The sequence below is a fragment of the Accipiter gentilis genome, chromosome 8 (genome assembly GCF_929443795.1).
Source record: "Accipiter gentilis chromosome 8, bAccGen1.1, whole genome shotgun sequence".
In the NCBI taxonomy this organism is placed as follows: Eukaryota; Metazoa; Chordata; class Aves; order Accipitriformes; family Accipitridae; genus Astur; species Astur gentilis.
This window is the reverse complement of record NC_064887.1, coordinates 28919267-28991355: the sequence shown is the minus strand read 5'-3', so window position 1 is coordinate 28991355 and position 72089 is coordinate 28919267.

Below are 72089 nucleotides of genomic sequence, written 5' to 3'. Positions count from 1 at the left end.
CATAAGGAAAAGCAGGCCAGAGTACATCTCCTTACGATAAAAGGCAGGACATAAAGCACGTCAAATCCGCAAGATTACAAAAAGACTGCTTTGCTTCCCTGTTCCACTTTATGCCATAAACTTTTCTCAGCCACTAGTCTTCAGTGCAAAGCAAAATCTTCAACCACAACAATGGGGATGCAGAAGGGAAACCAAGATCACCTTCTAAGGCCTGGCAGATTTTGTCTGGTGAAATATGCACTAGATGACCATTTGGTTTACTACTTGTAACAAGGAAGAAAAACTAAAACTGTCTGAGACTCTGTGTCTGAGAATAATGACGTTTCCACCTTCCCCCAAATTTGCTGATCAGTAAAATACAAGGAAAAGTGTAAGAAGCAATCTCTAAAAATAGCAGAATGTGTTTAAACTAAAATACTGAGGGTTTTCTAAGCCTTGTCATATGAAAGCAATAAAAGCACAGAGTATAAAGAATTATCACAGCTTGCAATTATCAGTATAAGAAGATTAAACAGCTCAATTCCTTTCTTTTCTTTCCATAGCTAAGTTTATCTTCATTCATGCAATAGCCACAGAAAAAGACTGGCAGACTTCAAAGGCAAATGTAAAAGTTTTAGGTTTCATCATTGTTTGGGGTTTGTATGGTGGGGTTTTTGGTAGTGGGGGTGGGGCCACAGGGGTAGCTCCTGTGAGAAGCTGCTATAAAGTTCCCCAGCTCCAAGTCGAGCTTGCCTCTGGCCCAGGCTGACCCAATCAGTAACGGTGGTAGCCCTTCTGAGAGAACAGATCTAATAAGGGAAACCTGCAGTGGGGGAGGTGATTGGAATGTGAGAGAAACTCCTGTGCAGACACTGAGGTCAGTGAAGAAGGAGGGGGAGGACATGTACCGGAGGAGGTTGATGCCCCTGCAGTTCATGGAGGTTAGCAGGGGAACAGATGCCCACCTACAGCATGGGGAGGAGCCCACACCAGAGCAGGGGGATGTCCCCCTAAGATGGTCATGACTCCATGGAAAAGTCTACACTGGAGCGGTCTGTGCCTGAAGGACTGCACCCCAATGGAAGGGACCCACATTGGAGCAGTTTGTGAAGAACTGCAGCCCATGGGAAGGACTCGCGTTGGAGAAGTTCGTGGAGAACTGTCTCCTGTGGGAGGGACCCCACGCTGGGACAGGGGAAGAGTGAGGAGTCCTCCCCCTGAGGAGGAAGGAGCGGCAGAGACAAGGTGTGGTGAACTGACCCCAACCCCCATTCCCCATCCTCCTGCACTGCTGGGGAGAGAAGGCAGAGAATTCGGGAATGAAGTTGTGCCTGGGAAGAAGGGAGGGGTGGGGGGAAGGTGTTTTAAGATTTGGATTTACTTCTCAGTATCCTTGTTTTGATTTGATTTGTAGTAAACTAAATTGATTATGTTTCTTCCCCAAGTTGAGCCTGTTTTTTGCCCATGACCACAAGTGGTGAGTGATCCCTCCCTGGCCTTGTCTCAACCCACAAGCTTTTCTTTATATTTTCTCCTCATCATTCCACCAGTGCCCAGGGGGAGGAGTGAGGGAGCTGCTTCATGATGTTTTGTTACTGGCTGGGCTTAAACCACAGCAATCATTAATGTTATTTTATAGTTTTATCCAATTCCCTCCTTATTCATCGTTATGTAAACAATTATTTCACATACAGTAAATACAAATTCATAAAATTTCTGGTATGGGACTGAAAGAACTAAGGTGATTTTTTTAATTATCTGAGAAATTACAAATCTTGCTTTTTGTATTTTGTTAATCTAATATTTACAATTAAAACAATGGATGAACAAGTAGTAAGAGATTAGCTGTTTTCGAACAAATGTTTCAGTAACAGTTTCCTCCTTTTTTATAATACATTAACAGCTTCTTTGCTTGTTGACCTCTGATTTCATTTGTTGAGACTGAACAGTTTGCTAAGCAAACAAAAAAATTAGAACTTAAAGCAGGTAGACATATTCTAAGGCCGTTTAAAATACTTCAGACTTAGTATTTTGTTAGTTGCTTGTCGTTCCTTTTTTTGCTTGCATTCTTTCTGTTTCAGATAACTTGTACCCCTAACTGTAGTGAACAATTTTACTGTCAAGTTCTATATTGCTGAATGGATGTTATTCTTAAAACACGTTCCACTCAGGCAAATTCAGTAGATTTTGAGTGAGCTGGCCCTCTGAGGCAGTAGAGTCAATATGGAAACCTATATGCTGAGGAATTAATGAAAATCACCAAACAAATTGTAATAAAACAGGGAAATATGATAATGGTTTGAATATTTCAGAGTTTTAGGAAAAAAAAATTAATGCTATAGAAGTAGTGGTGTCTCCTTTTAATTAGATTGCATTTATAACAATAGTGTTAGGTTCTTCTAGACATGTGCACAGTGCATAGCTTTCTTTTATGGGAAACAATGGGATCAATCATTTTAATGATCTACTGTTAAACTCCAGGTGTGCTCTGCTCACCTTTCACTCCAATGTTAAAATTCATTGAATATCTTTCAATATGATAGTGATGTCAATATGATGGTCAGTGACAGTAAACATTTGCATCTAAACAATACCGGTTAAAAATCCTACAAATCTCTGCCACAGCACATGTTAAATTTATACCCAACATGCCCATATTATGAATGATTGTTTGCACTCCAATTTTAGTTCTTGCCCAAGCAATTAATGTTTCTGCCTTCACAGGAAAATTTTGCTAACTTTAAGTGCTCTTTTCATCAGCTAGTTTAACTAATGATGGGCTGGCAGCTCAGTACAGTTAGAGTCCTGTTATTTTAGGTATTATTTCAGCTTACCATTTTTAAAGATATAGCCTGCCCATAGACATATATCCTTTCTGCCCCTTAGCCAAGCTTTGTCACATAGGCAGGGTATCACCCACATCATCTGAGATGATGTGTAAGGCACACTACTGCCATGTAAGGTTGTGGTGGTGTATTTTTTTTCCCCCCTCTCCAGGCTGATTTACGAACTTGGGAATGCTTGCTAGGCCTTAGCATAAGTGTGATGAGTCGGGCAGTTAAGCGACCCTTGACTGTGCCAGGAACCCTCATGCAGCTAAGACAGGGAGCCTTGCTGTGCATCTCAAGGACTCCTGCTGCCTGGTGGAGGTGGAAGGATGGGATTAGAGGTAGCCAGTTCTCATAACTACCTGCAGCCAGTTCTCTCTCATAACAACCTTGAGACATTCTAGTCCTCTCCTGACAATCTTGGAGCATCCCATATCTATGTTTTGAGTTATTCTCCAACAGTCTCAGAATTTTCCAGTGCAGCTGGGATTCTAGAAACTTGTTAATGATGAAAGTCAATCATCTCCCAAGCTTATAAACAGTGATACTAAGTGAGGTCCTTTAAGCTCTCCTGGACTACAGTGGGCTGGGACCAACATCTCCCTCTGCGTGGGACACCTCTCAGAGCTCGTAAACTTTCCTGTTTGCGAAAATCGGAGGTCCATCACTGAAAGCCAATGTGACCTGGGCTGATTCTCTTCGCTCCTTGAGGCTCGACCCTTCTCCCATTGAGACAAATGCCTAAGCATTTGGCATGAATATTTTCACTGACCTCAAGGGGAATTTTTAACAGCTATACCTCTTTTTCTTTCTCTTTTACTCTCTTTCATTCTCCTTTATTCTCTTATATGTATTTCTCTTAATGTCTTTATGCATGTGTGTATACTTGAATAGTCTATAGTAAGTTATAGCAAGTATATTATAAGTTTTATTATGTTAATACTTTCAAATTTATACTTACTGTTGTGATTTTTATTCAACTGTAAATGCAATTTAGGCTGCTATTATATTCATAATCCCTTTAGATATAAACCATAGACCAAGTCTGGGACTAGGAGTCGATCCAGCCACACCTAGACTCCAACAGGAGTTTAGTAAGCAAGGGGCTCTTCTCTGAACCTTGTGACTCAACAAGAGGGTCTTCCTTACCCTTTCCCACATTTCCTTTTACTGTATTGCAGTTTCGGTCCCTATATACATAAGTTTAGTTTGATACTGATTTAGTTTTCCTGTGTGGATTTTATCCATGTACTAAGTAATAGAGTGAACCTTGCTAATGAATTCTGTGAAGTCGCACTTTTATACAAATTTCTATTAAATAATTTTTCTATTGCTAATACAATTGGAGGTGATTCTATAAGTAATCTGAACCTCTCTCTCATTTTTAATTCCCCCTGTGACATAGGCATTTTCAGATGCAGAGGAATCCTTATGCTGGCAGAGGACAGGACACTTCTGCTGGCCAGAGGGGTGCTGCTTCTGGTGGCCTCTGCTGAAAATTGGGTTTACCCTGCCCCCAACATATTGCTAAATTCCTGAATAATGGTTTATTGTGGCTTTTGAATGGCCATCAGCAGGTGTCCTCCATGAGGCCTGTAGCACCTTTCAGTTCCCTGGTGTTAATCTCTTTGTCCCTCTTTCCTCTCTCTAAGGCACTGTTAGACAACTAGTGGGTGTGTATCAATCACTGGGTGGAGATCTACCTCCTAGCTCTGTTTTCGGGCAGATTACTTTTGCTTACCTTATGTCCTGCCCCGGTCAGAAGTTGTTGTGAATGCATGGCATGTGGTCACCTTTGCTGTGGACACCGGGGCCGAAATCTCAATATCAGATCTGTGGCCACCCCTTCAGGTTGACCAAGTAGTGATTTTTTTATATTTCAGGAAGTGATGATGTCCACGATGAGCCTAGATTTCTACGTGGTGTTGTAAAGCATTTTCCTAGTCATGGTTAAGCCACTCCCCAAACGGAGTTAAGGGCCACTGGATAAAAGCAGATACGAACCCTGAATTGTAATTTCTTTCTCAACTTCTCTGGTAGTAATTGGGCAGACACTATAGTATTCACCTCCTGGATGCTTGCACAGCTGATACTTGATAGAGGTGATTCTGGGTACTGCTTTTTGCTTCTGCGCATCATATGTCCTTCCTGAGCAGCTGCGAGTCATGTGGCAAATATTAAATGAATCTGTTCCAGAGCCTATGATCGGCATTGAATGGTTCCTGAGCAACCACCACCTAAAATTACTGATACGTATTGAACCTCCCCATATATGCACCCAGCTTGTGATGCACCTGGGACTCGAGATGTTGTGAGAATCAAGGGGTAGAATGACATCCTACCCCTTGGCCAGTGTTGTCACGTAGGCCCTCTTTTATGTTTGCTATCAGTGATTGGGTGATACTCTATGTGCATTGCTGCTCATCTTTCTCACTGCCTCAATAAAGTTTTGTTTATAATGTGTTGTCAGACTCCGTTACTCTTTGGACCACAAATGCATGTTTTTGCCTAGGTTAACTAATGAAGGGCAGGCAGCCCAGTACAGTCAGAGTCCTGTTGGTTTGCATACTGTTTCAGCTAGACATTTTAAATGCTATAGTCTGCCCACAAATTCATTAAGATGTTGAACACAATGTATCATCATCTGTAGTAATTTCTTTGATCAACATTTTGTCACTCACCTGTATTTTTTTCAAAATTATACTTAAGCACTTTAAATTTCCTAATAAAAAGAAGGCACTTCAAAAGGTAAGGACTGAGAGATGAATTGGTTTCTCCATTTAGGGAGCTATGTTTCCTCTGAATCCCTATTGCTATCTTTTTTCCCACTAGAATAGATGATACATCTAAAACACATCCTGTAAGTGTGTTGGTATTATACAGATTTTTCAGTGGATAAATAGATTTGTAGTATCATTTATGATTTAAACTGCAGGTAACTGAAATGATAATTGTGTTTGGAGAAAGGAAAGAATTAATTAGAGTAGTAAGACTCTCAGCTGACATAAAATTCCACTGATGTCACTGGGAATATTCTGATCTTACTAGCTAAAAATCTATTTTCAAATATTTAAATATCATTGTGGCATCATCAGCTTTCTTACTGTACATTTAAAGGTGAGTTTTAACTAATGGAGTATAACAAATGGAAACAAAATTGGAACTGACTTCTTATACAGAACCAATTTATGCCTCTATGTAAATGGCTCTGGAAAGTCTCCACAGAAGTCAAAGTTTTATTTCTGAATTCTTAACTCTTTCCCTAGCTGGTAAATGGATTCCTCAGGCATTACAGCCCGAGACTCAGATTCTCCTATACATTGTAATGCATTTGATTTCTAAATTGTAACTTGGAGGTTAATTACTCACTGAACACAGGTTCTGTAGTCCGTACAAGTTAAAAGGAATAAAACTGAAAACTAAGTCAAAACATCTTTCAGCTCATCAACTTGACAACACCTTAGGCTCTCTTATATTTCTTCCATTACTAGCTTGGCTAATATCTCTGTTTTAGTTCTTCCAAAAGTAATAATTGTATCTCTAACAAATTAATCTCCAGCCTCCCTGACATCATTAGGTTCCCTGACCTTCACTACCAGTACATTTTTAATGTCCTTATGTGCCCCCAAGAATGGGTCACAGTGCATGGTGGTTTGTATGCAAGAAGTTACTACCACCTAACTTTTAACATGGGTTAAAGAGTCACAGTTAACAAAACTTTCTTTGTACTAGTGCTCATTTCTTTTTTTCAACATTTGTTCTATTTACTCAGTATGTCCACAGCTCCCCTACTCCTCTCCAAGAAGTTCTACTATGCAGATATGTGATTTGCTTGGGGACACCAGATCTTATGTGAAAAAGATGGGTTATGAAAACGGTGAAGGGCTGTGAGAACCACATTTTGGATTGGAACTAGAAAAGAGAAAGCAATCTTTCTTTGCTTCTGATAAAGGATCCTGTTTGTGTTCAGCTGGAAATTCTGATGACATCACAAAAAAATAATGCGAGTGCAATAATCAATTATTGGAAAAATTAAAAATTCAGAGTCCCTTTCTACATTAAGCACATAATCCTGGTTACAGAAAAGTCTCGTGAGAAGCAAAAGAGAGGAATAAGTGTGGAAAGAGAGCAGAGGAGAAGTGGTACAGAGCAAATTAAGGAAATAAAAATCCCATTTGAAGCAGAAACAAGAGTAGTAAGAAATGAGGGACAATACAGACCCTGGTGAGACTTTGTTGGGTCAGTGGTCCAGAGGACCTGATTCTTCATTTTGCAGACGTCTATGTAACCTGAGCACCTGATGCATGCAGAAAGGTGCAGTGGTTTTGAAAAGCAGAGGAACCCCTTCTCTGAAATGTCATGTAGCATTTCCACAAAAAATGAAGGTTGATCCATAATCAGCGTGGTACTCACCTGTGAAAAACAATAAGCACAGAAATATCTTTTTTATATGTTAAATCACCTTGAAGTAGGTCCCTATACTATCCTTGTAGCTGTCGTAAAAATCAGCAATGACTCTTTCAAACAATCTTCCCAATTAGTCGAAAAGGGCAACTGAACTGTTAGCTGAACTTCACTGAGCAGATTTTGCTGTAGTAACATTTACTTTGCATTTTGTGTGCCTTTACTGTATGCTTGTTCAGTATTAAAAAAAAAAAAAAAAAAAAAGAAAGAAAGAAAATGGCATTTGCTATTAAAGAATTGCAAATACAGTGTCATGTATTCCAGTATACAATGAGAACTACTCCTAGCACATTAACAGTAGAACAGTTAGTTAATCTTCCAACAAGTTAAGACAAAATTTGACCAACTCTGAAAGTCAAGTTTTAATTTTTCTTGGAAGCTCTGTCAAAAGAAATAAATGACAATTACACATAGAAAGAAAAAATATCTTGGTAGATTTAGATACCATTAGCCTTTATCTGCTTTTGAGAAACCAACATAGTTTCTCAATAGGATGGCTGTACTTTCTTTGCTGGGATTAGTAGAGTCTATCCCCTTTTCCTTTGGTTTCAATAGGTCCAATAGTTCTTAGAAAATTGTCATGGCTCTACCAAACACTGCCTTAAGTTGTAGATACTACTGCTGTTTCTCTTCAAAACCTGACAAATTTTTTTTTTTTTTTTTTAATTCTTACAGACATGGTCCCTCTATCGCAATAGTTAGTTGGTATGTTTACTCTGTATTTATTAGACTTCGTATGTCCAAAAGACTGACATGCCGAAATCCTGCAGTGCTGTACATCATCTAACTGAATTAGTACATTCCTGAGAATGACCAATGTGTCTTAATTACTTTAGGAGTCTGCAGAGGTGTATTGGGTCTGGCTGAGATGGAGTTAGTACTCCCTATAGCAGCCCTCATAGCACTGTGCTCTGCAGCTCTGTAGCTAGAAAGGTGTTGATAACACACCAGTGTTTTGGCTACTGCTGAGCAGTGCTGGCACAGCATCAAGGCTGTCTCTCCAACATTTTTGCCCTCCCCTCAATGGCAGCCTGGGGCAGGGCAAGATCTTGGGACGGGACATAACCAGGACAGCTGACCTCAACTAACCAAACAGATATTCCATACCATATGACGTCAGCTCAGATATAAAAGCTAAGTGAAGGGAGACGGAGGGGGGGGCATTTTTGTCTGCCGGAGCAAGCAGTACGCGTACTGGAGCCCTGCTTCCCAGGAAGTGGCCAGACATCGCCTGCTGATGGGAAGTAGAGAGTAACATCATTTGTTTTTTCTTTGCTTTCGCGCACAACCTTTGCTATCATTTTATTAAACTGCCCTTATCTTGACCCATGAGCCTTTCGTTATATTTTTCTCTCCCCCGTTCCAGCTGAGGAGGGGGAGTGATAGAGCGGCTTTGGTGGGCACCTGGCATCCAGCCAGGGTCAACCCACCACAAGAGGGTATTAACCAATGCAAATTTTTTCAGAACAGTGTGCCATGTGGATAAATATGACCTAAAATTGAGGAGGATATTCTTTTTACATTTAATTCAGTAGAAGCTTTATTGATCCTTGTCATTAAAAAGTGTTTTAAATTGGAAGCATTCTTGAGTCAGAATGTATTTCTATCAGCTGTAACTTACCTGTACCTTATTAAATATTTTTTGTATTAGAATGTTTTTTGTAATGTTAGAATAACAGATGTGATTATTCATTGATTTCTTATAATATATTCCATTAGAAAGGAGGTATGAAGATATATTATTCAACTAATTTGCATGGGAATAAACAACAACACAATGTGGAACTTGAGTGGTGGATTATGTTCCATGTTAAAACGGTTTAATATGAATCATAAAATGCATTCCATTGGAATAGTTATCACTATGTATGCTTATACAGTGCTGAATGAGTTTTAAACTAGTCATGGCACAGAATATAGAAGGGAAAGTACTTCAGTGACTTCTAGTGTGAATTTAAGAAAATGATGAGAATGTTACAATGTCTTAAGGGAAGAGCAGGAAACATTGATTGGAAGTAAGAATGAATTAAGAAGAGAATTTGCATTTTACTGCTACATAGTCTGCTAATTGGTTGACATGGTCTATTGCTGATTTTCCATTTAAAACCCTATGCTTTATTTCTTTTTTTCTTAATTACTTTTATTCTTTCTTTACATTTGGTTGGTCACTAACTTCAGTTTTAAAGCAGTCCTTATTCCTCTCTTTTTAAAAATTACTTCTTCCTTTTTTTCTTCAAAATCCTTTTTTTTTCCTTATGAAGGAAATTAAAATGAATTTTTAAGGAATGGTCATTTACTTTTTCACCAGTCAAAGATTTCACAATGTAGTACTCATTTCTATATGCTATTTATTTTTTTAACAAAATTGGTTGCTTACCTCAAACTATTTCTCATGAAGGTGCATGCCTAGCAGTTCAAGCTACATCTACACTGAGGTATAAATAAGAAAGTACAGTCAGAGTAAGGTACTTACTCCAGATATCATACAATAATGCTAGCAGTGGATCAAGATGAGAAGGGTTTGCATGAATATTCATTGGAGAAATACAAATTGTGAGGTCCTAGAATTTTATAGCCTTTCATAGAAGTGGGAAATGTAAGTATATACCCAAGGGCTTTTGCCTTGGGTATAGATAGAAATTATGTCTGCAGTCCACGCTGATGAGCATTTTTACATCTCCAGTAAACATAATTTTGTATGTTTGCTCAGTAGGTGTCCCACTGGAGACATGTAATAGATTTATGCAGAAGTGGGAAGAAATTGTACTTTGATGAAAGTTATGTGTCAAATTTACATTGTTTAGTCTACTTAACATTTTTTTTTTTCCAGGTCAAAATCAATAAATAAAGATGATTGTTTGCAAAACATGCATTTAAATTGACTTGGTATGAGTAGAGAAGAATGACTAATTATTCAAAGGCTGTGTCTCTGTGTACACATAGGCATAACATATGTGAGAGCTTATTGTTAATAAAATTTGTGGCAAAGAGTGGATGATGAAAAGGAAACTATTCTTCTGCTACAAGAAATAACATTGAAGAAAAGAAGAAATTAGTTAGATGAATGGTGTGCCTTTGTGACCTTTAGTTTATCTTTCTTATTAGGTTACTTCAAACATCTTAAGAAATATCTGTTGGATATTTCTCAAGGAAATAAGTCTCTAAGAAAGTATCCATGGCCTTTTGGACCTGCTGAAAGCTTCATAGCAAGACATGGAAAGTAAAATGAGGAATTCTATGACAAAACATTTTAATGTTTTATCTTCTGTATAGTAGAAGGTGGGAGAGTCAAGCATGACACTTTTTCTAGAAAAGCTGTGAAAAGGAGAGAGATACAGCATACATTTCAGACCTGTGAAAGTATTTTCTCCTTGTAATATTTAATCAATTTTTTTTTTGTTTGCCATAGCTTCTCCTTCTTTTTGAGTAATGAGAATGATTTGTCTTCTCTTCTCCAGGCTGAAGGTGACTAGGTCTCTGATTTTAAAATTTAATTCTCCAACAGTTTTATCATTTTTCTATTTATCTCCTTTTTGTCTGAGAACAGGTATATTGCTGTGTAACCACTTCCCAGCTAATGCTGAACAGAATGAAATTACTTTGCTAATTTTTTTCAGGCATGTGACACCCAACAGTGGAGGTCTGGAACTGTTGAAACATTAGTACTGATTAATCTCTTACAAATGTGAACTGCTCTGTTGAAGGAGCAAGTAAAGTGAGTGAGGCAAAACTCATCCCACAGTTGGTCTCCATACCAGAGGGTGAATATGGCTTGACATAATTCACAGTCAGTCTCTAAACTGGTAAGAATAACCAGGACTAAACATCAGTGTAAATTTGCTGAGAAAGATAACATATTGTATTCATTTTAGCTACACAAATGCTGAGTAGTGTCCCTACCCTTTAAAAAATATTGAAAGTTCATAAACACTGAGGTACTGACAAAAGTCTGATTCAAATTCAGATAACTGTAATCTAGTGTAGAGCAACTTTTTTTTTATTTATTTATTTTCAGAATTGTCATCTCTTGAGATTAATTTTATATCTCTTCAGAAATCTTAGTGTTGTTAATGGGACTGCTCACATTTAATGTGTAAAACCAAACATTCACATTCTGTGTGGTGTAGAGAACACAAAGGGGTCTCACAGAAAAATAACTGAAGTTTCAAGCAGAACAATAATGCATTATGTTTTATCACTACTTAGACTATTGTTTGTGAAATCCCATTTTATTACATCTTGGCTTAAGGTAGGACTTCAATATAATAGAAAAGCTTTTTGTTAAGACTTCCAAAAAGACAGTTCAAACACAGACTGTCAGCATTTACAAAACCTCATAAATTTTTTATCTTTTTAACTTTATAAAGTGGAAAGAAAAATTTGACCATTTTCTGCAAAAAGACATACTTTTCTTTTTTCTTTTTTTTTTATCTTCACTGTTCAGTTGATATTTAATGGTTCTAGGAGCATATTTCTTAGAAAATAGATGTTCTTCAAATGGCTACATGGTAGTGAAATGTCAGGAGGTCAAATGATCTGATTTAGATAGTCATATTCAGATTATCAGCAATTATTTATTTGAACATTTCTCCTGCTAACATTAATAGGGCAATTTCATTAGACCAGGCCTGTGGTGAAATCTCCAGTACTTCCTGGCCAGTGATGCTATAGTGATGTTGTCATATCAATGCCTAAATAACTCATAAAGAGTTGCTAGTGTTGATCATCAAATATATGATGAAATTAGCCATTTCTGAAAACTAGTATCTTCTTGTTGAAATCAAATTAAAAAAAAAAAAAAAAAAAAAAGAGAGTATGAAATGTTTCTTTTAAATACTTCTTTTAAAGTTAAGTATGCCTTAACTGTAACAGGTTTGGTATTTCCTTTGCATTTCATTGTTTAATATGCTTTGTCTTTTAAACATAGATAGAAAAAAGAAAAACAGATTCTAAGAACCTAAGTGAAATCTAGTATACAGTATAGAACAACTTACTTTATATGATGTTTTGGGATGGACTATTTAACGGTTAACACTTGAGTAAAGGCTAAGAAAAGACAAATATTAATCTCACATAAACCAAAAATTTATCTCATCCTAGTTTATTTACATTGGTAGCTATAGGTGCCAGTGCAGAAATAGTTCTTCAGCAGTCTTAAGCATGGTGCCAAATTATAATAAAATATTTTTCCAATATTTCAGAAATATCAATAAATCTGGGTGCATGTTAAGTATTATTTTGGGGAAATTAATTAAGCAAGGAGAACACAGAGACTGTGATCTTCATTTTAAAATTTCTAAATCCTTTGAAAAATAATGAATAAATATTACCTTTTGTCATTTACAAAAAGAATAACTCAGTCATGTGAAAAAACAACAACACTACTTCATTTCCAGGAAAACAGATTCTACCATAGGCTGAAATGGAGTGAAGAATTATCTACAGAAATAAGTATTTCTTATTGTCTCCACAGAAATCCAGTGAAGGTAAATAAAAATTTGGAAAATCATTCAATTTTCAGTGAATACAGGGATTCATGTCTGTTACCTTTCCAGTTCTGTGTCTCTTCGCAAATCAAATATTACATTAACTTCATTTGAGTAGGTAAAGAAATTTCTTTGTGTCCATGCAAGTCAGCTAAAATAATTGAGTAAATATTTATTGCTGGACATCTTCATTATTTCTATTACATTTCACTCAATGGATTGTGACAGGAAAAGGTTTCTACCACTTATTAGGTTTATATTGATTTTGCTTTATTGATGATAATTTTGAGGACTTCTGTAAATATTAAGGAGAATCTGGGCCCTGAAAGTAGGAGAAGCTAAATCCAGAGATCAACAAGGGCACAAATGTGACAGTTATTTGAGCCTGCTACTGATAGTAGCAGATGACCTTGCACTGGTATTCCATTATTTACTAGATTTCAAATGATGACAAGATTATAAATTTTAGTAAAAGATTTGATATAGTATTCTTGGGATCTCCTTTGCAGCCTTTAATATCCATTTAAAAAGTATAGTGGTAGTCCCAACATCTTCACTGACAGACTTATTTCCAGAGTAGCCCTACAGAAATGCCTTCTGGAATTTTATAAAAATCTCAATTTAGCAATATGATTTTGGGGCCAATAAAAGCCTTTACTGTGGGAGAATCCACATAGCTTTCTCTTAATAAAACTCAAGAGGAAATTAACTATGCTGAAAATTACCTTCAATCAGATTAAATGGTGACCAAAGGAATATCAAGAGACTTTTGAGAAAAGGAGTCAGTTTGGCAAGATTAATAAAAGAACATAAAACCTTAAGTGTGGGGAAGGACTCTAGACTGAGCAGGGGGGAACATAGCGGCAGTCAAACCTGGCTTGACACTGCCAGATGTCTCTCCATGGGCATGGCTACCCCTGCCCAGGCGAGACAGAGCATCCTCCTCACCAGACACCATGAGTTGCCAGCACCCAGCTTGTGGGTGACAGCACAGGGGCAGCACACAGGGACTCACCTCAGGCGTATGGTGTGAATCCTGGGAGAATTTGGTACTGACATGTAGGTCAGCAGAGTTTGGGGAGCCACAGTGGTACACATGAAGCTGAATGAAGCACCTGCATCTCCCAGGGTGTGCTGTCATGGTTTAGCCCCAGCCAGGAACTAAGCACCACGCAGCTGCTCACTCGCTTCCCCCCACCCAGTGGGATGGGGGAGAGAATCAGGACAAAAAGTAAAACTCGTGGGTTGAGATAAGAATGGTTTAATAGAACAGAAAAGAAGAAACTAATAATGATAATGATAACACTAATAAAATGACAATAATAATAATAATAATAAATGAATTGGAATATATAAAACAAGTGATGTACAATGCAATTGCTCACCACTCCCCGACTGATGCCCAGTTAGTCCTCAAGCAGCAATTCCCCCACACACACTCCCCCCACTTTATATACTAGACATGACGTCCCATGGTATGGAATACACTGTTGGCCAGTTTGGATCAGGTGCCCTGGCTGTGTCCTGTGCCAACTTCTTGTGCCCCTCCAGCTTTCTCGCTGGCTGGCCATGAGAAGCTGAAAAATCCTTGACTTTAGTCTAAACACTACTTAGCAACAACTAAGAACATCCATGTGTTATCAACATTCTTCCCATAGTAAATCAAAAACATAACACTATATCAGGTATTGGAAAGAAAATTAACTCTATCCCAGCCAAAACTAGGACAGTGCAAATATGGGGACCTACATGTCTGGGGTGGGGTGGCGTGAGGAAATTTTGTGGAAGAATTACAGAAGGGTGTTCAATAACATTTTGTAAGTGTCTACAATTCTGGTTTAGCTATTGTGTTGCTGATAGTGATCCTGAAGATACAGTTCACTGATTGCCAGTTAGTTACACATTGTAAGTAAACCAATGAACTGCTTTGATTCTCATCTGACTTAAAACAGTTATGTAGTTTTTCCTTGTGACACTATAGCTAATATTATTTCCTTTATTACTCCTTAAATCCTTTCAGAGTAATATTCCTTATAATTCCACATAATTTACAGAGGAATGCTGGCCTTTATTCTACAATTTTATACAATATCCTACTCTTTATTCTTCATTTTACAAGAATCTGAGGTTATGTACATTTCCAAGCATGCATAGATGATCTTGTATACAAGAAGAAAAGGATGATCTTGTATGTAAGTGAAAGTCCACTCACCATACTGATGTTTTTCACTTCTAACAGAAAACTTTTTTTTCTGAAACCTTAAAAAAAAATCAAGGTTTCATTCTTGGGTGGCAGATATTTAAACTGTTTCTTTGATCCTTGGTCCTGCAATTAGAACTTCATCCTGCAGTCATCTGACAAACTCAGTGGGGAGGATACATAATGAATGAGAATCTGGGCCTTGGCATTAAATGAGAGAAAAATTCAATTCCTACCTAAATTCCTATCACTAGTCTCCTAATGGAAATGAGTAATAAAAGGAGTAATAGGCTTCCTGATATTAGAGAATAAATTTTTATTTTATCCCATCAAAGCAAAAAAAAAATATGTGCCTTCCTTTATAACTTTTTCCCTCAAAGTAAAAGTAAAATCCAAATATGCAATCCAAACATACCAGACCATTCCTATTTAAGGCTCTAATTTAAATGAGAAGAGATTCAGTGGTAAGAGTTTTCATATACAAAGTCAAGATAGCATTTATGCTTTAAACTATTACTGTCATATGTGAGCACTTATTTACCTTAAGAATACTTCTTTCTGTACAGAAGAAAGGAGAACAAAAATCACTAGTCCTATGCAAAAAGAGGTGACCGAAGGTTGAAGGCTGATCACATCTGTATGACAAGCAGCCTTGTGCTTCTGTAGTGGAATGAATTTGAAGAGGATGAACACATAGTTTTGTAACCCTTTTTTCACTCTTTCAGCTCCGGTGCTTTTGACCCTCTACTCAGCTGTGGATCTCTGTGTCAGCAACAGTTCCCATTAGCTGCAGTTTCCATACAGACTAATGGCAAGCTGTGTAGTGTAAGCAAACCAGCAGGATTAATCCCCCATTTTATGAACTGAATGCATGTAGTATATTTTAAGAGAGAGAAGAAATTCTCATAGCTTCATTTTTTTACTCTTGCTTTTTCTCTCTCTTACGATGGGAGAAGACTTCAACAAAACACATTTGGAATATTATGTACTGTTTTGCTTAATTTCTATTCCTATTTGTTATTGTCTTTCATAGCCTTTATAAAGACTGTATTTTCTTTTTGTCTTATGTTGATGAGACATACATAGCAGAGTCAGTAGAAAGACCACATTAGGAAATTTGAAGGTGGTCTATCATATCAAATCTTTCATTTTTGGTGTCTCCTTGTTGTGCTCATAAATTATATTTTTCACTTCAGAAGGATTAAGAATTTGTGAGATTAATTTCAACATTGTCCTTCTGTGTTGCAAGGAATGTATTTTACATTTTACAAAGTGAAAAACAACATACATGTTTGGTGGTTGAGCATACATTCTTTGTCTTGCTCTGCACTGAAATAGTTCATGACTCTTGTTCCCTGCTAAGTGTAGGGTAACGGTGCAATCACTTGAAATATCTGTGATTGAATTCAGCATGTAAAGCTCCAAATTACTGAAAAAGAAGCTGATTTTTACCTCAAAATTTATATCACAAAAATGCCACACATCACTTTCCATAGCAGACAACCATAAAATGGCCCTCTCTTGACTCATCACTAAAATGTTAGGGTTGCTTCTGAAATTCTGTCAAACAAGATGTAATATGATGTGCTTCCTTAGGTGACTAGCTATGGGAAAGTTTACAACTGATTTTATATTGCATTTGAATGTGAGTACATCAAGGCCTACATACCCAGTGACAGTATGTCATAAGTTCTACAGTGCTGAGGAGCACTGATTTAAAAGTACACCATCCATAAATTCTAATTGCTCATTAATTTGTACTGTTAAAATAGATTTTTGTTTCCCCTTTGATAATTATAAGTGTAGAATTTATTTTGTCCACACATGATTGTTTACAAAATGGTGTAATTAACATATGCTTTAACATCATATTTTGCTGACGCTTTCTCCAAAGTCTCTCTTTTAAAAAACAAAATTATTTTGAGAGTCTTAAAGTATTTATTTATGATTAAATATGGGGAGCAGTTCAAAGACAAATCCGACCATATGTATCAACCTATACTTGTTCAACTTAGTACTTCATAAAACATTGCTAACTGCCTGCTCTCTAAATAGATGAGTTGTGTACCTTAAAATTCAGTTGTTTGTGTTTTATTAGACCAGCAGTGGGAAATGAATTCTGTAACTGGAATTCTACTAATGACAACTTTATACCCCATAAAGTTCAATGCGAGGGACCATTCAACCATAATACTGTAGATTTCATTTCCTAGTTTATTCATGGGAACAGAAGACACTAAATTAAAGTGTTAGAGATGATCATAACCTCTGAAAACATAGATAAAATTTTGTGGATTTCATGTGCACTTGAGACTGAAAATGTTGGCCACTTTTGCCAGGTAGTGCCTCACTGACAATTGTACCTTTAGAAGTCTCCTTCAGGGTAAACAATTTAATGTTTAACCATAAATGGAACAAATACAGAAAACTTCATTGAGCTTCAGATAACTTGTTTTAGGCAAAGTCTTGCTGTTAACCAATTTGACATTTTAACATTCATAAAGAATATTTCTTGGTGACATGTAAATGTAAGGATAATCTGCCAGGTTCTTCTTAATAAATCTAGTCCTGATCCTGGCAAAATGAGTTTAATATTCAAATTAGATATATCTTTAAATTTTTTTTCTTACTACTTATCATATGCTGATTTACTCTTCCCCTCCCCCCCCTTTTTTTGGTCTGAGATATTTGGTTTTAGAAAGTTTTTTCCTCTGCATTGATTTCAGATACCATTATTTACTTTCATGATATACAATATCTGTAATACTGAGTAACCTAACTATGAAACATCTTCTCTTTTTAATCTCCAGGTCATGCTGAATATCGGCTCTCTCTGATTGGCTGTGTTTTCAGGTGGGTGTGAAGCATTCAGCATCACATTACTCCACCAATGTAATTTCAGGGTTAAGTCAATTAAAGTTAAACTTTAGTGAGCACCGAGTTTTGATCTTAAAGACACGAAAGAATCATAGGGGTTTTTGGGCAAAGCTAAACAGTTAACACAGGTTGTTCAAGAAGTTTTGTGAGTTCAAGTAATTGACTGTGAGATAAAGTAAGTGTGATTTGTTGATGCTCTAGCTAGAGGTAAAGATACAGATGTAAAGGTCAAAGTTGTTTTCCTGAAGGCTCAGTTTCATAATCTTTCAAACTCAGAAACAGAGATCAGGTTCACATTAACTCTTCTGTTCAGTTAAATTTCATCTCTCGAACATGGTTAATACTGTAAAGCTGTGAGGTTTGTTCTAATGCTGTATAAACAATTCTTGTTCATCCTGGAATTTCAAACAATATAACACTGTTTTTATGAATAGTCAAAGGAAAATGGGAGATCACTACCCAGATCACCACAAGGATTAATGGACCATGTCACTGCTAAAATGTAATGAGTTCTGGCATATCAATTCCTACCCTGCAGAGGAATCATTTCGAAAACAACTTGTCAACCCCATATGCTTCAGCGAGTGACCTACTAGAGTATTCATTAGGCATAGCTATTTGCTCAAAAATTTCTAGTAGGAACTTGTCCTGGTTTCAGCTGGGATAGAGTTAACTGTCTTCCTAGTAGCTGGTACAGTGCTCTGTTTTGAGTTCAGTATGTGAAGAATGTTGATAACACTGATGTTTTCAGTTGTTGCTCAGTAGTGTTTAGACTATAGTCAAGGATTTTTCAGCTTCTCATGCCCAGCCAGCGAGAAAGCTGGAGGGGCACAAGAAGTTGTCACAGGACACAGCCAGGGCACCTGACCCAAAGTGACCAACGGTGTATTCCATATCATGGGACGTCCCATCTAGTATAGGAACTAGGAAGGGGGGGGTGGGGGGAGTTGGCGGGGAATCGCCACTTGGGGACTGGCTGGGTGTCAGTCAGCGGGTGGTGAGCAATTGCCCTGAGCATCATTTGTACATTCCAATCCTTTCATTATTGCTGTTGTCATTTTATTAGTGTTATCATTATCATTATTAGTTTCTTCTTTTCTGTTCTATTAAACCATTCTTATCTCAACCCAGGAGTTTTACTTTTTTTTCCCAATTTTCTCCCCCATCCCACTGGATGGGGGGGAATGAGTGAGCAGCTGCGTGGTGCTTAGTTGCTGGCTGGGGTTAAACCACGACAGAACTACTTTTGCATGGAAACTTCTTATGGAAGGTCTGGAAATGCATCATAAAGATAAGGAAATGCTTTATTCTCTACATGTTAAAAATCACTTTCATGAATGCAAGTCAGAAAGCAATTTGAGAATACTTGATTTTTAATGAGATCATGACTTAAGCCTTTAAGCCATGGATAATGCAGGCTACTTAGTAATCTGATCACAAGTTACAATGGCTGGTCATCATTGGATGTATTTACTGTTTTTTCTTACAGACCATTTTTTTTCACGAATTGTAGTATTAATTTTTAAGACAGTTGTGTACTTTTATTTGAAAGGTTGTTTATTTTTTTCTTCAGTGGAGCAGTCATCCATAAAATGGTAAACTTGGTAAATACTGTGCCTTTGGGACATCAAGCTTGAAAAGCCTGTCAGCAGAATCAGGTCTTCCAGTTTTCAGACTGTTCCAGTTCACTGGCTAGATCCATGAGGAAAGAACAATTTGAGCACAGGTCAGGATCCTGCTGTCATTATTTTTACAGCAAGTTTCCCCAGCGTGCTTGTTCTTTAGTAATATTCTGAGAACAGCAAAACTGGCATGGCACAGAGCTAGTGTGCATGGAAGGAAAAATTTTACTAGATCAAATGTAAAGGGAAGCACTTAGGTAGGGTATACATTAGCAGCTAAAAATTTTCATATGGTTAAAGGTTCATTACATAAGAAATCCAGGCTATTTAAGTAAATAAATGTTTGCTATGAAATAAAGTTATGGGAAATAAATAAAACAATAATGGGATAATGGAGAATACATTTGAGCTATCACACTGAATTCTTATCAGCAAGTTTCCATGAAAGGGAAAGTACTAACTCTTACTGAAAATGTGGTAAGAAGGAAGAAGAGAGAAACGTAGCATATTTCATATAATGAATTGTAGGTACTCAAGGAGAAATATTCAGGTTTCTCCTGGCACATCAAAGAAAATGGGAGACTCTTATCATTAGTATATAACCTGCACAGAATATATTCCACATCTGCATCTTAAAGTAGACACACCAGATTCATCACAACAGTATCAGATTTCTTATATATCAGCTTCCTTTGAACCTGAACAGATAGACTTTGAAAGAAGGAGAAGATTTCATCTGTTTTGGCTGTTCTTGCTTAAGCAGCATTATCATCTTCTATTTCACTTGATTCACAGAAAGTCTTCAAAAATCTGTATACTTCTGGTCTGCAGAATGGAGAAAATGGACATACTCAAGAAGGTCTTACTGAAGTTACTGAAATATTCTTACTGAAGAAAGGAACACCAAAGCTGTGTCATTGTTCCTTTGTTTCTTTCAGTCTACTGAAGCTCAGTAGAAATAGGTGAATTACTTAAGTGCAAGCAAACATTTTCTCTTTCTTGTTAGCCTATGCTTGTTCTTAATTCCTGAGTGCTTTCAGATTTTTGTAAGAATGGCTGATATCTATCTCTTTTAATGGTAAGGTGAAATATGTCTCTTTTTTCAAAGCAGATGTGCCTGTCTAAGACCAGCTGCAGTGTTTCAGAGTCAAGACTACCAAACTGGAACTGCCAAGGCTGATCGTGCAAGGAAGGTTGGCAAAGTCATGGATGATGGCCAAACTACATGCCATTCACAGGATTGCTTCAAGCTCTATTTACTGGCAGTCTTCCTCCGGCTATTTCTTTCCTCATGCCAAACCATGCCACCAGCCAGCTTTACTCTTCCTTCGCTAATATACTTATCACCCTGCTACATAAACAACTTTTATTGGGCTTCTGTTGCTTTGCAAAATTATATGCTGGGTTTTGAGAAGCAGACCAGAACAGGTGTAGTGGTCTCACTCTTGGATCCACACCTTTTTCTCTTCCAAAATCATTTTTTCTCGTCGCTAACTCCCACAGGCAGTATGCATAGGAAGCTCTAGGACACCTTCACTTTTTTTTTTTTTGTTCCAGACCAGTACCTCTTCACCTTGATTGGTCAATTTTACAGTTAAATGCCTGCCTAATCATCACCCAACTTTGAATTATGATCCAGTTCCATAAGATGGCCCAAACAGACAGAGAGATGATCAGGTAGGCATTGTCATTATTGTTATCAAGGAAAGATCATTATTGGAATAAATATGGCAACTGTCTGACGATAAAAAATTTACCTGCAAAAGGACATAACGTTATTAGGAGGTAGATAGTAAGAGTCATGGAAAATGTATGTGAAAAACTTGTCTGTTCTAACCAAATAGCAAGTCGATAGTTTAATACACAATTGCTTGCATGATACATAATCTGGCATAGGTTCATCTACTAAGGATTTTAAATCTGTAAAATCAGGTTTAATGTGGGGATATATATATATGTGTATATGAATTAAACTGTCAAAGACTGAAAGCATAGTTGAAAATCAAAAAACTTAGACATTTAAAGTAAGAACCCTTAACTGAAATCCAGAATATTTCTACATGCCTTCTCTTTACAGGTAGTCACATTGCAATAAAGATTAACTGCTCCAAGTAAGGAGGCAGGACGTGCAATAAAAATGAAAATAACCAAAACCAAAGAAAATTTTATGTCAGTCATAAACAAAGGAATGTTAATCCCTTGAATCTTGAACTGGAAAGAGGACTGAAATAGCTGATTGATAGCTTAGACTGAGGAAGAAGAGTAATGAAAATCTGGTTGTAAATGTTACTAACATTATCACATTTATAGTAGTAGCATGTATTTTTAAAAGTTATATTTATATATATTAAATGTAGATTTCTTACAGCAGCTGTTCACAATGAGAATGGTAAAGACATAAAACAGTGCCCAGAAAGGTTGTGGAGTCTTTCTTGTAGATTTTTGAATCTCAACTTGGCAAACCCTGAGAAATCTGAACTACCTCCTAAGTTAACCTTGGTTTGAGCAGGGGATTGGAAAAGACACCTTCAGAATTCCCTTCTAAACTAAATTATTCTAGGATTCTAACTGCTATTCTCTTGCTCCAGTGAGGTGGATGATCTCCATCTTGATAGAATTTATATGCACGGGTTTAAGTCTACATAAACATGGCAGATTTTTAACCTATATTCAGTTTTATCTTTCTTATACCTTTCAGTAACTTGCAGTACAAGTGAACTAATTCAGATATCCACCATACCACTATAGCAAGAATGTAATCAATTTCAAGAATATCAATGAGGCTAACCATAATTTTAGCAACTCTGATAGATGAATACCACAGAAGTATCTTTGTATAATATTTAATAGATATTTTATTTTGTTTGTACATTGACAATTTGCATAGCATTAAATTCTGTTCATTTTGTTCCTTTATCCTGAAGCAGTGACTGGAGATTTGGGAGTCTGGCTAATAGAGTTTCCTAATGTTGTTCATCCTTAACTAATCTTTTAGATTAATTTTTCTTTTCTTCATTTGACATATATGAAATGAAATTTTAATCCACACCTTGTCTATTAAGATAAAAGGAGCAAAATCCTGTACTTGTCTTCTAGTAGGAGTTTTCACTTCGGATTCATGGAGAATCTAGTTTCATATTTAGTGGCATGTAGTAGCTTCTGCAGTGTTCCCTTGTCCCCATTTGTTTGTTCCTGTCCTCAGGTCTCCACTGCAGCAGCAGAGATTTTTTTTAATTTTTTTTTTTTTTAAAGAATCATATACCTGAAACTAATTACTCTATAAACCAGTTGGGTTCTTAGGTCTGATTGTCCACAGTTACCTTCTTTGGTTCAGTATGTGCTACATATGAAGCTGTCTTGTTACAATAGAGGAAATAGTTGTGGGTAAGAAGGAATTGGAGTGAAGACAAGTCATTTTAGGATGGAAGTCTCCAAGGAAATGAAAGTAAGATTACAGCCTACAGCAAGAAGACAGTTTCAGCCACAAAGAGTGAAAGGATAAAAACTTTTTATTACAGCCAGGATGAAATTCTTGATAAAGTTGACAGTAAGATTTCACAGGCATTAATGAAATCAGAATTTTGCCAAATTCTCAGGGGTCAAAACTGGCTACATGCATGAATTCCATCTAACTTCTTTTGAAATACTTAGAAATTACAATTTGACTTTCAACAACATTTAAGGTGGGTTGGCTTTAAATGTGTTAAATCATTCACTTTGTTGTGTTTGGAGAAATGGTCCAAAATAGCTCTCCTGATTTAACTTTCCTTGAAAACAGGTTGTCTTTTCTGAGTTTTTTTTCTTTCACATGAAATGGTCTTCTAAAGTGAATTATCCTAAACCAAAAAATGAATTTTGCAATAAGGAAGAAATATACATATAAGGAGCTAGTGAAAATAGCTGCTTTGTTTTAAATTTCTTCATGAGTGCAATTAAAGTCATGTGCAGGCATCAGCAAACTCATACATGAACATCATATGAATGTGTTCTTATTTCTCAGTTAGCTCTTGACTTTTACTGCCAAAGTCATGGCTGCAATACAAGATTTGTTTGAAAGGCACTGACCTAGAGAATCTCATCTTGGAAGCCTAGAGTGCATAAGTGGAGTTTAATGAAAGTTTTAGAGTGGATCAACCTTGGTTGGCTGCCAGATCCCTACCAAGCCTCTCTCTCACTTCCCATCCTCAATAGGACATGGGAGAAAATAAAATAAAAAATCTCATGGGTCAAGATAAACACAGGGAAATCACTTACCAACTACTATCATGGGCAAAACAGACTGACTTGGGAAATTTAGTTTATTTTATTGCCAATTAAAATAGAGTTGGATGGTGAGAAACAAAGACAAAAACTGAAACTCTCCCTGCCATAACAATTTCTCTCTGCTGCTCCTTCCTGCTCACAGTTTTCTCCTCCTCCAGTGTGGGTCCTTCCCACAGGCTATAGTCCTTCACAAGCTGCTCCAGCATGGATTCTTCCACAGACTTCAGTCCTCCAGGATAAACATGCTCCAGTGTGGGCTTTCCATGGGTTGCAGCTCCCACAGGAAATATCGCCCTTCTCTGGCAGGGTGTCCTCCAACATCTCAATATTTTAGCTTGGTTTTGACACATTATTATGATATCATCTATTTATTATTTTATATATTCCATGATAATAAAATATGACCTACAAACACCTCATCATCAGGGTCAAAAATACTCTTTCTTCCAAAACATCTCATGGAAGAGACTTTACTGAAACTGATGTTGCTGAAATTCTGTCTTTACACCAGAAGCTCATTTGTCCAGTTCATTATAACAGAAATTTGTTGCTGTGGGATGTCACATCTTTCTATGAATAAAAACGTTAAAACCAATATTACCGAAACCCCATTCTCACGATGAGACTGCTGTTGATTTTAATATTGGCAACGGCTCAACTTAAAGTACTTTTAAAAAAGAAGCAAATACAAGCTATGATTTTGATCCAGGTTCTGTTCACTTTATGCTTGCTCCATTCTTATGCTCATTCCCAAACATTATCTTTTGGCCAACATGTGAAGTGACTGTTCAAGCTTACTTAGTTTGACCATTCTGAATTTCATTACAAATATTATTTCTTATGCCTTTTCAAACATAATTATCTTTATACTTGTCGTGGTTTAAGCCCAGCCAGTAACAAAGTACCACAAAACTGCTCAATTACTCCATTCCCCCTGGGCACTGGTGGGATGATGAGGAGAAAATATAAAGAAAAGCTTGTGGGTTGAGACAAGGCCAGGGAGGGATCACTCACCACTTGTGGTCATGGGCAAAAAACAGGCTCAACTTGGGGAAGAAACATAATCAATTTAGTTTACTACAAATCAAATCAAAACAAGGATACTGAGAAGTAAATCCAAATCTTAAAACACCTTCCCCCCACCCCTCCCTTCTTCCCAGGCACAACTTCATTCCCGAATTCTCTGCCTTCTCTCCCCAGCAGTGCAGGAGGATGGGGAATGGGGGTTGGGGTCAGTTCACCACACCTTGTCTCTGCCGCTCCTTCCTCCTCAGGGGGAGGACTCCTCACTCTTCCCCTGTCCCAGCGTGGGGTCCCTCCCACAGGAGACAGTTCTCCACGAACTTCTCCAACGCGAGTCCTTCCCATGGGCTGCAGTTCTTCACAAACTGCTCCAATGTGGGTCCCTTCCATTGGGGTGCAGTCCTTCAGGCACAGACCGCTCCAGTGTAGACTTTTCCATGGAGTCATGACCATCTTAGGGGGACATCCCCCTGCTCTGGTGTGGGCTCCTCCCCATGCTGTAGGTGGGCATCTGTTCCCCTGCTAACCTCCATGAGCTGCAGGGGGACAGCCTGCTGTCTCACCACGGGCTCCAGGGTCATCCCTTCCTCCGGTGCACCTCCTTCCTTCTCCTTCTTCACTGACCTTGGTATCTGCACAGAGGTTCCTCTCACATTCCAATCCCACTACTGACTTCAGGTTCCCCTTCTGTATTGGTTTTGTTTGGCAAGGTTTTGGTAGCGGGGGGGGGTTACAGGGGTGGCTTCTGTAAGAAACTGCTGGAAGCTTCCCCTGTGTTCGAGAGAGAGCGAGCCCATACCAGCCGGCTCTAAGACGGACCCGCCGCCGGCCAAGGCCGAGCCAATCAGTGATAGTGGTAACGCCTCTGTGATAACATTTTTAAGAAGGAAAAAAAGTTGGGACGGAGAGAAACTGCCGCCGGAGTGAGGAGTGAGAACATGTAAGAGAAACAAGCCTGCGGACACCAAGGTCAGTGAAGAAGGAGGGGGAGGAGATGCTCCAGGCGCCGGAGCGAAGATTCCCCTGCAGCCCGTGGTGAAGACCCTGGTGAGGCAGGCTGTCCCCCTGCAGTCCAGGGAGGTCCACGGTGGAGCAGATCTCCACCTGTAGCCCGTGGAGGACCCCACGCCGGAGCAGGTGGGTTCCCGAAGGAGGCTGTGACCCCGTGGGAACCCCGCGCTGGAGCAGGTTCCTGGCAGGACCTGCGGATCTGTGGAGAGAGGAGCCCACGGAGCAGGCTTTCTGGCAGGACTTGTGACCCCGTGGGGGACCCGCGCTGGAGCAGTGTGCTCCTGAAGGACTGCACACCGTGGAATGGACCCATGCTGGAGCAGTTCGTGAAGAACTGCAGCCTGTGGGAATGGCCCACGTTGGAGGAGTTCGTGGAGGACTGTCTCCCGTGGGTGGGACCCCACGCTGGAGCAGGGGAAGAGTGTGATCAGCCCTCGTCCTGAGGAGGTGAAGCGGCAGAAAATAACGTGTGATGACCATAAACCCCATCCCTGTCCCCCTGTGCCGCTGGGGGGGCTTGGTGGTGAAATCCGGGAGGGTAGTTGTGCCTGGGAAGAAGGGAGGGGTGGTGGGAAGGTGTTCTGAGATTTCATTTTACTTCTCATTACCTTGCTCTGGTTGATTTGTAATAAATTGAGTATGTTTTGCAAATTGAGTCTGTTTTGCCCGTGACGGTAATAGTGAATGATCTCTCCTGTCCTTATCTCGACCCGCGAGCCTTTTGTTATATTTTCTCTCCCCTATCCAGCTGAGGATGGGGGAGTGATAGAATGGCTTTGGTGGGCACCTGGTGTTCAGCCAGGGTCAACCCATCACACCTTCTTAAATCTGTTCTCCCGGAGGCACTACCACTGTCACTGATGGGGTCGGCCTGGGCCAAAGGTGGGTCCGGCTTGGAGCCGGGGAAGCTTCTAGCAGCTTCTCACAGGAGCTACCCCTGTGGCCCCACCCCTACTACCAAAAACCCCGCCACACAAATCCAAACCAATATTCCCCTCTTCATTTTAAGCATACTTAAAGTTTTTTATTTGTACAGAAAATAAAGAAACCGTGCTAGAAGCTGCTGGAGGATCATTGAAAGCTCATTGGAAATAGTCAAACCTTTAAAGCTTTTGGAAGTTTGTGGTGATAAGCACATCTAAAAAAGCTAATTGCAGTGTATTGGAAAAACATGCCCTTTGAATTCTTGCAAGTGTTTCTCTGAGTTCCTCAGGGTTATTTTGTCAAGAGCGGGCAAACACTATTATTCTTTTTGTGATTACTCCATATTTTTACAAAGGTTTTTAAATTAATAGCAGATGATGCTTTACCAGATTTTTCTACTATAAAATTAATGAGTGATACCTGTTCATTGTCATATGTGAGGACACATTATGTTTTTTTCAACTGGATCACCTTTGGTGGAAGGCCAGCAGACATAGCAGATTAATGAACTCCTTGTTAACATTCAAAATGCTGTCCAAACAATACTATCTGGATGTCTGTTGGAATCAACTTGAGTCCTGCTGATGAGAGCCGAAGTTCAGTCAATGATTAGTGTCCGCTACAGAAGTCTTTAAAAAAGGTGATTAATCAGCCAGATGGGACGATTGGTTAGTTTTTATCATGTAGTTTTGTTAGATCAGAAACTTAGATAATAAAGACAGAAGACTTAGGTAATAAATACTTTAAAAACTCATAAAAATGAAAACAGGCTTTTTAGGCTTTTTTATTTCACCTAATAAACAGTTTCCCTGACAATCTACTTCCTTGTTCTGCATAAATTGCAGTCCTATATAATTTCATCAATTTAAATCCACAGGCATAGGATCATTTATGAAAACATTTGGTCTTTTGTTTCCTAGGTAACAAACTTGTCAAGAGATGAAATATGGCCACCCACTTTCTTATCCTCTATCATTTGTTCTCGCGCTAATCCATATAATTCATTAGTTTCTTTCTCCTCTTCCTCTTCTTTACACTCAGTCATTTTGTTTAGTTGAATGTTGAATAGAACACTTATTCAGCCTTTCATTTTTACAGAAAATAGACAAGTATTTAGATGGGAACATTTAAAACTTGACAAATTAATATACTAAGGAGTGCACGTAATCTACAGGTAGACTTTTTTCTTTTTACCGTGGGAGAAGGAAGAAACATGTCTGCAAAATTTAACAGCTCTGTAGGTAAAATGAGCAAAACTAAGAAAATTGAAAATGCTGGGGTTTTTTCTTTGTTCCTCTTTTAGATCAATATGTAGAATTTAGAACCATTATTTCTCTAATTAAATTTCAATTAGCATTTGCACTTCAAAATAATAGTAAACTGAAGTTGGCAATCACATTTTATATCAGGTCTAAATGTTATTATTGCTTGGAAGAATGATTCATCCTCTCCCAACTTGGTGTGCATCCAAAGAAAGATACATTTGCTATGCTATATCAAACAAGTGTAAATTGTCAAAACTACTGTATTATCTCTGTCAGTGTTGATAATTTTGAAGAAGATTATGCTATCCATATTTTAGAAATATCCCTAGAAGTTCTCATTTGCAACTTTTTGTTCCTGACCAACACTTACAATTTTCCCTTGCAAACACTGATTTTTTGGCTCATTATTTAACAACTCTTATTCTCAAAACACAAATTCTGTAATTCATTTTCTGATAGGTTGGATTCACAAGGCCATGTTAATTGCTCCATGAGAAATCTGCAAAAAACTATAAAGCTATGATAAACCTTGGATCATGATTGTTGTGTATCCTCTCCTTAAAATACATTGTAAAACAGTTGCTCTTGATCACAAAATGATCTAGCGCATCAGCTCAAATTAGAATCATAGAAAGATAGAATTTTTTAGGTTGGAAAACACCTTTAAGATCTTTCAGTCCAACCATCAACCCAACACCACCATGCCCACTAAACCATGTCCTGAAATGCCTTGTCTACGCATTTTTTTAACACCTCCAGGGATGGTGACTCCACCACTTCCCTGGGCAGCTTGTTCCAATACCTGACAACCCTCTCAGTGAAGAAATTTTTTCCTAATATGCAACCTAAACCTCCCCTGGCGCAACTAGAGGCCATTTCCTCTCGTCCTATCACCAGCCACCTGACAGAAGAGGCCAGCACCCACCTCACTACAACCCCCCTTCAGGTAGTTGTAGAGAGCTATAAGGTCTCCCCTCAGCCTCCTCTTCTCCAGACTAAACATCCGCAGTTCCCTCAGCTGCTCCTCACAAGACTTGCATGCTCCAGGCCCCTCACCAACCTGGTTGCACTTCTCTGGACACACTCCAGCACCTCAATGTCTTTCCTGTAGTGAGGGGCCCAAAACTGAACACAGGACTTGAGGTGCGGCCTCACCGGTGCCGAGTACAGGGGAACAATCACCTCCCTGCTCCTGCAGGCCACACTGTTTCTGATGCAGGTCAGGATGCCATTGGCCTTCTTGGCCACCTGGGCACAGTGCTGGCTCATATCCAACCAGCTGTCAACCAGCACGCCCAGGTCTCTCTCTGCTGGGCAGCTTTCCAGCCACTCTTCCCGCAGCCTGTAGTGCTGCATGGGGTTGTTGTGACCCAAGTGCAGGACCTGGCACTTGGCCTTGTTGATCCTCATACAACTGGCCTCAGCCCATCCATTCAGCCTGTCCAGATCTCTCTGTAGAGCCTTCCTACCCTCGAGCAGATCAACCCTCCCTCCCAACTTGGTGTCAACTGCAGACTTGCTGAGGGTGCACTCGATCTCCTCATCCACATCATTGATAAAGATTATGACCTGGACAACCCACAATTACCCAAAGATCCAGATGAAGTCCAATGAACACGACCCATGTGGCAAAAGTTTGTATGGAGTGCACCATCGTCCTATGCTAACTCACTGGCAATAATGACCTGGAAAGACGAAGAGGCACCAACATTGGATGAAGTGGATCGCCAACTCCATCAGTATGAAGAAAATCTCTCCTTCTCCCTACAAGCCTGCATTTCGGCTGTGGAGAAGCTGTCCGAGGATTTCCAGCAATTCAAACAGGATATGTCCTATTCCCCACCTGTAAAGACCAATGTCTCAGCTATTAGGAGTGAGCGCTCCTCTGCCCAAGAGAGAGAATATAGAAGGTACACACCACGAGGTGCCCTGTGGTTTTACCTATGTGATCTTGGAGAGGACATGAGGAAATGGGATGGAAAACCTACCTTGGTCGTAAGGTAGGACCAACCTACCTCACCTGGTATGTGAGTTCTGAGGAAAAAACACCACAAAAGGGGATTCTACCAGGAAAAATACTGCTCCAGTTTCCAAACAGAGTAGAAGGGCTGATCTTATTTCTGATCCTCTTGAAGGGACTTCTGAGCCAATTTTACAAGAAGTGAATACTGAATAACTCTAACCAGAATTAGAGGGGCCGTGCCTCCAGTCAGGTGGAGGAAAGGGATAACTGGGTCTATTGGACTGTGTGGATTCAATGGCCTGGCATGTCAGACCCACAAGAGTATAAGGCTCCAGTAGACATTGGTGCACAGTGCACTCTACTGCCATCAAGTTATAAAGGGACAGAACCCATTTGTATTTCTGGTGTGACAGGGGGATCCCAAGACTTAACTGTATTGAAAGCTGAAGTAAGCCTAACTGGGAATGAATGGCAGAAACACCCCATTGTGAGTGGTCCAGAGGCTCCATGTATCCTTGGCATAGACTATCTCAGGAGAGGGTATTTTAAGGACCCAAAGGGGTAGCGATGGGCTTTTGGTATACTTGCCTTGGAGATGGAGGGCGCTGAACAGCTGTCTACCCTTCCTGGTCTCTCTCAAGACCCTTCAATTTTGGGGTTGCTGAGGGTTGAAGAACAACAAATGTCAATTGCTACCACGACAGTGCACCGGCAGCAATATCGCACCAATCGAGACTCTCTGATTCCCATCCACAAGTTGATTCCACAACTGGAGAACCAAGAAGCGATCAACAAAACTCACTCACCCTTTAATAGTCCCATATGGCCCGTGCGGAAGTCTAACGGGGAGTGGAGACTAACAGTTGACTATTGTGGCCTGAATGAAGTTACGCCACAGCTGAGTGCTGCCATTCCAGATATGCTAGAACTTCAATATGAACTAGAGTCAAAGGCAGCCAAGTGGTATGCTACAATTGACATTGCTAATGCGTTTTTCTCAATCCCTCTGGCAGCAGAGTGTCATCCACAATTTGCCTTTACTTGGAGGGGTGTCCAGTACACTTGGAATTGATTGCCTCAGGCGTGGAAACACAGCCCCACCATTTGCCATGGACTAATCCAGACTGCACTAGAAATAGGTGAAGCTCTGGAACACCTGCAATACATTGATGACTTCATTGTATGGGGCAACATGGCAGAAGAAGTCTTTGAGAAGGGGAAGAAAATAATCCAAATCCTTCTGAAAGCTGTTTTTTTCCATAAAAGAAAGTAAGGTCAAGGGACCTGCACAGGAGATCCAGTTCTTAGGAATAATATGGCAAGATGGACATTGTCAGATACCAATGGATGTGATTAACAAAATAGCAACTATGTCTCCACCAACTAATAAAAAGGAAACACAGGCCTTCTTAGGTGTTGTGGGCTTTTGGAGAATGCGTATTCCAAACTACAGTCTGATTGTAAGCCCTCTCTATCAAGTGATCTGGAAGCAGAATGATTTTAAATGGGGCCTGAGCAACAACAAGCCTTTGAACAAATTAAACGGGAGATTGTTCATGCAGTAGCCCTTGGACCAGTCCGAGCAGGACAAGATGTTAAAAATGTTCTCTATACTGCAGCCAGGGAGAATGGCCCTACCTGGACCCTCTGGCAGAAAACACCGGGGGAGACCCGAGGTCGACCCCTGGGGTTTTGGACTCGGGGATACAGAGGATCCAAGGCCCACTATACTCCAACTGAAAAAGAGATATTGGCAGCATATGAAGGAGTTTGAGCTGCCTCAGAAGTGGTTGGTACTGAGACACAGCTCTTCTTAGCACCCCAACTGCCAGTGCTGGGCTGGATGTTCAAAGGGAGGGTCTCCTCTACACATCATGCGACTGATGCCACATGGAGAAAGTGGATTGCACTGATCACACAACGGGCTCGCATAGGAAACCCCAGTCGCCCAGGAATTGTAGAAGTGATCATGGACTGGCCAGAAGGCAAAGACTTTGGAATGTCGTCAGAGGAGGAGGTGAGACATGCTGAAGAAGCCCTGCTGTATAATAAACTGCCAGAAAATGAGAGGCAATATGCCCTGTTCACTGATGGGTCCTGTCCCATTGTGGGAAAACATCATAGGTGGAAGGCTGCTGTATGGACTCCCACATGACAAGTCGCAGAAACTGCTGAAGGAGAAGGTGAATTGAGTCAGTTTGCAGAGGTGATGCTGAAAGGGAGAAGTGGCCAGTGTTTTATCTGTATACTGACTCATGGATGGTGGCAAATGCTCTCTGGGGGTTGTGGCAGTACATCTCACAGCCCCCATTCTGCCAGCAGGAAACAAAACTTCTCCAGGAAGGGAGAAGGGGAAGGAAACACTAGAGGCTGCAGGTTGAAATTTGAACTGGCCAATTGAGATGTGCCAGGTACACCGAGGCGACCCTCCTAGCCAATAGAATTAAATGACCACAGGTCAGATTCGACAGGGGTATTAAACAGGGTCCTGCCGGAGGACACATTGGCAGTCCTCCTCGGAGCAGCGGGTCTGCGGTCAGGGACTCCCCATCGGTTCGGGACACCGCCCGAGGTAACTCCTGGAGGGAGAGAGCCCTCAGATTTTAGGTGTGTGATACACGTGTTTTGAGCTATGACTTTAAATATTGGGGATTCTTAAGTCGGCCGTGTAGTATTAATTCTCTTTACATCATTGAGCCTGTGGTTTTATAAAATGTTACTGGACTTCTAAGTTTTGCTGAGTTTTAACACCTGTTGCATTTGGTTAGTCATGCATCCGTAACAGGGGTGGTTACAGCAATGGAAGAAGAGCAACTGGCAGTGCAGAGGTCAACCCATTTGGGCTGCTGCACTGTCGCAAGATATTGAGTCCTGGCTAGGGAATCTGGTTGTAAAAGTACGTCATGTAGATGCTCACATACCCAAGAGTCGGGCCACTGAAGAACATCAAAACAACCAGCAGGCAGATCAGGCCACCAAGATTGAAGTGGCTCAGGTGGACCTGGACTGGCAACATAGGGGTGAGCTATTTATGGCTCGGTGGGCCCATGATACTTCAGGCCATCAGGGAAGAGATGCAACATATAGATGGGCTCATGATCGAGGAGTGGGCTTGACCATGGACACTATCACGCAGGTTATCCATGAATGTGAAACGTGCTGCAATTAAGCAAGCCAAGTGTTTAAAGCCCCTGTGGTGTGGAGGGTGATGGCTGAAATATAAATGTGGGGAAGCCTGGCAGATTGACTATATCACACTCCCACAAACTCGCCAAGGCAAGCGCTATGTGCTTACAATGGTGGAAGCAACCACTAGATGGCTGGAAACATATTCTGTACCCCATGCCACTGCCCAGAACACTATCCTGTGCCTTGAAAAGCAGGTCTTGTGGCCACATGGCACCCCAGAAAGAAATGAGTCAGACACCTGGACTCATTTCTGAAACAACCTCATAGACACCTGGACCAAAGAGCATGGCATTGAGTGGGTGTATCATATTCCCTATCACGCACCAGCCTCTGGGAAAATTGAGCAATACAATGGACTGTTAAAGACTACATTGAAAGCAATGGGGGTGTGGAACTTTCAAACATTGGGATACACATTTAGCAAAAGCCACCTGGTTAGTCAACACCAGAGGATCTGCCAATCGGGGTGGCCCTGCCCAGTCAGAATTTTTACGTACTGTAGAAGGGGATAAAGTCCCTATAGCACACATCAAATATATGTTAGGGAAGACAGTCTGGGTTACTCCTGCCTCAGGCAAAGGTAAACCCATTCGTGGGATTGCTTTTGCTCAAGGGCCTGGGAGCACTTGGTGGGTGATGCGAAAAGATGGGGAAGTCCTAAGTGTGCCTCAAGGGGATTTGATTTTAGGTGAGAATAGACAGAATTAAACTGTATGATATTAGTTGCTATATAACCCTGCTACTGTATGTAATCATTACTATAATTGTTATATGCTATATCCATAGTACTATAGTAAGAATTACTTAGATCAGGCAAGAAAGAACTGTGATAAAACTGAGCAAAGCACAGTAGTGATGGAACCAGAACTGACTCCAGCATGCAACAATCCAATGGTGCACACCATCCTCCTGCTGCGTCCAATGTCACCTGCTCGTCATACTGCACTGAAGCCCAATTCTGCTTTACTGACTGAGAGGACTTTGCACCATCCCTCCTGCCCAGACTGGTATGACAGATGGAGCCCAGAGTCGGAAACTAAATGAAATCAACAAACATTTTATGAACATAACCCATGAACTAAAGGAATGATACCTCTGTGTGTGTATACATATATAAATATATATATATCTCATTGTTCATATGTCTCAAAGGGATGGAAAGGTGATGATGATTGACCAGGATGTAACTAGATGTATGGGAACTTAGCATGATGTCAATGGTATAGAGTAAGGGGTGGATACTGTCCTAGTTTCAGCTGGGATAGAGTTAACTGTCTTCCTAGTAGCTGGTACAGTGCTATGTTTTGAGTTCAGTATGTGAAGAATGTTGATAACACTGATGTTTTCAGTTGTTGCTCAGTAGTGTTTAGACTATAGTAAAGGATTTTTCAGCTTCTCATGCCCAGCCAGCGAGAAAGCTGGAGGGGCACAAGAAGTTGGCACAGGACACAGCCAGGGCACCTGATCCAAACTGGCCAACAGTGTATTCCATACCATGGGACGTCACATCTAGTATAGGAACTGGGAAGTGGGGGTGGGGAATTACTCCTCTGGGACTAGCTGGGTGTTCGTCGGCGGGTGGTGAGCAATTGCCCTGCGCATCATTTGTACATTCCAATCTTTTTATTACTATTGTTATCATTTTATTAGTGTTATCAATATCATTATTAGTTTCTTCTTTTCTGTTCTATTAAACCATTCTTATCTCAACCCACGGGTTTTGCTTCTTTTCCCAATTTTCTCCCCCATCCTACTGGATGGGGGGGAGTGAGTGAGCAGCTGCGTGGTGTTTAGTTGCTGGCTGGGGTTAAACCATGACAGTGTTCTATAACAGGCTCCCAGCACAATATCTGCCTTATCGGCCTTCCCCCTCATCCTTACCCATAAGCACTCAACCTTGTCATCACAATTGTGGAGCTCTGTACAATGAAAACCCTCCATAACAAAGAGAGCCGCTCCACCACCTCTTCTACCTTGCCTATCCCTTCTGAAGGGCTTATAGCCACCCACTGCAGCACTCCAGTCATGGGAGTTGTCCCACCATGTTTCTGTGATGGCGACTAAGACATAGCTATCCTGCTGCACAATGGCTTCCAGCTCCTCCTGTTTATTGCCCATGCTGCCTGCATTGGCATAGGTGCACTTGATCTGAGCTATGAATTCCATTCCCAACATTGGCACGCCTCTCCTAGGCTCATGTCTGGTGATCCGAGTTTTATTCCCTTCCCCCTTCAAACCTAGTTTAAAATCCGGTGCAGCTAAACCAACATGAACGTTACATAAACCAATGGTGAATCAGACCTTTTGGTTTTCCCTGCCTTCTCAAGCCTTTTCATTTTGGGGTGCAATCCAATTATTTTAAACGTAAGCACATTAAATGCAAGTATGAAAAGCCCAAATGGTGTTCTCTAAATTTCTTTGAAGAGAGTGATTCACCCAAACTAAATTCAGCTTTAGCATAGTAGAGACATCGAGAATGTTAGCTGATATTATTATTGATGAATCCAGCTAATGATGTTGTTCTACTGTGCATTGAAATGACTTCTAAAACAAAGAACTCAGGAAGCAAAAAAGAACAGCCAAAGAAAATACCCTGTCCCAAAGATTTTATTTTTAATATAAATATTCTTTCAGAATGAATAAGGAATAAAATTAGAAGTTTCAAAACTCAGAACTGCATTAAGAGTTCCCCAAAAGAGAAAACAAAGTTTGATTATGAGATGTTTTTATCTCCAAGTGCATATGAAAATAATTTCTACTTTATTACATCATATTTATATAACATTCAGCCCATACTTTAGACCTTTCTTTTATCACCCATATTTAAAATCCCCCCCCCCCCCCGCACACAATTTTTCTATATCTTCTCTGATACACTGCAAATTGTCTTAGTGAGACATAAGATTCAGAGTCAGGATAGTAACTGTTTGAATGATACTAAAATATCTCTGACAGCTGCTTAGAGTGTCTGTCTTGCAGAGTCAGCATTCAGAACCTGCAAATTTTGATCAGTGTGGGATATTTTGTCACACATTATACAGTATTATTTGTCCTAATTTAAAGTTCATAATGTGATCCACTTCCCAATGTCACCTGGAAGTTCTTTTTAACAAATACTCTAATAGTCAAGGCACTTAATATGTAGTCAGCGCACATGACCTTTGTTGCTTTCTTCCTCTGGCCCCCTCTACTTGAGGGACTGGTCTTTTTAATATTGGTCTTAAGCTCATAGAAGCATGAGAGTATTAGTCTTCCTTGTACTGCAGGTTCAGCTAAGAGACTGCAGCTTTTAAGCCTTATTGTAGAAGCTGTTTATAATACACAGAAAAACTCTTGAATCTTTTCACGATAACTCCTTCATTAGACAGAATTGCCAGATTTCTTGAGTTTCTGATTCAGGGTTCTCAAGGTCCAAAAGGCAACATCAAAAAGCTGTGTAATTTGTATCTCTAGTAGGCTTTTTTGTGGAGTTATTCCTGAGAATTCTGAATATAGTGCCACAAGCTGAGTTTGAAGTTGCAAATCATTTGCAGAAATGAGAGACTACATAGTTCAGAGGGATAAACACAATGTTTCTAGACTTCCTTTGGATACATAAAATGAATATTTGTTTCCTAATGATGGAAAAGAAAGCATTTAAATAACAGAAGCAAAAAAAATACAGAAAATGGCTTTCTTTTTTATTCCTTACATATTTTGATCTATTCTTAAGTACCACATCATCACTGTGACATTACATATCTGTAGTTTACAAAGTTGTTACAATAAATATTCTAGTATTTCATTTTTATTTTCAAATAATAAAAGAATTTAAATATCATACAGATAATCTATTTGTTGTCTTGTTTAGAGCCTGCAACATATATTCTTAAAATAGTTGAAAGACTAATGAGCCTTTAAAATTTAATTTCAACTATCTGAAATATCTGCTGAGAAAATGGTTTTCATTTTGTTCTGGACTGAAACAATTTGCCTTTAGTAAAGATTTGATATGGACGTGCTATCAGTGTTTCCAAGTTGTAACAAACCCATTGTTAGTGCTTTCTTCTGAGGTATTCTGGGAATCATTCCTGGAGGTCTCTAAATATACATGTCTGTTTTGGAGGGGGTTGATTTTTTAAAACACAACTGGAAATTATTACAAGCATGCTTTTCAGGTAAAATATAAACTGGTAATGTTGTCCTACAAATGGGGTCCATTTACCCAGTGTGCAAGCCAATAACACACAGAGTCAAGGTATTTTCAAATTAATTTTGTTGATGCACATGAGTGGGTGCCTATCTCGAGACAGCATACCTTTGTCTCAGAAATTCCCACATTTATATACTTAAGTAATACATATTCATTATTATTTCCCTAAATGATTAGTTCTTTCTTCTTCACCCCTCAAGTAAATTAGAGCATGGACTCTGTCTTCTTCATTCATGGTCTTCTTTTGAGTAGGTGGTATCATTTGAGTAGGTGGTCAAGGAGTCGGTGGTCTCAATCTCCCCCTGTAGGAATTACATTTTACCTACTTCTTAATCTGTCTTGGCAGTTCCAAGCAGTTCTTCAAGGTTTGTTGATCACACTACAATCCATTACCTTTTCTGACATAGAGTTCCATTGTCTAGTAGTTTGTTCCTAAACTCTAAATCATGTTTAGTTTCTGTTTCCCTATTTTAAATATTAACTGCTCAAGGCTCTACACGGAACTTTAGCAGGTCCCTGGTTATTTCAATCATACTATACATATTAATTAATAACAGTAAGACAAAGGAAATTGCCTAGTGATTCTTGAACAAGCCATCAGTACAGGACATCAAGCTACTAGACTGTTATGGTTTAAGCCCAGACAGCAACAAAGCACCTTGAGGCCACTTGCTCATTCCTCCCCCACCACCCCTGGTGGATGCTGAGGAGAAAATAGAAAGAAAAGCTTCTGGGTAGATGCAAGGACAGGGTGGATCACTCACAACTTATGGTCATGGGCAAAAACCAGACTTAACTTGGGAAAAAACTAAAATCAATTTAATTTGTTACCAATCAAATCAAAACAGGATCATGAGAAGTAAAAGCAAATCTTAAAACACCTTCCCCAAACCCTTCAGGGGCATCCCCATGCTCTGGTGTGGGCTACTCCCCAGGCTGTAGGTGGGCATTGGCTCCCCCGCTCACCTCCATGGGCTGCAGGGGGACAGCCTGCTGTCTCACCACGGGCTGCAGGGGCATCAATCTCTTCAGGAGCACCTCCTCCCCCTCCTTCTTCACCGACCTTGGTATCTGCACAAGGGTTTCTCTCACATTCCAATCCCACTACTGACTGCAGGTTCCCCTTCTTAAATCTATTCTTCCAGAGGTGCTACCACCATCATTGATTAATTGGGTCGGCCTTGGCCAGAGGCGGGTCCAACTTGGAGCCAGGGAAGCTTCTAGCATCTTCTCACAGGAGCCACCCCTGTAGCCCTCTCCCCTACTACCCAAACTCAACCACACAAATGGTACCAAAATGCTGGTCCAAGAAACTCTCTAAGACTCGTTTTGGAGTTTTAGAAAGCAGGCATTCTTTATTGCAGTGCTGGATGCAGGGGGGATAGTTCCACCTAGCGTGCATACCACAGCTTTAGCACTAACAGGTTATATACAGTAACTAATTGCATATTCATCAGAATAGTATACATATGCCGGTTTTCCTATGTTTTGTTTCAAGAAACTAAGGTACCATCAGGGACAACATGCTGCTTGGAAATCCCCTTACCCTTCCCATCTGGATACAAGTATCAAGGATTCCAATCAGTAGTGCTAATGATTGTTTTTAAATAAGAATATTGATAACGTGATATAATCAAAGGACCAATCATTACAAAGGTTAAATTTAAGAGTGAGCATAGTATGCATTTTTATGTAAAGAGCTTATGTAACAATGACTTGACAGAAAAAGTTTATAAAAACTGATGAATTTAATGTTAAAACGGACACGCCTTTGGAGGAGCGATCCCCCGTGTCCCTAGCGCTGCAATAAACAAAGTGCCTGCTTTTTAACTTCACATCGGTGTTAAGGAGTTTTATTTGGGATTTCAGTAACAGAGGCAATTCTCAATAAGAGGAATTTTCAAAGTAATTTGCCTCCCTAGGTGTCTCCAGGTCTCACAAGCAAGTGAGCATGGCCTTACAGAAACATTAACCTCTTCAAAAATTCATATGTAAATGAATATAATTTCTCTTGTAACTTCTTCATTTTATATAAAACTTCATGAAAGTTGAGAATTTAAGATCCAAGTTCTAGCTGGAGGTTACTTGGGTTGCAAAATTAAAAATACTTTCCATGGAAAATACTGATATACATTCAACACCAGCATTTCTATAGAAACTTGTTTTAATTATAGAATTCACTTGTTTTAATTATAGAATAAAATGCATTTCTATAACAACAATTCAGTTCTGTTGTATTCAGATAACTGTAAGCATTGACACGCTTGAATTTTCCAGACAAGAAAATTGTTAACTAATTAACACAAATTTCCATGGATACTTAAATTAAAGTAAGAAAAAAAGATTCTTACAGTTTATTTGAAGATTTATTTAAAATTTATCTTTTCAGGATAAAATAAATATTTTAAAATATGGAATTACTTTCATAATAACCAGCACACTTATATGTAAGTCTATAAGTTGTTTCCTGAAGGCAAATATAACTTTTTTTTTTTTTTGCAAAGTAAGTGAAAAATCTTCCATAATCCAAGTATAGATCTTAATTTTGCAGACATTTAATACATGTAATTTTTTGCTTCTGTTTTCATTGTTAGTTTCAGAATACTCCTAACTAACCACTCACAGAAGTAAAGCTACATATATTTGGCTATACATACACACAATCTGAAAGGTCAGAGGTTATTTCTTCTAAAATTTAAGACTATACTAAATAAGCATTTGCCAGGTGAATCACAACGAGTCACATGAATTAAGTGCTACATTGTCGCTCCTATAGTTGCAGCACTGTCCCCCAGGCCTCACACAACAATGATAATTGTCTTTCAAAAAAAAATACCTTTTTTTTTCTTTCTTTCTTTCTTGTGGTAACTAAATGGCTGTTCAGTGGGAATTAAGAAGAAAATAAGGCTTAATATTTTTTTCAATTGTAAATGCTACAGTCAAATGTTTTCTTTAAAATATAAATTCATATTCACTTCTGGTCTACATGTGTACCATTCAATTCAATTACGCATTTGAGTCAGCCTACAGCCTGGGGGGAATTTAGACCCATATTGTTCAGAATAAAGATGTTGCTCAACAGATTACCTATTGCTAAGCACTGTAGGTACACCTATAGATCTAAATAGACTGAAAATGTCACCTTGTAATAAAGGAAAATTATGAATTTGGCACTACAGTTTTTAACTAGGTGTATTTATTTTAAACAAAATATCTCTTCCTTTTTTATGTTATGCTCAAAAGTTTGTTACAGTGAAAATGTGAGCAAACCAATTACAACAGAGCTAAAAATCTACTACAAACCCAATCAATGTTTTAGCAGTTTAAAATTCGAAATTATTTACTTAATACAGAGAAGTTTCACTAGGAATACATTTAGAATTATTAAACAGAAATTTCCTAGTGCCTACTCCTTCCTTCTGTTGTTCTGCTCATTTTTCTATAGCCTAGTAATGGTAAAAAACATATTTACCAGGCTACAGTTAATACAGTCTACAAATCAACAAGAAAATGTAGGAGTGGTAAGTCATTCAAGACCATAAAAAAGCCAAAAGTGTATCCATCTTTTCCACAGTACTTCTTGACTTGGTGTTCAGGCTGGATCCCTAACAGTTGTCTCCCATTGTTTCATTTATTTCTGTTACCTGTCCTGCCCTTTGAAGTAAACACTTGCTTTTGTCATTCTTATATACATTTATGTTCGGCTCATATATAAGGAGTTCTTTGATTCCCTTGTCTTTATCATAGTTTGTGTTATATAATGTTTCTTCAAAAGACAACTGCTGGCTGTTGTCATCACAGGGCCTCTCACTACCCTTTTTCAAAGGTCTTGGGAGTCTGGAGAGGTCCCTGTCAACTGGAAGCTGGCAAATGTTGTGCCAATTTTCAAGAAGGCAAAGAAGGAAGACCCTGGTAATTACAGGCCTGTAAATCTCACCTCAGTGCCTGGTAAAGTTATGGAGAAGGTTATTGTGGGAGTTAATGAAAAACACTTGAGAGACAATGCAGTTATTGGTCATAGCCAACATGGCCTCATGAGGGGAAAGTCCTACTTGACTAAATTCCTTTTATGACAAGGTCACCCACCTAGTTAACCAAGGGAAGCCAGTAGATGTGGGAGCTTTGGACTTCAGTCAAGCTTTCAATACTGTCTCTCACAGTATCCTTCCAGACAAAATAACCAGCACACAGCTAGACAAGTCCATAATACATTGGTGGAACAATTGTTTGATGGACAAGGCTCGAAGAGTTATAGTAAATGGGGTTATAACAGGCTGGCAGCCAGTCACCAGTGAAGTTTGCCAGGGGTCAATTTTAGGACCAGAGCTCTTTAATGTTTTTATAAATTATCTGGATGCAGAAGTCAAATGTACATTAAGGAAGTTTGCCGATGATAGTAAACTAGGAGGAGCTTGTGGATTCCCTCAAGAGTAGAGAGGCCTTACAGCGAGACCTCACAGAGAGACCTCAGTAGACTAGAGAGCTGGGCGATCACCAACCATATGTAATTTAACAAGAGCATGTGCTGAATTCTGACCCTAGCATGGGATAATCCTGGTTATATGTACAAATTAGGGGTTGAGAGGCTGGAGAGCAGCCCCATGGAAAGAGATCTGGGTGTTTGGATTGATGACAAGTTGAATATGTGTCAACAGTGTGCCCTGGCAGCCAAAAGGGCCAACCATGGCCTGGGGTGCATCAAGCACAGCATGGCTAGCCAGTTGAGGAAGGTGATTGTCCCATCCTACATTGCACTGGTGTCGCCCCACTTCAAGTACTGTGTGCAGTTTTGGGCACCACAATATAAGGACATCAAATTGTTAGAGTGTGTCTGGATGAGGGCGACCAAGGTGGTGAAATTTCTCAAGGGCAAGACTTAAGAGGAGCAGCTGAGGTCACTTGGCTTGTTCATCTTGGAGAAGAGAAGGCTGAGGGCTGACCTCATCGCAGTCTACAAATTCCTCAAGGGAGGCAATTGAGGGGGAGGTGCTGATCTCCTATCTCTGGTGACCAGTGATAGGACACAAGGAAATAGAATGAAGCTGCATCAGGGGAAGTTCAGATTGGACATTATGAAAAGGTTCTTCACTGAGAGGGTAGTTGGTCACCGGAACAGGCTCCTTAGCAAAGTGGTCATAGCACCAAGACTGTCAGAATTCAAGGAAATTTTGGACAATGCTCTTAGTCATATGGTTTAGTTTTAGGTAGCCCTGCGAGGAGCAGGGAGTTAGACTCGATGATCCTTATGGGTCCCTTCCAATTCAAGATATTCTATGATTCATAGACCAAATTTTTTAAAGGAACTGGTTGGTATAGGATTAAGACAGCTCAGCGGCCAAGAAGCTTCCTTGCATCTGAGACTGGAGTTATGTTGTCTGTCTTAAGGGTCTGAGACATACAAATCTCTAGTCATAGTTAGCTTCCAGCATAACTATATGCAATTTAGAATGATTTAGCACAACCATTTGCTTTTTCATATACAAACTGAATGAAAGAAACACTTTTTATCAGTAGAAGCCAGTGACTGTTATTAGAGGTTAATTTTTTATTGCCTTCTGTAGTGGAGGAAGAACCTTAGGGACTTTTTTCTAAGTACTTCCCTTGGCTTTCTTTTCCATCATCTCTTACTGTGCAAATACATGAACAGTAAATAGGGGTGACAGAGTTGTTCAATGAAACAAGGCAAAACAGGACTGAGTAAACTGAATTTCTCCTTTGGACCTTCTCTGGTTTGCTGAATTAATTGGTTGAGAAATTTGAGCTCACTGTGCCTGTTTTCCCAAAGGCAGTAAAAATGACCTTTTTTAGAAGGTTCCTTTAGATCTAAAAATGAAAAACACCTTGTAGTTTAGATGATTATATAATTAATAATAGTAATAATAATTTTATTAATTTATTTTTTGTTACTACTACTAATGATGTTATCTTTTATTTATATCTCTTTATATAGGCTTTTCTTTATGCTTACTTAATCTTTTATGCTATAGAAAAATGTTGCGTTTGAGATGGTGAGCCAAAAGAATCTCAGTAGATATAATAAAGGGGGATGAAAGACAATGTTTAGCGCTTACATTGTCAAAATTAGCTGAGGTAGAGACAGTCCTTGATAAGAAGAACTGGCCCCACAAACCAGCCAATGAGGCAGAGACAGTTCCTGACAAGAAGCAGGAGCTGGCCCCAAGAGCCAGCCAAGACTGGTCTTGTGGCTTGGGTGAACACCAAGAAACCACTGAACCTGCGCAAGAAAAGAGGTTACTAGCGGTGACGAAGAGGAGTCATCTATCTTCATCTCTGTGACCACCAGATGACCACCATAAGGAGGCACTGTGCAAGCACAGTTGAGAGGACACTATGGAAATGAATTCTTGGAGCTAATTTTAATATGAAGCAGGGATAGGTCATGCGTATGTATAGGCGTATTGCGAATATGTAACACTTGACTGTATAAACTTGAAGTGAAATGCCGAGTCAGGCGCACACGACTTTGGTGGGACGACCCCCCGTGCTGCCCAGCGCTAAATGAAACATGCCTACTTTACAATCTCACTGATTGGGGAGTCTGTTTTCAGCACGTGTCCTGGTTTCAGCTGGGATAGAGCTAACTGTCTTCCTAGTAGCTGGTACAGTGCTATGTTTTGAGTTCAGCATGCAAAGAATGTTGATAACACACTGATGTTTTCAGTTGTTGCTCAGTATTGTTTAGATTATGGTCAAGGATTTTTCAGCTTCTCATGGCCAGCCAGGGCACAAGAAGTTGGCACAGGACACAACCAAGGCACCTGACCCAAACTGGCCAATGCTGTATTCCATACCATGTGACGTCCCATCTAGTTTAGGAACTGGGAAGTGGGGGGGGGGGGGGGGGGCAAGGAATCACTGCTCAGGGACTGGCAGGGTGTCGGTTGGCAGGTGGTGAGCTATTGCCCTGTGCATCATTTGTACATTCCAATCCTTTTATTACTACTGTTGTCATTTTATTAGTGTTATCATTATCATTATAGTTTCTTCTTTTCTGTTCTATTAAACCATTCTTATCTCAACCCAGGAGTTTTACTTTTTTTCCTGATTTCCTCCCCCATCCCACTGGATGGGGGAAGTGAGTGAGCGGCTGCGTGGTACTTAGTTGCTGGCTGGGGTTAAACCACGACAGCACGTCACATTGGCAATTAAGTAGGTCAGATAGGAGAAACCAAGGAGTTTATCTGATAAACTATTTCACTGAGCTGCTTTGTGTACAAATCCACAGCAATAAAAGCTTGGCTTAAATAAGATCTGTCTCCACAAGTATCCTTCTATAAAGTACAGTCATTATTAAAGCAAACTGCTGTGTTTACTTTGATAATTTTACAAGATCTAAATAAATGTTTTATAAGAATAGAATAATCATTGTGCTAGCACAAGACATCATTAAAATCAGCATGTAGACATTGTATCATGAAGATAATCACAGAAATGCTTCTGTTGCACATGGTGTGAATGATCAGCATGGGATAGTACTGTTGAGTTTTCTTGAATGAGGAAATTTGACATTTGTAGAAATGGATTTTTATGAGTAAACCACTACACTTTTTACAGTAATTATTTCCTAGAAATACAGAAACATTGGAAAACTTTTAAATTTTTTATTTTCTTGTATATCAAAGCACTTCCTTAGCCATTATCCATGCTTGTCTTCTCAATGAGTTATGAACATCCTCAGTTGTTTTCATCTGTAATCCTCAATATTTTTTTTTGTGGACACTTGAATTCTTGAGTATTTCTGAAATCTGGAATAAGGAGTATGAATCTGTTTCCTCATCATTTTAAGATGAGATGTATAGACATCAAGGTATAGTATGGATAAATTTCCAAAGAAATATCTGCCGGTCTTAGAGGATGTATACCTAAGGAATTATTGATGTTCAAATTCATATTTTCTTACAGCTAATATTGTGATCGGAGACCTTCACATTTATAATCTGCATACAGATAGAGGCACATGATTCAATTGCAGAGTTACCTGCAGCTGTGGAAACACTTGAGGAATTCCTCAAAGGTAAGGAGAATAACTAATGATTGTGCAATTTATAATTTACATTTTCAGCTGATACGAAAGTAAAACCTGTAAATGTTTTTAGATCTACATGAAAATAACCTTTCATAATTAAACTACACCTTTCTGAAGATCCATGGTACCTGCAGCTAATATCCTTAGTCTTTTCAAATGCTTATATTTGAAGTAAGAAAAGTTACATGCAGAATGCAGCCAACATAAATCTTGTACTGCTTTCATTAAAAGAATAAATATCTGTAAGTGACTGAATTGTTATCTTGAACCATTTGCCTCAAAGATTGTTAGGTATGAGGGACTGGGGTGTCATCTCAAGCAACTGTGAACTGCTTATCTCAAGCCCTTTGTCTCTAAGATGGCCTGTTTAAGCAGGACACTCCTCTGTCCATAGGAACGGGCTGGAGCTAATAAGATACTGGTTTCTGGTGTTGACCACGCGAAGGTCATGTGATAGATGAAACCTGCAGCACATGACATCATCGAAATATAGCCTATAAAAACCCGTACAGGCAAGCTGCAGTGCCCTTTCTTCACCACCAAAGAATTGAAGATCAAGGACCAACGGGATGCCGCCGGATCCATGGTGGTGACTGTCCTTGTAACTCCCACCACCCGACTGCTTGCCTGAGGACCAACAGGATGCCACTGGATCTGTGGTGGTGACTATCCTAGCAACCCTATCCTGACTGCTTGCTTAATTTCTACCTTTTCTTCCATTCTATCCTATCGCCACCATTTTCCACTTTTGATACTTTTGATAATAAAAGCTCTTTTGGGTATATGGCATTTGACCTCGTTTGTGTTTAATCTTGCTCTTGGGATCATATGGAAACCTTCCCTGACATTGAATCAGGACAGTATCTGTAGCACAAAGGGAAATTTCTGTGTTGTCTGAAAAAAGTTGGTCTACCTTAGGTGTGATATTTAAGACCCCTCCATATACAAGACACTTGAAATTCTAGCATATATCAGTATACATCTCTGTCATATTCTGTATTTGTGTTTTCATGACCAAGGCATGAACAAACATGTTGTAACCTTCCCCCCCTCATCAATCATCTTCTCCTCTCTTGTTTTTTTTTCCCTTCCAAATATTATCAGTTCGATTTAAAAAATCAGAATCAACAATAACAATGCTAAGACACAAATTTATTGCAAACCAGGGAAGACAAGATAACAGCATGTATCTTATAATAAATGTCATCTCTTTTCACCAATTTCAGAATTCCTGTCTCAAGTAAAATTATTGCTTTCTTGGAGGATTTTCATATTAGTGAAGACCTAACTGGAATCTCTAATTTCATTCTTTTTATTGCAGTATAAATAAAGAAGTTGATCTATTTCAATTCTTGCTCTAATAGTTTGACTATATTATCAAATTATGTACTTCCTTCTATGAACCACACAGAGAGAGTCCAAACACTAGACGAATCACTAACTGTTACAGTTAGTAATAACTGGCATTTATCTAACATTTCCACAGTTTCCCAAAGCACATCATAAACATCTATATTGTTAACTTCAGAGCAGTTAATTTATTCTTATTTTTCCCAATTTACAGATAAGTAAATGCAGATTAGCCTTCTCATTCAGCCTCTGTTGAAGGCCCTGGGAGGAAGCCTATTGCAATTAGAAATATATCTGGCTGTACATATTCACTTGGACATGTAATTCAAGACAGAAAAAGACCAAGAAAGTAATCCTGTGTATTACAAGTCCACAAGTCACCCTCTTCCTCTTACTCTTACAATGTTGGTTTCAAATATGGTTTGAAATTAAAACTCCACACTAAGTTAATTTTATTTCTCTTTTCTCCTTGGGTAACCCTCTGGCCATTCAGATATTAGCAGAGGTTGTGCAGGAAAAGACCACAGCAAAGAAAACAGGTCCCAAAATTCTCTTAACATCGTCAAATGAATGATGTCATTCTCTTTTAGACTTTTCTTAAATTAACGCTTAAGCTTTACTAAAGATAAATTGCAACATTGTCTTTCTCTAGATTCATGATATCCCCCAAACCAGTCACTGGAGCTGAAGTTTTAACACCTAATATTGAGAGTTATCCAATCTGTATGATTCTTGACTTCCCTGAGGCAAGGCAACTAACTTTTTAACTTTTTTTTTTTTTTTTTTTAATCTGATTTGTTTAAGTAACTAAGTCTCTGGGGCCTTAAACAAACTCAAGGTGGCTAAAACCTATAATTAGCATGTAGCCCTCTCTTATGTGGTCTGTAAAAGTCGTGTTTTATTTATGTGAATGTTATTCAGATAAGGACATCACATGTGATACAAAGTTTGAGAGTAAAGGTAAATATGCACATAAAAGTGTGCAGCCTTCGACCAGAAAGCAGATGAAAAAAGCACCATCTATTCTTTAAAAGGGAAACACTTCACCTACTACACCAAAAGTGAATCAGCTCACCTTGATACCAAAAAGCTGGTCCAAGAAACTCTCTAAGACTCGTTTTGGAGTTTTAGAAAGCAGGCATTCTTTATTGCAGTGCTGGATGCAGGGGGGATAGTTCCACCTAGCGTGCATACCACAGCTTTAGCACTAACAGGTTATATAGAATAACTAATTGCATATTCATCAGATTAGTATACATATGCATAAAAATGATCACAACTGATTATCTTAGTACTGCCTACATCCGATCATGTGCAATGAAGGATCCATTTGAGTCCAAGGGCTGCTTTTGCGACCACCGACCCATTTGAGATTGTTGGCTGTCCTTGAAGTCTTTGTTCTTGTCCTTGTTCTTTGATCTTGAAGCTTAACGCAGTTTCAATCACATGTGGTCCGTTTCAACATTGTTCTCATCTAGTGTACAGGAACATCTAGTCATAAGAGCAAAGAACTGCAAAACTTATGAGTAACTACCTCTACGAGTTAATTGCTTGGCTATACTTCTGTCTATTGTTTCAATCATAGTGTTAGAATAAGATTTCTAGTAATCATTTACCAAATCTCACTTTTACAGTCACCTAGCAGCAAACCAGTTTCCATGGCTTGTAGAAAATATTAAAACCATCGAAATATTTAGACATACCATACAGAATGTATGGAAATATGCTATCAACTTGGAAAATATAATTTGAACATCATTTCTAGTTGCTCAGAGTGAACACTTCACTGAGACATATGGGAAGTGGTGGTATCTCTCTAAATGGTAGTCTCAGCCTGTCAGGAGGAGCAGAAAGGTATTGATCTGTGAAATTTTACTTGCTGTATATTTGGAAGTCATCTTTGTAACAAAACCAATTTTGATTCAGAGCGATAACTTTTTGATACATAATGAATTCTGTGACAAACAGTACATCAAAGAATTACAGAGTGGAACTCTGGACATAAGAGGGCTTGCAGGCTTACCATATGGCATACACAGAAGTAATGCTGTCACTGCTCAAATCCAGTGGCATTCCACACTGTCATCCAGTAAGGCAAGAAATCCGCATCATCATATCATGTACATGTATCATATTATGCATAAATGAATTTATCATGGAAACTTGGATTTTTTAAAGCACTTTGAATTTTCTTTGAAGTGGAAAATATATGCTGTGTACATTTATTCAAATTTTAAAATTTAGATTATTTTGAGATTAGAATTTGGGAAATTATATATTAGTCCGAAGCCTGAGCCTGATGGAAAACTACCACACAAGACTCTTAACAAGCAGCAACAATGAACTATGTAAACATTGTCTTGTGAGACAGATATGTAAGCACACCATAGTCTTTTAATGGAACTTATCTTCGAGAGCGGAATGCAAGGCCTCTATGAGATAAAGAGGCACACGATGCCTCAAGACTGCACAGGTGTCCCTGAAACCTATCCAAGGATTATGATGCACACGCAGAGATGGGTGGTTACTTATGTTAATGAGTTCTTGGAAAAGTCATGAATATGCTAATGATTTTTTTGAATATGTATGTATAACTTGCATATAAATTGTGTAACTGACTTGATGCGGCGTGCATATTAGAAGGAGTGATCCCCTGTGTACCCAGAGCTGCAATAAAGAATACCTACTCTATAGTCATCCTGACTATTGAGTCCTGATTTCGGCTTTTCACGGTGTTAAGTCACTAAGTGGATTCATATACCAAGGAAAAACAATCCAGTCTTTCATCATATTCCTAAGCCAATCTTTAACAGTAAATCTTAAAAACACTTCCCAAATAAAACCTTTTAAAAGATCCTTTAACTGAGGTGGTGTGAAATTTCTAAAAAGGTAAATTCTGCACAACACTGTCCAGCTGTGTTAGTCCTGCAGTATATGGACTTTGCAAAACAAAATACTTGTGCAAATATTTGTGGATACTGCCAAATTACATTCTTTCTCAGCAAAATCTGCCAGCTGCCAAAGTTTGAAATAGAATTTAAGTATTAATAAAAAAAAATGGGGTGGAACACACTAATCTTAAAGAGACATTCTCTCTTTTGAAAGTGGCTATTTATTACATGATTGGATAGCTATCATCAGTTGGGATTCTGACTGACTGTAATGCTACCCTGAAAATATTGCAAATTGGTCAATCAGTACAAGTTTCCTAACTACTCCATTGCATCTGCTCAAGCTAGTGCTCTCCTTGCAACTCATCCTACTAATTAATGGAGGATGGACTGTACTAATCAGGAACCCTGACAAAGAATTTATGCAGTACAAGCAAACAGAAATTTTGCTATACCTATTTTAGACTCAGCAATCACTTCGGTTTGGGTAGTCTTCGGTTCCACTGAAGACAATGTAATTGCTCACATTATCCTCTAAGATTGTAAATATTGGTTTTAAATCATACCTGGAGTAAAAATCATAAAATTGTAACCTTTGCAATTCATGTTTTGAAGTTTTTCATTGAGCTGTTAAGTATCTTCTGATTATAACAGGTCTCAAGCAAAAGCCAATTTCAAAACAAATAACAGGAGTTTATACTTAGTGCAGTATGTGGTTGATCCATGGATCTCCATGCCGAAAGATGCCAAAGGTTTACATCATGTCAAAGTAAAAATGGAAAAAACACATGAAAGACCTACCTATTGAGAGTTATTAAAGGATAAAAATCTTCTGTTCTGCCATTTGCTGAATTTGAGAAAACATCTGAGGAAATTATTGTACCGTCCCTCCTGTTCTTTCTTTTTTCTACTCTTGGACATTGGTACTGAACTATATGAATTTACTCTAAACCACCCTGCCATTCTTCTTTCTTTTTATCAACTCTTTTGTCTCTTTCTATGTAAATCTGTTAGAGAAAGGATGTGAGTAAGCAAATCTGCAACCAGACACTTTCCTGTGAAGACCTGACCCCAAGGGATGGAAAATTAAGTAAGACACAAAATATCATAAGACATAATTTCCTTTGGAGTTTGACAACTATAAGCATATGCTTCAGTGCATATTTGTGACAGAATTCCCAATTACTAAAAAAGATCTTTAAACAAACTAAAAATAGAGAGAGGGACACAGAGAGAAAAAAAAAAAAAAAAAGTCCTCTAACTAATGCAACTAGCAGAAAAACAGAAAATGGACAAAAAACTTTTAAACCCAAAAGTTCTGGGGTGATTTCTATCCAGCCCAGTTTCCTTCTAGTCTAAAGTAAAAAGGCTAGTATAAGAAGAGATACAAATACAATTGCAATTTGTTCTGCTAAGGCAAAAGACTGTTACCTCAAATGTACTATCTTCTCATGGAAAGTAAGTAGTTTAGTGTAAAAACTGGTATGATTATTATTATTAGCCATTGTGATGGTGTAAAATTAATCCAGTTGTTTTAAACTGATATGCAAAAAAAAAAGTATTTTAAGTACTTATTGTGCAGCAGAGAATATCATGCTATTTTATTAACAACAGTATTCCAAGTAGGATTATTCTTGTAATAATAACATAATAAAGGCTTAGGAGGTAAGAGGTTGAAATATGTTGTCTCTGTTACATTGAGTTCCAGCATCTTCAATAACAAAAGCAATGGTATTTTCACTCTGAGTCAGAAGATAGGGAGGTTCAAATAGAGAATTTCATGGACACACAAAAAAATTGTTTGGCAAGTGAAAAGACATACCTAAAATAAACATATAATACTGAGGAGCTGCTTAAAGAACCTGAGCAATAGCAGAGACATAGTAGAAATCATTGCACTAATTCCTGTATGCATTATATTTGGTTCAGAGAGAGGAATAGAATAGAAGTGGAAGACTGTGTCCTCAAAAAATAACCAATCACACTCCTAACTTTAATTCTGCCTCACTAAGTTCACTAAACGGTCCCTATTCTCTCTCAACAAAATTGTTGACCAAAATTAATTTCCAGGGTTGAACAGATAAAAAATAGACACACTGACTAGGGAATACTGAGGGAAAAGAGCAGAAATTGTGCAGGATATGGTCCAAGCTAGCAGATGATCTCTCCCAAGAAGAACAGGATAATGTTAAGAACAGTAATGCTTCCAAGGCTCCATGAAAAAAAAAAATCAACAAAAAAACCCCCCAAAACCAAACAAACATTGCCTGAGTTAATTTAATCTTCAATATAAAATTGACTTTATTCTTTTCATCTGAAAAGTTAGTAATTAGTGTTACCGAAATCCAAAATAAAACTCCTTAACACCGATGTGAAGTTAAAAAGCAAGCACTTTGTTTGCTGCAGCACTAGGGACACGGGGGATTGCTCCTCCAAAGGCGTGTCCATTTTAACATTAAATTCACAAGTTTTTATAAACTTTTTCTGTCAAGTCATTGTTACATAAGCTCTTTATATAAAAATGCATACTATGCTCACTCTTAAATTTAACCTTTGCAATGATTGGTCCTTTGATTATATCACCTTATCAAGATTCTTATTTAAAAACAATCATCGGTCAATTTCACTTAGTTCTACTGATTGGAATCTTCAATACTCAAATCAAGATGGGAAGGGTAAGGGGTTTCCAAGCAGCATAACTGGTGTCCATGATGGTTCCCTAGTTTCTTGAAAAAAACCATAGGAAAACCGGTAAGTTCCTGGTGAGTTTTCTATGGTTAGCTATTTCAAACTTCAACAATATTAGGGTTCCTATAGTCACACATAACACAGTTCCTAAAGTTTCTATGGCTACATTTCAAACTTAACAATCCTATACAGTATGCTTCACAATTTTACTTCTTAATCAAACCTAACTCTTCTATGTGATTAAATTGTGATTTCTTTATCAGAATATTTGCAACATTAGCAGATGATTTTTTTTTCCACTGAAAGAAAAATATACAAAGCATCTTCAGGTTTTGAGTTCTCTTTCAACATTTTTCTTTTAGATAGTGACTTAAAAATATTTAAAGACACAGTTTTTATAATTCAGTCACATTTATGCAGGACTATAATGGGGTGTACTTAGATTACTTTATAAGGAACCCAGCAGAGATATTATTGTTTATCATACATGAAAGACTCAATGTAGATGTAGATGCTAGGCAGAGGTCACCAGAGGGGAATACCAGGTGTAAAGAAATAATTACTTTGAGAGTGATAAATAAATGTCACTGTGAAGCTCTGCCATGGGAAAAGAAAAAAAAAAAAAAAAAAAAGTCCAGTGGTGTGTTTCCTGAGCTTTGAATATAACAATCTCTGTTAGGATGGAATAAAAATACCCTGTGGTTGAATTTATAAACAAAAAAAAGTAGGACCTATACCCAGATCACTCACTTCAGCTGAACTTTAGCTGCAACTAAGAATATAATACCCAAGTCCACCAGAGGACAGTGACCCTCAAAGTACCTACAGGGAAATTAATCTTTAACCAAACCAATAATCCACAAACTGACAATAGAGGCTTTGAGCCAAATAATTTTTCATTAGCACCACCCTCACCCTGTTGAATCTGCAGAGCACAGCTTAGTGAAGCTCCCAAGAATCCATCTGAAGCTTCTTTTCCTTTCTCAAGGTGGCAGCTTCTTCTCCCTGCTGTACTAGGCAACTTCGCTTCGTGCACAGGCAGAATCCCTCAGTCCTCTTTGAAGGATGCCTCCACAGGCACATTTGTGGTGAGTAAGACTGCTCCCAGGTGAAAGTTACCTCTCAGAAAACTCAGCATAAGCAAACAGTCAAAAAAATCTTCCACAATCCCAATCATATACCCACAATAACAAAAAGCCTGTCAGATTTAGAGAACGACTTCCCAAGCAGAACAAGGAAGAAAAATCCCCTGTGATGTTAGAAGCTTCACTCACATGAAAAGATTAAAAAAAAATACAATTATTCACTTCAGTCCCGCTTTATCTGCAGCCCCATGAGGACAGTCAGAGCATTTAAGCAGAATGGGGTCTATTTGTACCACCATTCTGCCCTTACAGATCTTGCTTTTTTTGTCTTCTTTTCTCCCCTTTAAGAAAGGGAATTATGGCATCCTTCCTATACCAACACATTTATACAGTTCCACCCATGTTATTTTACTTTGAAACTTTAATTATTTTTCACAAGTTAGATGTGGGTGTTTTTATTCAGCGTTTCAAAAGCCAATTTTTACTCAGATCTCTCCTGACTGAATTAAGAGATGACTCAAAATGATCAAGAAAGCAAGAAAAAAGATGGCCATATAGAATTTTTGGGAATTCTGACTCAACAGTCAGGATTATTAGCTATTATATTATTAACATATTAAATAATAGTAAATAATTTATTAAGTGATACATACAGGTCTATTAGTATTAACAATGACTGTACAGTTTTGAAAGGTTTTCATATACAAGTTACAGAAAGTTTCATCAATGATATAAAGAGAACTTCTGAAGGGCTTATAACTCCTCCCAGTGTGAAAAAAGAATGGCTTGATGAAAACAATAAAAACCTGAAAGGGGTGATAGTCATGCAGGTAGAATTCTAAGACTTAGGACAACAGAGCAGGAGTTTATGACAACACCAATAACTAAAGCTTTAATTATTTAAAACTAGGAGGTAAAAACTTTACATCAAGGTTGATGCTTGGGAGTTTTAGGAAAATTCCAAAGGAGCAGGTGGCATTCATATGCTGGAAGTGATGAGGAAAAATATCTTGACACCTCCACCTCCCATATAAACTTTACATGTTTCATTTTAAAGCAAACACACAGACTTTGCAAAGACAAAGAACTAGGAGAATATCAGTTTTAGAAAAAATAAATTCTATAAATTAAACAGTTTCAATTCATAAGCTACAGGAGAAAAGACAGAAAATTAGTTTGGATTTTATGGATTTTAGGAAAAGTATATCATATTAAGAGATGGTCTAAACCTTCAAAGACAAACTAAAATTATGAAATTACAGGCACAACTGTGAATTTACATTACAAAAAATAAAGATAGAAAGTTTTGGAAAGTGTCTCTTAGAAGGGAAAGATGTGTTTGATTTTGAAGCTGACAAAACTGGATTATAAAAATATTGTTGAGTAGGATGTAAAAGCTCTGCATACAAAATGAAGAATAAAAAATAAAATCATAGAATCACAGAATCATACAAACAGAATTACAGAATAATAGAGTGGTTTAGGTTGGAAGGCACCTTTAAATATCATGTAGTCCAACCCCCCTGCCACAGGCAGTGACATCTTTCAATAGACCAGGTTGCTCAAAGCCCCATCCAACCTGGCCTTGAACACTTCCAGGAAGGACGCATGCACAACTTCTCTGGGCAACCTGTTCCAGTGTCTCACCACTCTCACCATAAAAAAATATTTTCCTTATATCCAATCTAAATCTGCCCTCTTTCTTTTTAAAACCATTGCCCCTCCTCCTGTTGATACATTTCCCTGTTTCTTATAAGTCCCCTTTTATATATTGAAAGGCCACAATAAGGTCTCCCCAGAGTCTTGTCTTCTCCAGGCTGAACTACCCCAACTCCCTCAGCCTTTCTTCACAGGAGAGGTGTTCCTGTCCTCTGACGATTTTCATGGCCGTCCTCTGGACTTGCTCTAACAGATTTGTGTCTTTCTTTTGCTGGGACCTCCAGAATTGGATGCAGGACTGCAGGTGAGGTCTCAGGAGAGCAGAGGGGGAGAGTTGCCTCCATTGACCTGCTGTCCATGCTTATTTTCATGCAGCCCAGGATAGGATGGGCTTTCTGGGCTGCAACTGCACATTGCTGATTCATATATAATTTTTCATCCACCAGTACCCTCAAGGCATTCTCTACAGAGCTGCTCTCAACCCATTCGTCTCCCAGTCTGTACTGATATTAGGGATTACACTGACCCAGCTGCAGGACCTTGTACTTGTCCTTGTTGAACTTCATGAGGTATGCATGGGCCCATTCCTCAATCCTGTCCAGGTCCCTCTGGATGGCATCCCTTCCCTCAAGCAAATAACTGCACCACTCAGCTTGGTGTCTTCTGCAAACCTGCTGAGAGCGCACTCATTCCTACTGTCCATGTCACTAATAAAGTTATTGAAAAGTACCAGTCCTAATACAGACCCCTGAGAGACACCGCTTGTTACTGATCTCTACTGAGCCATTGAGCCATTTACTACAACTCTTTGGTTCTGGTCCTCCACCCAATTTCTTATCCATCAAATCCTTATCTCTCCAATTTAAAGACAAAGATGTTGTGTTGATAGCATATTCCCATACATTCTGTATGGTATGTCTAAATATTTTGATGGTTTTAATATTTTGTACCAGCCGTGGAAACTGGTTTGCTGCTAGGTGACTGTAAAAGTGAGATTTGGTAAATAATTACTAGAAATCTTATACTAACACTATGATTGAAACAATAGACAAAAGTATAGCCAAGCAATTAACTCGTAGAGGTAGTTACTCATAAGTTTTGCAGTTCTTTGCTCTTAAGACTAGATGTTCCTGTACACTAGATGAGAACAATGTTGAAACGGACCACATGTGATTGAAACTGCGTTAAGCTTCAAGATCAAAGAACAAGGACAAGAACAAAGACTTCAAGGACAGCCAACAATCTCAAATGGGTCGGTGGTCGCAAAAGCAGCCCTTGGACTCAAATGGATCCTTCATTGCACATGATCGGATGTAGGCAGTACTAAGATAATCAGTTGCGATCATTTTTATGCATATGTATACTAATCTGATGAATATGCAATTAGTTATTCTATATAACCTGTTAGTGCTAAAGCTGTGGTATGCACGCTAGGTGGAACTATCCCCCCTGCATCCAGCACTGCAATAAAGAATGCCTGCTTTCTAAAACTCCAAAATTAGTCTTAGAGTTTCTTCAACTGGCTTTTCAGTATCAGTGATACAAAATATACTGGAAAAACAATACAAATGTAAGTTGTACTTAGTGAAATGCACCAATTGCAATTTACAGTTCAATCACTGTACCAGTGTGATCCCCATTACTGGTCTCTATAATATGTTCACCAGCACAACACTGGGCATCCCCAGTCACCAGGAAGGAATACAGAGGTTCAAGACAACTCAAGGCCATTGCTCTCTTAGAAATTCTTTTGCCAGTTGTTTAGTTTTTATACTCCAGTTTGGGCTGAGCCATGTGTTCACTCTGCCCAAGCTGGTCTGGCTAACTCAGGGAGATATTCACACTCTTATAATGAACTCATAGAGACATTTACACCTCCAGGTGATCCACTCAGCTGTTGATAGTTGTTTATCTAAAATAAAGGCCACCCTTTAGTCCCCTTTGTAGTGAGAAAAAGTCAGGTTCTTTACATTATTCTCTGAGATTCATGGACACATCCCCCTTGCCCATCTCCACTGATCTTTCTTCTATTCGCAGGGTTTATTCCGCGAGTCACATTCCACCTCTAGGGGTTTAGCCAGTCAGAGGCCATGACAGAGGCCTTGCTAAAATCAAGGTGCACAAGGTCTGCTACTCTCTCCTCATCCACAGAGCCAGTGATCTCATTGTAGAAGGCAATCAAGATAACAAGGATTTACCAATTTCCCTTGGTAAATCCTTGTTTGCCATTTCTAATACACTTCTTGCCCTTCATGTAGCTGGACACTGCTCTTAGAAGAATTTGACCCAGAATTGTTTCAAGTGACGTCGACCAGACAGTAGTTCTCAAGATTCTCCTTCTTGCCTTTCTTAAGGACAGGTGTGATGTTTGCTCACAAAGAACCTCTCCTGATCATCATGAGCTGTCAAAGGTGACAAGAGTGTGAGCAGTCTCACAATGACTTCTGACTGCTCACACAGCATTCTTAAATGTATCCCTTCTGCTCCCAGGGATTCGTATATGTCCAGCTGACTTAAGTATTCTTTCTCTTCTGTGAGTACTGCTTCAGGCCAGAGGGTAATGTTTACCCGTAATAACCAAGGCAAAGAAAGCATTGAGCACCTGGGTATTTTTAATTTTCTTTTGTCTGTTGGTCTTTGTATTGGGTTTACTTGGCAAGGTTTTGGTTGGGGGGGAGTTGGGGTTTTCTTCAGGGGTGGCTTCTGTGAGAAGACACAAGGAGCTGCCCCGTGTCTGACAGAGCCAGTTTCAGCTGGGTCCAAGAGAGACCTGTTGCTGGCTAATGCTGAGTCAATCAGCAATTGTGGTAGTGCCTCTGTGATAACATATTTAAGAAAGGGTAAAAGGCACCATGTAGCAGCTGTAAGAAAGGAGTGAGAAACATGGAAGAAACAGCCCTGCAGACCCCAAGGTCAGTGAAGAAGGAGGAGGAGGAGGTGTTCCAGGTGCCAGAGCAGATTCCTCTGCAGCCCATGGTGAAGACCATGGTGAGGCAGGCTGTCCCCCTGAAGCCCATGGCAGTCCACGGTGGAGCAGATATCCACCCTGCAGCCCTTGGAGGACCCCGCACCAGATCAGGTGGATGTACCCCAAAGGAGGCTGTGAGCACATGGAGAGCCTGTGCTGGAGCAGGCTTCTGGCAGGACCTGTGGCCCAGTGGAGAGAGGAGCTCACGCTGGAGCAGATTTTCTAGCAGGACCTGCAACCCTTGGGGGACGCACGCTGGAGCAGTCCATTTGTGAGGGGCTGTACTCCATGGAAAGGACCCATGTTGGAGCAGGGTAAGGGTATGAGTAGGAATGAGCGGCAGAGACAAAATGTTATGAACTGACTGCAACTCCATTTCCCCCTCCCCCTGTGCTGCTTGAGTGGAGGAGGTAGGAGAGCTAGGAGTGAAGTTAAGCCTGGGAAGAAGGAAAGGGTGTGGGAAAGTTGAATTTAGATTTGTCCTTATTTTTCATTATCCTACTCCTTTATTAACTAGCAATAAATTAATTTCCCCTAGTTGAGTCTGTTTTACCTGTAAAGGTAGTTGGTAAATGATCTCCCTGTCTTTATCCTGACCCACAAGCTTTTCATTGTATTTTCTCCCCCATGTCCTGTTAATGGAAGGGGAGTGATAGAGCAGCTTGGTGGGCTTCTGGCAGCCAGCCAAGGTCAACCCACCACAGTTCCTTTCTCCATCCATCAATAGGGCTTCCTTTTCCTTAGCCTTCCTTTCAGTGTGGATGTGCTCACAGAAGCCCTTCTTGTTGCCTTTACTATCCTTCACTAGTTCCAATTCCAGTTCAGCACTGGCTTTCTTAACTCCATCCCTGCACATTGAGGCAATGTCTTTCTATTCCTCCTGGCTAGTCTATCCCTGCTTTCTCTATCTGTGTAGTTCCCACTTGTGTTTATCCACACTCACATTTTGCCACAGTTACTTGACTTTCTGCATATTGAACAGTATTTGTATTCTGAGGAGGAGAGATCCTGGACCTGCGCTCCTCCCCTTCATCTTCCAAGAAAATTTCACATAGGGGGCTGCAAACAAGATGACTGAATAAGGTGAGATCTATTCTCCCAAAATCTTGATGATTCATGATTAACCTTTTTGTCTTGATCATTTCTCTCAGGACATGAACTTTCACAACATTCTTGTTGCTGAAAGCAAAGCTGTCCCCATCTTCACACCTTCAGTTAGTTCTTCCTTTTGTTAAGCAATAAGTTCAGCAGAACATCTCACCTAGTTGGCTCATTGATCATGAAGAACAATAAGTTATCTTCAATGTAAAGTGTGAATCTCCTGTATTGCTTGTATCCAGCCATATTGCTCTGCAGCTGTGCACAGACTACTAATTCCTCCTGTTTGTTTTCCATGCTGTGTCAATTTTTTTATAGGCACTTGAAATGGGTCCCCAGTCATTTTGGTTTCATAAGGAAAGTGTGAGTCTTGGACACTGAATTGTCCCTCAGACACTTCCTCACTTGCTACCGTGCCTTCAGTTTTCCTTAGAGGATAATTCACCAATATAGGTAGGTTAAAGTCCACCTCACAAAGTTAGTGAGCCTATTGGCAAAGACACTCTTGCCAATTCTGTCATCTGCTCAGCAGTCCATGTTCCTCAGGGAAGGACCCATGCTTTTAAAAACCAATTTTTTGTTTTTTTTAAAAACCAATTTTTTAAAAACCAATTGTGACACCAGCCATGCAGCCAGGTGTTCACCCACTGGATGCAACCACTCTAGTCTGAGATTTTCCCCTTCACTGACAGAAATGAGACCACTAACCTGGCTGCCCATGCCTTTCACCTTCACTCCAGAGCTCTTTAGTCCTTCTTGTAATAGTCTGGGTCTCCTCAGCACTGTCATTGGTGCCTACATAGATGAACAGCAAGGGATAATAATCAGATGTCCAGACGAAACAGTTTATCCTCCAAAACTGAATCTGAGCACGCAGAAAATGTCCCAAGACATTAAGTTAGGTCAATAGGTCTTTGCCTCTGTACCTTGAAGGAGAGTCTTTAGTAGCAACCACCCTTCTTTTCTTCATGTGGCAACTTGATCGAGAATCAGCTGTCCCTGATGCCTTCCTTGATGGAAGGTCATCTTCCTTAAGAGTTCCCAGGACAAGCAACCTGTCTGTTTTCTCTGGGACTGAGCTGTATTTAAACATCTGGTTCTTGGAGATTATTTTTTCAAACACAATTAAGAGTTTGTACGTGCAATTTTTTAAAAGCTTTTAGATCCTCCAGAAATAAAGGGTAAACAGGATCACAATTCATATATAAATAAGATGCAAAATTATATTAGTTACATCACCATTTGTATTAAACTCCAGAATAGCCTTAATCTACTGTACAGTCTCTACTGTGAACAAACAAAGGGAAAATGTGTACTGGGCATCAAATTTTAAAGAAATATTTTACTTCCATTGAAAAGCATGAGCGTGGAAGAATGTCAAAAAAAGGCCTGTGTTACTTGTTGTTAATTAAATCTTCTGGACAGATAGAGGAAACTTATAACAAATTGCTTTTAAAAAATCATGGCATTTAATAAATAATTTCTGTCATTTTAACTAAGTGTACATAAATTCTACAGATTCAAACAAGCTAAGACATAAACAGAATTTATAGTGGTATATGAAAATTCACCCTATTTCTGTATTGTTGGAAAACACACAATGTTTAAAGAGTTAAAAATTTCTCTATTAACTATGAACTGTTAGTATGTGTCTTCAAGTTACACTCTGTATTTAAGTCCAATGACAGAGTACAGAACACCACCTATATCTACAATTACTTTTATTTCTGTAGGCACCAAATTATGTATGTAAAACCTTAGCTTTGGGTTGTGGGGACATAAATAATACAACTCAGGAACAGAAATCCAGTCCACCCAATTGTTCAAAAGCCCTCCCTAACCCTAGAAAAATACTGGTAAATTTGTATGGGGTACAATTTGTTTCTATGGGCATAATCCAAAGCCCATGAAAATTAGGGGTAGTATTCCCAATGGTATCTGTTTTAACTGCATGCTAATTGGATGAAAACAGTAAAGGATATATTACAGCATAAGTTGCATAAAAGGGCGCAACTGATCACATAACCATAATATGAGAAAAATCACTGATAAGTAAGTTCAAGTACTGTCCCAAGCAAGGCACATTTGTGCAGCTGATACCACAATATTTTGCTGAGCAAATGATATTAATACCACTGTGTGGTAAAAGTGACTGATGTCTAATAGTGGTTAGCAGTTTCTCTTCCTCTAATGGATCACCCTCTTCACCTGTTCTAAATAATGAAACTAGAACAAGTCATGGAATATGCAAAGCTCAGCAGCAACTCTTACACAGTACATGAAACTCTGGCATGCACAGCTGTTTAATTTTATGTTTTGTCAAAGCAATGTTTAGGGGGAAAGGATAAATTAGCTATAGCAATAGGGGAAAGAGAAGGTGTAAATGAGATTTATTCCATTCACTGAAACTAATAGCAATATATCAAATACATAACATGCTCAGTGATTCTATCAGGATAACTGTTCTCTATTTCTCTTGAACTTTAAGACTCCTTTTTTTTTTTTTAATCTTCTTTTCTTTTTCATTTTTCTGAAATAGCCTTTAAATTATCTGGGAAGTATTTCAGAGATACAGATGATGACTCAAGATACAAGTGGAGAAATAAAAATACTTTTTAGTCTTCTTCTGACTTAAATAGTTCTTCAGAAAGAAAGAAAAATATGGTTGTTCTTCACAGTATTTAGACTGCACAGTGGCATCTAAGCATACTGCAAGGTAAATATTATGCTGTTCTACTTTCTAATGTATGAATAATGACTGCAGGATCAACTTCCATGTTTCCTCCACAGAAGAAAACCCACCTGTTGATGAAAACCTTTCTGTACCTTACAGTTTTATCGTTACTTCTACACACACCATCAGAATTGGATATCAGTCCTTCAAACACAGTGAATCCCAAGGGCTGTTTGTGATCACAAATTACAAAGCAGTTGTTGGCAGGAGTATAATTTTGTTTGCCACTCTCTTCTGTCTTTTACCAAAATCTGGCAACACAGTCCTATAAATACTGTTATCCTGAATTAATTATTCTTCTACTGTCAGAGAAGTTGTTTCTTACTGATATAAAGATGTGGAGCTGGAGTGGATGTAAGTCTGAACAATTTAACCTTCAAGTCAGACATCCTGTTGGAAAATTACCCCATTTACAAAGGAATGTTCTGTTTTGGGGAAAAAAACAAACAAAGCCAATTGTCTATCTATTTCTGTATAATCACTCTCATGACTCACACTTTTTGCAATGCAGCTACTCTCTCCTGTGAGGAAACTTTTGGCCCTCTTTTCCAATTTGTAGAGCTTTTTGCATGACAGTAAGTAGCAATGTTCTCTTTGAATTAATGGAATATTATATAAATTATGTCAGAGATTTTTGTTAGAGTTCTGTTGTACTGCTCATTCCGCTACTAGGAAAGTTACACATCTAACAAGAAATGTGAAAAAGCAGAATTTTTGTTGCCCTAGTATTGAGTATTAATATTGCCCTGACTTTAATAATATAAAGTTGAATTATCAATGACTCCTGGGAAATCTTTACTAACTAGGAATAATGGTTACTGTTTTGATCTTGTCCATCAAAATTTTATTAACCCACACTCACTGCTAGCTATCACTTGAACAAATATTATTTCTGCTGGTGGAAGACAAGATCATGTGTTGGTTTTCCCCATTTGTTTGGACAGTGCTGAATGAACCATAAAAATATACATTTTTAAATTACAAAAAAAAGGCAAGATGTAAGAGACAATCCAGTATTATGGTAGGATTATCAAGGGTTTCTCTAAAAGTTCAGATCTGTATTCACTAGAACCCTTGTTCTGCAGAATATTGGAGAGGCGGTAACACAGAGATAACACGGAAAAAACAGGGTAAAAAAAATATAATTCAGAGGAAATAATGACTTGGGGATTCACACATTAAGGAAAGGAGAAATTTAGGGGTTATCTTAACTTTGCATAGATTAGAAGAACATGTTGGATTCACAGAAAGAATGAAGTAGACTAAAAAATTCACACAATATCTTGTAAACAATACAAAGGGTAGAGGGAGCAAGCAGGAGACTGTCTCAGGTCTCTGTTTCCTGGCCAATTTTCTTGGCTTGCTTTTTGTTTCTCAGTTTCTCAGCCAGGATTGGCAGTAACAGCAGTAGGAGGAATCTGGTACATAAAAAAGGTACACAGAAATGCCCACAGAAAATAACTTACCAAAATCACAATTTTTTTTAGGTGATGGTCCTAGCTATCTCTTTCTGGGACCTTGTGACAAAGTACAGCTGATTATGAGTAATTGGAAAATATACTGAAAAATATCTCCAAATTTGTAATAATTTTTTTGAGGGGTGGGAGATTAGGTTATAGTAGGTGCAGAGATTCTTAATCAGTTCAAGAGGAGTTCAGTGGGCCTCAAATATATAGGCAAGGAAACATAAATGTAGTTTCCTAAAGATTGTTCTTTTTTTGTTATCAATCTGCGCAGCATCACTCCTTATTCCGGGAGTCACATTATTGGATTCAAAGTCTCTCATTTTGCAGTAAAGTGTCATTCAATATCAGTATTGTCATTTGGTCTTAGCAGAAAAGTTACGTTTATTCTCAATGTGAAACAGGCCATCATACAGCTGTACAGGATTTCATGTGTGGAGAACATAATTCTGGCACAGGATCCCTAAGCATTTCAGAACATGTAAACACGGTTCTGTCAATTGGACTGATGACTAATGGAAATGAGACTGATTCAAATATCAGGGAGCATCTGGTACAGAGATAGATAAGCAGTATTTGTTTAATTGTCAGAGTAAAGTTTAGCAAGCTTCAGTCTAGTAATACAGTTTACAAATCTAATTTAGTAAATTAGTATGACCACGTTACTTAACATAGACTCACAGGAAAAATGTAAGCATATGAAGACAAATGAAAGACACTATGGAAAATAATTCACCATTCAGCTTTCAGAAAAAAAGGTATTTGTCCTTCTGGAAAACTAATAGCTTTTATTAAAGGTCAACTTGTGCCATCAGACAGTCCTAAATCACATGTAATTGCTCTGCAAGTTCTTCTCTCATATGTTTTATCTTGCTTTTTATCAGAGTAGTCAAACAGAGAAGATACAATAGAAATATTTTAGAAAGCTTTCACTTGTGTTTTCCATAAATATTCTACAGCATGTGAAAATGGGCTTTTGGTAGCTGTGTAGTACAGAATAGTGGGTGCTCATAGGTTAAAGGGACTTTCACATCATCTAGTACACAGATGCCCTAAATTTTCTCCTGGAGGAACCTCCCTGTTTTCATAGCCAGCTACAGAAGACTAAACTCTTATACTTGCCTAAGTGTTGAATGAGGTGCAGATAAGTGTGAAAGGGGCTTTTCACCACTGAAACAGGGCAGCAGCAGAACTATTAGCATATGTCATGATTCAGAAAAAAAAGCAGCACAGCCTAATCCTGCCCATTTCTTCCTACTCCTGTAGGATCACAGATATGGCCTGGTACATCACTGTTGTGAATTATGCAGATCTGCAAAATCAAGTTAGTGTTAGGACATTTTGAAAGAATTTGTTTGTCAAAGAGACAAGTTAGTTATAACTGGTATAGCTACACAAAGGTTTGTGCAAATTGTGCAGTGTTTCTTCTTTTTTTTTTCATCAAAGGAATAAACAGGAGGAGTCATTGCTGAAAATGTGTGTTTCAGTATTAAGCTTTTGAGAAGGATTTTGCAAAAGCAGTCAGCAGTGGGGAATCATCACTAATTTCATCACTAATTTTACTGACAGTAGAGTTAGGCAAATATTGAATGTGTTTGAAAATTTCATCCTTAGTGGCAGCAGGGATGGAATCAAACTTTTTAAAGGATTTTTAAAATTTATTTATTTATTTACATAATTAAGGTAATTTCTTTGTCCAATGAAGTGGTGGGATGTTTTTTTATTGAAAAGTGAAATGAAGTAAAAATGATACAAAATATTTGGTTTAAAATAACTTGGTTAAAAATTACACCCTAAACCATGCTGCTGGAGAAGTATATCCAACTTTTGGAGAGAGGAACAAAGTTTTTAGAATAAAAGGAGTGTTATCTCCTTTATAAATAGGAATCACACTAATTCTGTGAAGCTACTTTTACAATGTTTGGTTGCAATGGAATTGATTTTCTTCATAGCAGCCCATATGGTGTGTTTTAGATTTGTGACCAAAACACCTCATATGGGCTGCTGTGAAGAAAATTAACTTCATCCTAACCAGACCGAGTACTCCACTCTTTCTCATTGATAAAGTTTGACAGGTGAAGCAAACTCTCACAGGTACGTGAACTCCATAAAATCATGCTAAATACAAAGTCCTAACTATTTAACAAAATCTCTGCCATTAGCAAATTACACATTCATTGCTTTGGAGGTGTATTTGTAAAGCTACAGTTAAAATTATCTGAATTTAAAGGCAAAAGTAGTATGGACTAATGGATTGTTTAACAAAGGTTCATTGAAAAATAGGGAAACAATGCATGTAATAGCATCTGCAAAATTTGAAGTAAGTTAAACAGTATTGGAATTAACATAATTAACATAAATTTCTGGCTCAGTAAATTACTGTCTTAAGAATACATTTTAATTACTCCATGAGCAAAATTATATTGCAGTTCAATGGATGGTTTATTGTTGGGAATTGGCTTGATGAGAAAGGACATGGGTCTATGGAAAAGTTGTGCGAGCAGAGTTCTGTGTGAAAGAATGTCAGCCTGAGCAGCAAGACTAGGCCTTGGCCAAAGACGGCTGGCCTTGCTGATATCAGGAGAAAAACAACAGCTGGTCTCGCTGTTATCAGGAGAAAGACAGGGACGGTGTGACCTTAGCATAACTTCATAAGTAACTTTTGAAGAAGTTCCCATGAGAAAGTTACGGAACACGCATAGCTACAAATCAAAAGTGGGTGTGTTTTAGTAATGAATAAACATTAGCAATGTACCAATCATATTAGGACTAGTAGGCATAATTATCGCAAACTGTATAAATATGAGCTATGCGTGCAAATAAAGTTGAATCACTTCTATCACTCATATTGGGTCGACTTATGCGCATTCCTCCGCCGCTCTAACAGTTTATTATTACTGCTAAGGACCACATGTGTTGAGTTATTTGAACAACACCTATATCATATATATTTAATCTGTATAATTATAAATATGTTTGATATAGGGTAAAACATACAAAGGTTTAAAAATTCAGTACCTAACTGATGTTTAGAATCACCCGTGATGTTAAAAGATTGTATTATGCTGAGAATATGTCAAATGCTATGTTGTAATAAAATAACATATCTTCAAGTGTCAGAGGTTTTCTTTTTCAGCAACTAAGACTGATCTAAATTTTTTTTTCCATTACAAGTTTACATTATTTTGAGGAAGCCTGATAGATATAGAACCTAGCTGAAATGATTAGTACTGTATTTTTACAGTGAAGTGTGAACATTGCAATTAAAGTCCCATACATATATTTACAAATGTATTTGGGGACTTCAAAGAAAATTTTTTCTCTTTCATGCCTGCTGTATATAAAACTGCCCAGTAAAAATGTTTGATAGACAACATTGACAATAAAAGTCTAGTTTGGGAACAAAGTGAGGAATTTAGGCTTGCAAATTTCATTTTACATTATGCTGCTAAGAAATGTCTTAAAATAAGGAGGTAAAACTAATAAATTGTATGAATATTAGAAACAGCTTCTAAAATATGGGATTGAATGCATAAGTTTGTAAAATGCTTTCACAAGGAAAGATTTCGATATTCCATCACCAGAAGTTTCTAGAACAAGTAAGGAAAACATAAGGAAATGTGAAGTAGGCAACAGCCCTGTGCCTTTGGAGGGGAGGGTGAGAAGATTTAATTAGAAGATCCCTGCCACCCTAATAGTTGTTCTTATTTCTTATATAAAAACACAGTTTGATGATTTTACTTTGGAACTTTTTTGTTTGTTTGGTGATAGCTCGAGGTTCACAAACCTTTACATTTAAATTAAAGAAGTTGTTGAATTTGCAGGGAAATCTCCTCTCTAAAGCCAAAGAGTTTTATATAAACAGAAATACCACTGTTCTTAATAAATTAAGGAATTAGAGTGTCTTCAGTTGTATATGTCTGTCAGGAAAGCACAAGTTGGGATGTGATTCTGTTCTATTTGTAAATTAAAATGACCATTGTGATAGTGTCAATTTGCTCTTGATCAATACCAATGAAAATAGGATCATAGTCTTCCAATTAATCTCTTTTCTGATTGCAACAAAACCAGTTATTATCGTGGATGAAATTTTACCTCTACAACAAATTTAGGATTGATACAGCAGCCAGAGTAGAAGAAGAATAGAAAATAAAGAAATGCTTTATTCCAGAGATTAATAAGTGCAATTCATTTTTCTCACTCACAGTAAGCAGCACCTCTATTTGTATGGTAATACTGATACTGAAAAGTCACTCGAAGAAACTCTCTAAGACTCATTTTGGAGTTTTAGAAAGCAGGGATTCTTTATTGCAGTGCTGGATTCACAGGAGATAATTGCACCTACTATGCATGCAATTATCTCCCGTGAATCCAGCGGGATTCTATATCTATCAGGCTTCCTCATATAACCAGCACAAACAGGTTATATGGAGTAACAATTACATATTAATCAGATTAGTATACATATACTTAAAAATTATTGTAACTGATTAACTTAGTACTGCCTACATCCGATCATGTACAATGAAGAATTCATTTGAGTTGAAGGACTGCTTTAACCACTGACCCATTTGAGATTCTGTTGGCTGTCCTTGAAGTCTTTGTTCTTGTCCTTGTTCTTTGATCTTGAAGCTTAACGCAGTTTCAATCACATGTGGTCCATTTCAACATTGTTCTCATCTGGCGTACAGGAACATCTAGTCATAAGAGCAAAGAACTGCAAAACTTATGAGTAACTACCTCTACGAGTTAATTGCTTGGCTATACTTCTGTCTATTGTTTCAATCATAGTGTTAGAATAAGATTTAGTAATCATTTACCAAATCTCACTTTTACAGTCACCTAGCAGCAAACCAGTTTCCATGGCTTGTAGAAAATATTAAAACCATCGAAATATTTAGACATACTGTGAGAGACTGAATTGTTATCTTGAGCCGTTTGTCTCAAAGGTTGTTAGGTGTGAGGGACTGGACTGTCATGTCAAGACATTCATCTCAGGGAACTGTGAACTATTCATCTCAAGCCATTTGTCTCTGAGATGGCCTGTTTAAACAGGACACTCCTCTGTCCATAAGGACGATTACCAGGCCCTTAAGGCATCCAGGGGAGGAAACGGGGGCTGGAGCCAATGAAGCATGCAAGAATGTGGAGACTACCATGGAAACTGTAGTCTTTGCGATAACATACTGGTTTCTAGTGTTGATCACAGGAAGGTCGTGTGACAGACGAAACCTGCAGCATGTGAACAGTGCATGAACAATTCATATGTGCATACGTCATTGAAATATGCCCTGTAAAAAAATGTGGAGACAAGCCGTGCTGTGCACCCACCACTGAAGAACTGAAGACTGAGGACCAACGGGACACCACTGGATCCATGGTGGTGACTATCCTTGCAACTCTATCCCAACTGCTTGTTTGAGGACCAACGGGATGCCACTGGATCCATGGTGGTGACTATCCTTGCAACTCTAGCCCAGCTGCTTGCTTGATTTCTGCCTTTTCGTCCATTCTATCCTATCGCTACTATTTTCTACTTTTGATACTTTTGATAAAAAAAAATTCTTTTGGGTATACGGCGTTTGACATTGTATGTGTCTTAATCTCACTCTTGGGATCATATGGAAACCTTCCCAGACGTTGGATCTGGACACATACCATACAGAATGTATGGGAATATGCTATCAATATAATTCTTACCATCAAAAATATATCCAAACATTCATGAGGCTGCAAGTAATTGCAACTTTTGCCTTACATTTAAGTTAAGTTTCTGTCTGAAATGTCTGCCCTAGTAGACTTCATTCACGTAGGCACACACAACTGATTGATAGTAACAGATGAACTCCAAACAGATTCCTGAATTCGCTAGATTTGAACACCTTCTTTGGGATCCTTTTCCCAGAACAGGAAAGGCTGTCTAGTTATTAATATACTTGGAGATAGATACATGTAGTCTTTAGAAAATATTTAGTAACAGTACTCTGAATTTATGCTTTATTTTACTGATTAAAAGGACAGGAATAATCCTTTCCTATAGTAAAAGTTATTAATTTATCTGGAAAGAGTCTTCTGTAGTAAAGATGGTCTTGCTAAATTTGACCAGGTTTTTCGTATAGGAATTTAGTCTTCGTGCAGAACAGAAAAGACCTGTTAAAATAGGGGAAAAAAATGGAAGGAGCTGTAAGAGGTCATTGTTATAGTTTGATACTTTTTCTCTGAAATCACAGTGACTCCTGATGGAGCAACCCCAGTTTACTCATTGCCTAAGTTCAACAGTCCTGCAGCAGAAATAAGGTTTTGAAGAACAGAAAGTAAGCAATATAGGGCTTCTTCGTCCAGAGTCCTTTATCTACAGCTGAACTCATGCACAGCTTATACAGTTTCCAGTATTTTTACATGTACATTCTAAAAGCAGTGCAGTCAACTGAGAAAACTGTCATTTAATTCAGGTGATAGAGGCTGGTGAGATACCTTTTCACATAGTTCTGTGAGTAAAGGTTGTTATTTTTTATTTCTAATATTTTATAAACTAAAATGTACTTAGCAGAAGTAATAACTGTTTTGTTTGGGAAGCACAGTGCAAACATCATTGGGAAATATACAAATTTTTATAAAATAATACTGTATTGTTTTGGATATTGATGAAGTTCAAAATGTACTTATAAATTTATATTATTAGTTTATGGGTAGTATATTCTATGTTGAATGAAGAGGGAGAATATTAACTATGTAAACTATATTAACTATGAGGGCTTTGAGCAACCTGGTCGAATGGAAGGTGTCCCTGCCCATGGCAGGGAGGGGTTGGAACTAGATGACCTTTAAGATCCCTTCCAACCCAAACCATTCTATGATTCTGTGATTCTATGATTCTATGAAACCACTACAGGTTAAAAAATATAGTTCCCAAGAATATAATCGTAAACTTCAGAGATAGCTGATACATGGTAACATTCAGCTTGCTTACTGGACACTGAAGTCTTTAAGTCTTAAAAGACTTACTTAAATTCTTGCCATTTCCTCTAAGCTCTTTCAATGAAAAGTCTATGAATGTTTAAATGAACTGTATTTAATACTTTGGCCTTTTTTCATCCTCATGCATTTGATAATGTAATCTCTTTGAGTTTTCTTGATTTTTTTTTACTTATAGAATCATAGAATCATTTAGGTTGGAAAAGACCTTCAAGATTGCCAAATCCAACCATCATCAATGCCCACTAAACCATGTTCTGGAGTACCCCGACTACGTGCTTTTTGAATACCTCCAGGGATGGTGACTCAACCACTTCCTTGGGCAGCCTGTTCCAATGCCTGACAACCCTCTCAGTAAAGAGATTTTTCCTAATATCCAACCTAAATCTCCCTTGCTGCAACTTGAGGCCATTTCCTCTCATCCTATCTGCAGCCACCTGACAGAAGAGACCAGCACCCATCTCATTACAACCTCCTTTCAGGTAGTTGTAGAGAGCGATAAGGTCTCCCCTCAGCCTCCTTTTCTCCAGACTAAACAACCCCAGCTCCCTCAGCCATTCCTCATAAGACTTGTGCTCCAGGCCCTTCACCAACTTGGTTGCTCTTCGCTGGACACACTCCAGCACCTCAATGTCTTTCCTGTAGTGAGGGGCCCAAAACTGAATGCAGTACTCAAGGTGCGGCCTCACCAGTGCCAAATACAGGGGAACAATCACTTCCCTGCTCCTGCTGGCCTCACTATTTCTTATGCAGGTCAGGATGCCATTGGCCTTCTTGGCCACCTGGGCACACTGCTGGCTCATATTTAGCCGGCTGTCAACCAGCACCCCCAGGTGTCTCTCTGCTGGGCAGCTTTCTAGCCACTCTTCCCCAAGCTTGTAGCACTGCACGGGGTTGTTGTGACCCAGGTGCAGGACCCAGCACTTGGCCTTGTTGAACCTCATACAATTGGCCTCGGCCCATCGATCCAGCCTGTCCAGATCTCGCTGTAGAGCTTCCCTACCCTCTAGCAGATCAACCTTCCCTCCCAACTTGGTGTCATCTGCAAACTTGCTGAGGGTGTACTCAATCCCCTCATCCAAATCACTGATAAAGATATTAACCAGAACGGGGCCCAACACCCTGACCCTGAGCACTATTTAATTATAAGTTTTTTAGATGTGTTAAGAAAGATGGCGATAATTTTTGCCTTATTTTGTAAATAAAATAGATATATGCTTCAATCCAATTTGCAGGGCTTGAAAATAAGTAATTATAGAATAGTACAAGGAGGCATCATTAAAAAAAATAGAGAAAGAAAAGTGAGAGATTTGTGTTTCAGAGCTTTAGGGGGTATAAAGAAATAGAACTGATATCAGAGCAAGTTTGGGGTTCTGTGTTTCCACTCTGATGGGAACACATCACCTGTCATGTTGCACAAGGAAGACTCATAATTCCTGAGAAATTGACAATTTAATAAATTATACCTGTGTAAAAAATAAAAATGAAAACTATACTATGGTAAAACTGCTGTAAGAATTCTCTTGCAAATTTGATTTAATTTTTCAATCCATGCCATTACAGCTCCATTCCAGCATCTAATTTGTAACTACTTTTTTTTTTTTTTTTAATGACTTTAATAGTATTGTTCAGGAAAAGTTAGAGATCAAAATTTTTCAGTATCAGTGGTTGAGAAGGAGTATCATATTGAGGAAGCTATATAGTTAAAGTGTCATAGGCTTTTGCAGGTCTCACTACTCAAGAAACATTAACACCTAATGGTCTTGCCAGTCAACAAGATTTAATTAATAAAGCAGTGGATTATTCCTAAAAGGATGTTCTGTCTAGAGCTTCTTTAGATAAAGT